General features: G+C 42.4%; 2 protein-coding genes across 2 annotated transcripts; both read right to left on the bottom strand.

Moving 5' to 3' along the window:
- Positions 1-7,915: 7,915 nt before the first annotated feature.
- On the bottom strand, positions 7,916-9,211 carry LOC141640284 (uncharacterized). The gene has a single exon (XM_074449134.1). The coding sequence runs from the start codon at positions 9,209-9,211 to the stop codon at positions 7,916-7,918; it is 1,296 nt and encodes a 431-aa protein (XP_074305235.1).
- Positions 9,212-10,491: 1,280 nt separating this feature from the next.
- On the bottom strand, positions 10,492-11,277 carry LOC141640286 (uncharacterized). Its single transcript, XM_074449135.1, has one exon. The coding sequence runs from the start codon at positions 11,275-11,277 to the stop codon at positions 10,492-10,494; it is 786 nt and encodes a 261-aa protein (XP_074305236.1).
- Positions 11,278-72,089: the final 60,812 nt, after the last annotated feature.

A 72,089-nucleotide genomic window follows, 5' to 3' on the forward strand; every position in this document is an offset into this window, starting at 1 on the left:
TTAAATTATTGGATGCGCATTCATGCATTTAAACCGTTTTATCAACTTTTGCATTCAACCAACCAAGATCGATCAGTAGAGGCCGCTAAACGCGGGCGGGATTGGGTGTCTGATTAAAGGGCTTCCCAATACGTACCTTCACCTCTTACTCAGAAACTCTGGATAGTGGTCGACCTTATCCAGGGCGTACGAGAGTCATTCTAGAGATAGGATGCTAAAGAGGGACGATTTCCTTATCTTTAGTACCTATGTCAAACGCTGCTTTGTGCTTCGATTTGACCGAGGTATAAAGTGGAATTCGAACGGGCTCCAGGCATCCCACAAATGCTTGGTGGCGACTCCGAACATCTCTAATCGTTTCGAGACCCTTACCGAGACGAAACCGACCGATCTAAAAACGATCCGGTCGAAAGCATTTTTACGCCGCCGAGCGTGGCTTTCAAAAGACCGTTGTACGTCCGTAGATCGAAGCGGGCTTGCAAGTGGGCCATGTCCACAGGTTTCAGCATCACTAATGGACTTTGTTTGTGAGGGATGGGCAATAAATATAGTGAATGAAGATAAATTGTTATTTGCTAGAGAGTCCGCTACTGAAAAGAAAAAAAATTGGGTTGGTTATTGGACGATAAGACTGATAAGTGCTTTGAAGTTAATGTACGAGTTCGTCATCGTAATCAATCAATGTCGGCAGTTTTAAATAGCCATGACCTAATGGAAAGAGTATTCGATCATGTAGAGACTACTTTGGACAAGAGCAATACGTGTCTTGTTTGTAAGAAATGGTCACAAATGTTCCTATTTCATAAAAGTGCGCCCGGTGTTCACGCCGAATATATGAAAGTTCTAACAACAAGTCACAGTCAAGGTTTTAAGATTTTGTCAAGGGGCTCGAAAGTAGTTTCCAAACGATGCCAGTGCTACATGCTTGCAAGTGAGCCAGCAAAGGCGGTGTTGCATGCTTGCCGGTATATACATGATCATGACTCGATCCTTGATGCACCTGTATCTGAACGGATCAGGCTAATTCACGAGTACTTTGAAACACTGAGTGACTATCCTGCCGCTTATGATCTTGCTTACGAATTGTATTATAAGTCAGTCGATGTTGTTGACCTTGACTGACTTTTTACGTTATGTCACGTATTTTCGGAAGTACATTTTGGTTCTTTCTCGGAAAGAATGTATTTTGGGTATTATGTAATTTGAAACTGCCTCTGGTTGTAATTTAGTACTTTATTTTGTTTTATGAAGGCTTATGTAGGCCGTATGTAATTTTGAAACTGTCTTTGAATCTTTATTCAAAGAGACTTTCTTTTGATTCTCTTTGTGTTTTTCTTTACACTTCCGTGTTCTTCTTTTTGTGTTTACTGTTGTATTATAACGGTTCTGTTAGTAGTTTGACTAATTGTTAGTGTTCTGTTATTCTGCTGTTACCGTACTCTCATTTTGCCGTCATTATTAAAAAGTCCAGCTGAATACCTATTTATCATTGAAAGTGATCCTTATTTTTATTTTCTCAATAGTACAACTGAAAATGAAATTAAAAATCAAATCCGCAGCTTCATCAAAGTTTACTCACCCGTCATCATCAAATTCTCCAGGTCCGTCTCCATCCAAATCCCCTGTCACATCTCCATCAAAGAGCACTGCTTCTCAGAGAAGGAGTACTCGTAGTCAAGAAATATGTACAACTGAACCACCCATTAAAAAAACCAAACGAAAGGCTGAGACCCATGTTGCGAAGTTGTCGTCTAGTCCACCAAAGACTAGTAGTAAGTTGGCTGGAAAAGTTAAGCATGAGAAGGGACTTGTGATAAGTAGCAACCAACCTCAGGCTGGAGATGCCGCAGAAAATAACCCAGTGTATGTACTACTGTTATTCTACTTTTATTTTGCTGTTATTTTGCTATTAATATGTTACTTTTCGTGTTATTTTTTGCTGCTCTCCTGTTATTTTGCTATTATTCTGCTGCTTTGCATTTGTTATCTTAAATGTTGTAATGCATTGCATATTTTTCCCCCTTTGTGTGCACAGTGTCGATCCATTTGTTAGCTGCTGTCGGCCTGCTTTTCTTCTCAGAGTTATTGAAGCCCTCACCGAGGAGAGGAAGGAGGCTGTTAAGGAAATGGGATTCGGGGGTTTACTCGAGTTGAAGCTTTCTTTTCTCCCCCATACCATGTTCCGGGAGATTATATATGCTTTTAGAAGTGGGAAGTTTTTTGAAATATCTGAAACGGAGAAGTACGAGTTGACTGCAGATGATGTGCACGATGTGTTTGGTTTACCAAATTCTGGACCAAAATTGGATTTGGTTATTACTGGGTTTCCGGGTTCTGCAGACGCAGATGGAGAAGCTTTGAAGCGTGCTTGGTGTGAGAAGTATGGTATCGCCAATAGCAAAAGTGGGATACCACTTAATAAAGTTCAGGAGACCTTGCTAGAGTCTTTGGTTGCGGATGATGAGTTTAAGAAGACTTTTGTTCTTTTTCCTATGTCGTGTTTCGTTGCTCCTGTGTCGGGTTTTGTGGTTGATCTTAGACTTCTAAGCGTTGTGGAAGATGTTTCTAGGATCAAGGAAGTTAATTGGTGTCAGTTTGTCTTCTCAGACTTGGTGACTTCTGTGCGTGAAACATTTAACGGGAGGAAAAATATTCGTTGTTGTCTAGTGTTGTTGGCTATCACCAATATTCACCGTTATTTCTTTAGCGGTGATCAGGTGAATAATGAGCTACCGCTCATTAAACATTGGGATTTTAAGTCTTTCAGTGAGAGGTTGCAGCGTGAGGCGCCCATCGGTGCTCGGGCACCGGGAGCGTTCGCGTTCGTGACGTTGCTTTCCCATTGTCTCGTCCAAACATCGTTGGCTCTAGTCAACGTAGTCAACGTCGATGTCTTAGGCTGGATCTACCGATGATATTCTTACGGATGAGCAAGTACAGTCCGCAGCGGTCGACGTAAGCACCTGTTTGATTGTTTTTAAACGAATCATTCTAAAATGTTATTCTGTTATTGTCTTTAAGTATTAATTGTCCTACTGCTATTATTTTACGATTATTCTACTGTTATTCCTCAGTTTTCCTACTGTCATTCCACTGTTATTCTATTTTTCATTCCAATTGTTACTCCACTGTTATTCTACTGTTATTCTACTATTACTCCACTGTTATTTATTCTCATTGTTAGTGTCTTTGTTATTCCTTTGTTATTTTATTACTCCACTGTTATGCTACTGTTATTCTACTATTAATCCACTGTTATCTATTCTGTTGTTAGTGTACTATTATTCCTCTGTTATTCTACTATTATTGTACTTTTATTATGTTTTAGAATTCAGATTAAAGTAAAATTTTGGGATTTTATCTTGACTGGATGTTCATCAACTTATACTGCGTAATGAGAGGGACTCTCAGATTTTATGCCGCCGATACTTGGAACGGGCGAAACTAATAAAGTCGAAGATGATGAAGAAGAACCAGCAGGCTATGCATCAAGTACCTGCTGCTTAGATGCCCAGCCATGTAACCCGACGAGCTGCTAAAGAAAGCACGACTGAACAGTCGGAAAAAGTGCATTGTGAAGGGTTAGAGAATTTGGTTGCCACCCAATCTTTCTTCACGGATCAAGTTATCCGTGAGTTGGACGAACGGGTTAAGCATGTATTGGCTATGCAAGCGGCAAATAAATCGCGATCAACTGTTCCTGAAGAACCAGCTTCCAAAAAAGCTAGACATGAAGATGTCATTATTGAACCTCCATCATTTAATTTGTTTTCTCAATTTTATGAGGAGTGTGTCGGGCTTGCTCTTGCTGGCTTGCTCTTGGCCTTTTCTTTCAACGACCTCAATCTTTTGCCACTGCCCTTATTCTTGGCCTTGTTTGGCGGTCGAAGGTCAATATCATTTGAAGATGTGATGCCAAGAAGATCCTCGATTTCCTGGTTTTTAGTTTTAGGTTCAATTGGTTCTGTGATGTTCTCCCTGAACTGTGTCGGGGTTTTCTGCAGTTGCTTCATCTGTTTAACCATAGCATAATTGTCCATCACCCCGGCGGTTGCATAAATTTCAGACCAAACCTTTGACATCTCAGCTTTCTTGATGTCAGCTTCGTCAATGTCTTCTATGACCTTTCCATTTTCATCTTGGACAATTGGCCTGTAGGACTTCTTTGTCCATCGAGCAAGGACATAAGGCTCTGTATCTGTGTACCGCCTACCATTCCACACCCACGTATATGCCAACAGACAATGCCATGCCTCTCAAACAGCTTACATGCACATTTGCTCTCGTTAGTTTTGGTGTTAAATTCCACTCGGAAGTTTCTGTGCTTCAGTCCATCACGAACGTCATGGTACTCCACTGTCCCTACTGTTGTCAAACCCCCGACCCCCATGCTGCATATCGCATGTTTGACTTCGTTCTGAAAGTCTGCAAAGATAGGATGTGTGTAGAAAAGTGAGGCATGCATCTCTACCTTCATCGGCCCTACTTTCTCAAGCATACTATGCTCGTTGGCAGTGTCCATCCTCTTTTGTGAATGCCTTTGCTGTTCTATTGCAGAATTGTACCTCATCCAGAACTCGACAAGGGTTCCAGAGTGGATTTCAAACCGTTTGAAATAGCTGTTTGAACTTTCGGATCTCTGGGTTGTCCGCAGCAAACAACCTAGAGGCAGATCGCGATAGTAAGCCGGTATCCACTTTTGTCTGATTGCGAATACATACTTCAACCACCGGTTGCTTTGCATACCATGTGCTTCAATAACGGTTTACCAATTTTGTTCAAATTCTTCTGGTTCTAAGTCGACATCCCAAACAACGGCATTTATGTCTGTCATAAATTCCGTCTCATTGCTGATTGCTCTTCCCACCTTCTCAGGCACTTTCTGCATGATATGCCACATGCAGTACTTGTGCACAAAATTCTTGAAAACATTTGGGCATGCCTTTTTAATTCCAGGGCATTGGTCTGTTATTATACACTAAGGTTGCTGCTGCCCCATTGCTTCGAGGAATTTTGTAAAAATCCACTCAAATGAATCCTGACTCTCAATGTCAAGTAACCCAGCTGCAAAAGTTACCGTCTTCTTGTTGTGGTCTACTCCGGTGAACGGAGTAAACACCATGAAATATTTGTTTGTCCCATAAGTAGGGTCAAACGAGATCGTGTCTCCATATAACTTGTAGTTGTTTATCCCTTCCTTATCAGCCCAAATAACCTTCGTCAAGCATTTCTTCTCATACTGATCATAAGCAAAATAGAACCCCTTTGTTTCAGCCATCATTTTGAAATGCCCAATGAACATATTAGCATCCTTATCCCCAATGTAACACTTGATATTTCGTTTGAAGTTTTTGAAGTCTAGCAAAGAGGCACCGATATTCTGATAACCATTAGAGTATTCCTTGAGAATTATGAAGCTCAATGTTGGACCTATGTTTAGCTTAGTATGATCAATAATGGTCCTCTTAATGTAATCATGGACGTCCCTTGATGACTTTTTGGAACTCCCTGTTTTTGACAGAGTAAAGAGAGTGATTGTGAACGTCTACAAAGACGTAAACAATATATCCGTCCTGTCTGCTCTTTTTTTCACAGGTTCTCAACCTCATGTGCGCCTTTGCACCACACCTTGTCGAGCATGCTTCTTTGGTTGTCTAATTGCCGCTCTTTGTTCTCTCATCGTACTCAAATTAATGACTTCGTGATTTGTTGCTTCAAGTCGTAGTTTTCTTTTCATATCTCTATACCCCATCTCATTACAGACCGGTGATTTGATTTGACGACGACGCCCCTTTATATTTCGCATTTGTGTACCTTCCGACATCAAATCCGCAAGCCAATGCATATATGTTGTAGAACTGCATCGCATCCTCCAAGGTAAGAAAGAACATGCGCGTTTAGGCGTAAAATCACTCTCACAGTCCTTACCCACGCGCTCAATACCCCCTGTGTGTCTTTTTGTAATAAAGAGTTGGAACAAACTCATCGTTTTCTCGCCCCGAACAAGTTCTGGTGAATATATTGTTATTAGAAGAATCCTCAATAGCTAAGACTACATTGTCTTCAACAATAGAGACAGTAGAAAGATCTGGGACAGTAAATTATTATAATGAGTACAGTCAGTGGACAACAAAATGACAATAACATCACAATAACAGTAGCATGGGGGAGAGATCAACATTGCAGTAATGTGACAATAACAGTATGATAACAACAGCTGGGAAACAGACGACAATCAATAACATCACAATAACACTAAATGTGTTTTTCTTATGCTACTCTCTTATCAGCCGTATATTTTCATGCTAATGCACAATAATATCACAACAATAGTACCATAATATCAGAATAACAGTACAATAATACCATCATGTTTCTCTACTTTTACAATAATAGTACAATAATATCAGAATAACAGTATTCTGATTCTACTTTATTATAATACAAATAATACTGTATTTTTTATGCTACTCTTTTACAAGCCATATATTTTCATACTACTGCACAATAATAGCACAATAATATTAGAATAATATCACAATAACAGTACAATAATATAATCATGTTACTGTACTGTTACAATAATAGTACATTAATATCAGAATAACAGTTCTCTTTTTCTACTCTAATACAAGCCAGACAGTACAATAATATCAGAATAACACCTGAGAAACACATAAAAATCAATAATTGATTTATAAACAACGACGGATAAAGAGATAAGAATCAATAACAGTATTACCAGTTTCCATATTTACTGCCGAGTTGATTTCTTCGCTACAATTTTATTAATATCGTTGTCCATCTTTTATACCTGAAAACAATAATATCAAGTATTCAATTCAATTAAAATCAACGAATTTCACGAATTTTACATTAATTTCGAAAATACGATTGAATACACTAAAAATCAACGAATTTACATTACCTGTAATTCGATTGCAGCTAAAAATCAACGAATTTGTGTAATCTTATTAGGTTTTTTATGAGATTTCGATAGCTGGCGTTCTGGTTTTTGTGTTTCTCTGTTTCTGATTTGTAGAGAGATGTAGAGAGAGAGAGAGAGAGAATATCGTTTGAATGAAGTTTCTGTTTTCATGTTTCGGCTGCTTTTGTATTTTTCGATTTTTCCTTTTTTTTTTCCTAATTTATCATTTAATCTCAGCCCTTGATTTCTTTTAATCTCAGCCCTTGATTTCCCCAACTCACAACTCATCATAAGACCCCAACTCACGAGATCCCGCCTATATATATATATATATATATATATATATATATATATATATATATATATATATATATATATATATAATGAGCCCACCCAATTTCCTTGAGTCCATAAGTCCTCTTTAGGTATAATAGTACGGTTTTTTGTATCTTGGGGTACTCTATCGAGTGGGGCTTACTCTGTCGAGTAAGTTGTTTTTGACGTAAAACAGTAGTCTGCCTGTAGGGTACTCGATCGAGTAAGTTGGGTACTCGATCGAGTAAGGGGCACTTGATCGAGTAAGTGCCTTACTCGATCGAGTAAGTGAGTTTACGGGCTGAGTTTTGACGGGTTTTGTTAATGATGCGATATTGGTATATAAAGACGTCTGTTACTTTTCTTAAACCTTTTTATCATTCTAAAAACCTAAATTGAGAGAAGCAAGTTACGTAAGTTGATTCATCGCATCATTAGCAAATTCCCAAGGTTAGGATAGTCGGATCATCGTGTTCTTTACGCCGTTGCGATCCTTATGTCGAGGGTAAGTTCCTTATACCTTTTATGTTGGGATTCGTTGAGTTCCTTTAAAACCCTAATTGGGTAATTTGGGGTTTTGGTGGTATATGTTTGTTTTTTTGGTAGAAGGTAAGTTCTCATTAAGCTCAACAACCAACTATTACAAGCTAATACATATAATTTAGATACACTTCAACATAATGAAGCAATCCAAGCAACATCATTACTAGTACTAACTTCGCATTTAGCCAACCTATACCTATTACAAGTTTGGATTTGTTGAATGATAACACTTGGTCTAGCTAATACACCTTCCAATCTGGACTTGTTTCTCTGCTGCCAAAGCGAATAGTAAACAGCCATGAGTGCAGCCAGGCAAATACTCTTCATGAGTGGACTCCATTTCCTTCTGCCTACCCAAATAATTCCATTAACAGTAGGAACAGGGATGTGCAGCCATTCACACACCCCTTCCATAACCAAAATAGCATACCTGCAATTCTGAAACACATGAGTAATGGTTTCCTGATCAGTGTGACATATGCAGCATACTTCATCAGCACAAATACCATACTTGAATAGTTTTGCCTTAACATTTAGAGCATTCTTAAGCATCAGCCAAGCTAAGAACTTATGCTTTGATAATTCCCAACTCTTCCAAATAAGGCGAGCCCATCCTACTTGTTGCCTTTTAGGACGAAGCCATTCATACCCTGATGCAACTGTATAACCATCATTCCCTGCAAGCCATTTTCCATCTGTGTAACCTGACTGAAAGAGATCCCTAACCTTACAGATAGCTTTCCAATTCCCACTCATGTGAGCCTTGGGGGAATGGTTAGCCCAGCTTCCACCTTTCATATAAATTTGATGGACCCATTTGACCCATAAGCTATCCGGCTTGCAATACAACCACCATACTAACTTCCCAACAGTAGCTCTGTTCCAATCAAAGCTATACCTAATCCCTAATCCCCCCTCATTATGTGGAGAACAAACCTGCTCCCAGGAAACCAGGGGAGACCTCATGTAAATATCAGTACCATCCCTGAGATAGTTCCTACACAGGCTATCAATTTCCCTCAGGACTCCTTTGGGGATTAAGAAAATATTGGCCCAATAAGTAAAAAGGGATGTCAGTACAGATTTGACTAACACAACCCTTCCTGCATAAGAAATCTTCCTGGCACCAAAAGACCTAATCCTTTCCACTATCTTTTCAATCAGCACCTGACAGTCAACTTTCCCCAATTTACCAGCAGTAATAGGTACTCCTAAGTACTTAAAAGGTAGCTGTCCTTCCACACACCCAGATATACTGATAATATAATCTTTAATCTGCCTTTGAACACCAGAGAAATAGATATTAAATTTTTGTTTATTCATCTGCAAACCAGAATCTGCAGAGAATGTGGCAAAAGACCTCAAAAGAACCATGACTGACTGTTGATCACCCCTTGAGAAGAGTAACAAATCATCAGCAAACATCAAATGCTACAGTCTGACCTTGCTACAAAGAGAATGAAATTTGAAAGGCAGAATCTCAGTAGTAAAGGCAAGAACTCTAGACAAATACTCCATGGCAATTGTGAATAAGAGAGGAGACAAGGGGGTCCCCTTGCCTCAATCCTTGCTTCCCATGAAAGAAGCCAAAAGGTTCCCCATTTAGGACCAAGGAATAGGATGCAGTGGTCATACATTCCTTGATTAAAGTGACAAAATGAGGAGGGAAATTCAAGGCTTCCAAAAGTTGTAAAAGAAAGGACCAATTCACTGAATCATAGGCCTTCTTAAGGTCTACTTTAATAAGGCACCTAGGTGAGACAGATGCCCTATTATAGAGCCTAATAATGTCCTGGCAAACTTGGATGTTCTCAATAATATTCCTACCTTTTATAAAACCCCCTTGATTAGGACTGATGATGCTAGGTAGGATCTGAGCAAGCCTTGTACAGAGCAGCTTAGAAATAAGCTTATACACTACATTACAGCAGGAGATAGGTCTGAACTGTGACACAGTCTCAGGCATAGGAACCTTAGGGATCAAAGTAACAAAGGTGTGATTCATCTGTTTCAACATTTTCCCCTGAATAAAATAGTTCTTGACTGCATCACAAACATCAGTACCCACAATATTCCAAGAATCTTTAAAAAATGCACTTGAAAACCCATCAGGGCCTGGGGCTTTGTGATTGGGAATAGAAAAACGTGCATCCTTAACTTCCTCATTAGTAACTGGCCTCAGCAAGATATCCCAATGCCCCTTAGTACAAAGAGGTCCCTTCTGAATCACTGCCACATTAACAGGGGTCACCTCACCAGCTTCACCCAACAGCTTCTGATAGAATTTTAAAAAAGCCTGTTGAATGTCCACAGGCTGAGAGAACCACTGCCCTTGCTCATCAGCAATTCTGAGAACCTTATTCTGAGCTTGCCTTGTTTTCATATAGGTATGAAAGGTTTTGAAGTTAGTATCCCCATCAGCAAGCCACATAGCCTTAGTTTTCTGTAATAAAAAACTGTTACAGGCAGTTTGTAGCTCTTGATAGTCTTTTAGAGCATTAACCTCGATTCCAATCAGTTCAGAATTAGTAGGGTCTTCACGAATCCTCTTCTGAACATGTTCAAGATGCTGCCAGGCCCTCATACAGTTATTCTCAACATCATTAAACAATGCTCTGTTGAGATCCTTCAGGGGGTACTTAAGAAGTTGCAGTTTCTTAGCAACTTTAAACATGGGAGTACCAGTGATAGGAGTATGCCAGACATTAGTAACAAAGAGGGAATGAATTCAAATGCACACCACTCCACATATTGAAATACTTGAAACAAGTTTTCTTTTGATAGGATGAACCCTGACTTTGGATGATGCAAGGAGTGTGATCAAACGTCCCTTCCACATGGAAATGAGCATAAAAGTCAGGTTTCTCAAGAGTCCATTCATGATTAACCAATGCCCTATCAAGTCTACTATACACTCTAGTATTTGCCTCCTGCTTGTTGTTCCAAGTGAAGTAAGAACCAGAGGCAACCATATCCACTAGCCTGCAATTATCAACACAGTTCTGAAAATCCTCAATCTCCTCTTCAGTAGACTGCCCACCTAGTCTTTCGCAAGGACTAAGCACAGTATTAAAATCACCACATAAGAGCCAAGGACCAGATATATGATTCTTAAAGTACCCCAGCCTAGTCCATAGGCTCTTCCTCTCCTGAACACCATTGAATGCATAAATCATTGTGAGGAAGAAATGTACACCAGTGTGCAACTCAGTAACCTTAACATGAATAAATTGAGCGTTATATTCTATAAAATGCATTTGATAAAGGTGTGGTTTCCATAGTAACCACACCCTACCCCCTTTGTGCCACTGGGAGTTAGTAGACACACACCATCCAGCACAAATACTATCTCTTATTCTATTTAGAGACGAAGGCTTAACCTTCGTCTCAAGGAGGCCAAAGAGTCCAATATGGTGGGAATGAAGAAACCATTTAATATACTTTTGCTTCCCTGGATTATTTAGCCCCCTAACATTCCAAAAGCCTATCATTGTGACCCACCTCCCTCAGGGGCAAAATCACAGACCTCGTCCCAATCCCCACCCTAGGAGTAGCATTGTTCAGGGCTTCCAAAAATGAATATTGACCCAAGAAGGTAGAACCAGGCCCCTGGTAAATGAGCTCTGCCTGCTAAGTCTAATAATAGGTCTAGCAGGGGTGTTTATCTTATGAGGCCTAGTACTCATCCCCTTGTTCAGAACAATTGATCTATCCATAGGAGTCTTCTGCACAGTTTTCTGTGAAGCAGGTACCACAACTGGGATCACCTTAGAAGTAGCCTTGGGTGTAGCCACTTTAGCACCAGGTGCCTTAGGTTGCTGATGCACTTTAGGCTGCCACTTTTTGGTGATCTTTTGTTTAGGCTGCACCTTACTCTTAGCTTTTTTGCAGACTTGCTCTGTATGACCCACACCACCACAGTCCTTACAGAGGATGGGATTCCACTTAACATCAACTTTTATCTTAACAACTTGACCCTGCTCATCCAAGAATGTCACCTCCTTAGGAATAGGTTTCCCAAATTGAACATCAATAAGGACTCTAGCAAAGGCCAGCCTCGTCCTATCTTCTGTATGACCATCACACCTAACAAAGTCCCCGAGCAATCCAGCAATACGAGGAATGCAGCTACACCAAAATTTCAGAGGTAGGTCAATAAAACGAGTCCAAACAGGAACCACAGAGACTTCCCTTTTAGCGAGAGGCTCATCAGGGGTCCAAGGGCGCACTATCAGAGGTTTACTGTCATACAGATAATGGCCTTGCTGTACAACAGCATCCATATCAGGTTTCTTCTTAAAACGCACAATAAAAACCCCAGAAGGTAGAAAAGAGACCCTATCCACCCCAAAATCTGCCCATATACGATATATGTAATCCTCCACAGCTTCCCATGGTGGATTTCCTCCAAGTATGAAGCAAATAACAGAGTTCTTCCAAAAAGCAAGTTCCTTTTGAACATCATTAGCAGTAAATTATAACATACCTTCCGGTTCCTCCACGATAGTGTCCAATTTCTGCTTACTCTTGTTTTTGCCCCGATTCTGAGAAATCCATTCATCCGTCTCCTCATCAATGATAAGATCATCCAAATCTAAAGGTTCAAGGTCAATAGGATTTGAAACAATCTTTATCATAGATGAAGAAGAACCTGCAATAGTAAAATCCAAAGGAGAAAAACGATTTTTATTTGTATTTTTATGATTTTTTGAAGCTGAAAACGATGAAGATTGACGTGAATTTTTGAGCGCCGTCATAGTGTCAGAATTAGGTTTTCAGGTGAATATTGATGATTTTTTTGTGTTTTCTCTAATTGCGTGCTTTCTCACTTTCTCACTCTATCACTAACCCATTTCGATTAGTTTGATAAGTTTGGTGGTATATGTGATTATGGTAGTAATTGAATGCATGTATGTTATAGGAGGAGGCTTCGTTGAGCAAAGATTTTGATTAGCTGCTTAGACCGTATGTGGTGTTTGCTTTCCAGGTAGGGTTTTCCCTACTCAGTATTAATTACATAAGTGTGGTTGGTGATTACTGTTGTTCTTGTATATCGTATTGGCATTAGATTCAGATTTGGTGGTTGTTGATAGTGTAGTATAATTGTTGTTGTATAACCGTCTGTGATCTTCGAGGCGCGTCCCTGGCTGAGTGGAGTCACTTGCGGGAGTGGCTTCACGCCCTTGGTTTGCGCTTTGTGGAACTCACCACAGAAGGGGATGTGCGAAGAAACTTGGGTTTATCGTTCAGTGGTGATGAGCGGGGATTTGGTGGGTACGACTGCGGTCCCCCACTGGCGGTGTGGAATACTTGTTGCGATGGGTACTCAGGTAGGACTACACACATTAGTGTGTAGTCAGTTGTGTGGAGATTGATTATGGAGACTGGAGAATTGTTGTGTTATTGAGTTGTTTTGGCATTTGTTTCGTTGTGGCTTTGTTTTATGTAACTAATAATGACCGCGTTAATTCTTTTAAAAACTGTGGTAATCCATTCGGAGATGGTAAGCAGTTATTAAAAAGGTATGATATGACGCGTGTGGGATAGTTGGGATTAGTCATCACATGGCAGTTAGAAGTCTTCCGCTGTGTCAGACGATGTTTTGTAGTTTTGATAGTTTTGTCAGTAGACCGTTTTGAGAACCTTGTATTTCAGTTTATCATATTTGGGGTTGACATGTAATCACTTTAAACCGTATTTTACTTTTAAGTATGTTTCGTTATTGTCTTGTGATTATCATTGCCTCGGGTAACCGAGATGGTGACGTTTTCATACCTTAAGTCGTCTTGGTAAGGCACTTGGAGTATAGGGGTGTCACAAAGTTGTATCCGAGCGACAATCCTGAAACCTGTAACCAATGAACCTAATGAACATAGGGAGTCAAACTAAAATGAACCCGGGGTAGAAGTTGTAGGAGTTAATGCAAAGGCTTGGGAGACGCCCTAAAGTCGCGAACTCGCCATACAATTTTGAACCGGTCACATGGGGTACGTGTCGGGATTGTTATGTGTTATTTTTCTTGTTTGCATATCTATATAATAACATGTGGTGTGAAACGGTGGACGCATGAATGTGGAGGATAGGAGGTATGGAGTAAAATGTGATGATTATGTGATTTGTGTGTTGGATGATTGAAGGCATGAGGTTTGATTTATAACGTGGTATGCTAGAAATACGGAAGTAAAGTTGTTTTGTTTGAGTATATAAAGAGTTGCGTATATATATATATATATATATATATATATATATATATATATATATATATATATTGTTGTCGTTATGCTGGTAGTATAAAAGTTGGGAAAGTAAGATGAACATGCGGGTAGTGTATACGAGTCTGCATGACTCGATCGAGTGGGGGGCACTCGATCGAGTAGGTGAGAGGCTCGATCGAGTGGGTTTGACTCGATCGAGTAGGTAGTTTTACGTTTTCTGGGCAAAAGCAGGTTTTTGGGCGCTCGATCGAGTAGGTGGTGGCACTCGATCGAGTGGGGTCAGCTCGATCGAGTGGCCGGTCAGCTCGATCGAGTGGCCAGTCAGCTCGATCGAGTGTGTTTTTGGGAGTTTTATGATCAGGTTCTGGAGTCGAGGCACTCGATCGAGTAAGAGGGGCAACTCGATCGAGTGACCTCAACTCGATCGAGTAGGTCCTATACAGGTTGTATGCGTGTTTTGAGATGTAGAATGAGTGTTTATGTTTACCTTTCTCTTATATAGTTACAAGATGCCGCCAAAGAGGAACGCTTTGTATGCTAGAGCAGAGAGTATGACCGTTGATGATATAGTAAAGATGTTGGAGCACCAGGATGCTCTCACAGATGCTTTGAAAAGAGTGGGAAAGGATAAGGATGTTGATCACTCCAAAATAAGCATTCACATAGCTAGGTTCAACCCTAAGGAGTATAAGGGGACAAGAGCGCCAATTCTGCTGGATAATTGGCATAGGGAGATGGAGAATATTCTCGAGCTAGTTCATTGCCCGGAGGAGTTGAAAGTGGAACAAGCTGCATTTTACTTGAGGGAGGCGGCCGGTGAGTGGTGGGATAAGGTTAAAGTGAGTGCTCGGGAGATGTATATGAAGCTGGGGCTACCTGCGATACCTTGGGATGACTTCAGGAAAGCGATGAGGCGTGAGTTTGTGCCAGAACATATGCGTAGTAAGCTGAGGGAAGAGTTTGATGATTTTTAGATGACAACTGAGATGACGGTGGCTGAGTACTACCGCAAGTTTAATGAGAAGTCCAGGTATGCTGAGGACATGGGGCTGAGTGAAGAGAACTTGGCATTGAGATTTGAGAAGGGGTTGACCCCCAAGATTATGGAGAAGCTACCGGTGGGAGTTCTTACAGATGTGAAGGAGGTCTATGAGCGTGCTGGGAGGGCTCGGGGTTTAGTGCTGGGGATTCATACGGGCGTGGTCGTGGTGGTAGTAGTTTAGGTATGACCTGTTATAACTGTGGCGGTGTGGGCCACAAGAGACATGAGTGCGCCAGTGTGGTGAGTGGGGGTTTGCAGAGATCATCGCAGGGGAGTTTCGTACAGCGTCCTGCGCAGACTTATGCTAGTAACAGGCCGACTGGGTCGTGGAAAAACAGGGGAGGTCAGAGTAACAACGGTGGGGCTAATTGCAATGGCGGTAATTCATATCAGAGACCGGCGACGAACACCTACAACAACCAGGGGTCGGCTGCTAAGCCAACTACCTCAGCTAGTACAGTCCAGGGAGGTGGGCAGAAGACCAGTGGCAAGCTGTTTACGATGGAGAAGAAAGCAGCTGAGGATGATAGTCACGTTATCACCGGTACATTTCTTGTAAATGGAGTTTTTACCTTTGTTTTGTTTGATTCGGGAGCGTCACAGTCGTTTGTATCATCGAGTCATGTTAAACAGTTGGGTTTGAGTGAGTATGAGTCTGTAAGAGCGAAAGTTTTTATACCTTTGGGGGAGTCTGTATCTTGTGGGCGGCTGTACATAGGTGTTTCTATGTTGGTTGGACATGTTGAACTACCTGTAGACTTGTTAGAGTTCCCTTTCGATGGTTTTGAGATGATAGTTGGGATGGATTGGTTGGGAAAGTACAAGGCTAAGATAGATTATCATCAAAAGAAGGTCTCTCTGAGAGGTCCTAAGGGGATTAGTATGTCTTATCGTGTGTTTGTTGTCAAACCCAAAGTTTAATTGATTGCAGCAGTGACCTTGAAGTCCTATCTGAGGAAGGGGTGCCCGTTGATCTTATGCCATGTGAGAGATCATAGAGTGGAGAGTCCGACAGTTGAGCAGATACTAGTGGTGGGTGTAGATACCTAGTATCCGCTGAGACTCTAACAAACACCCGATGATTATCGGACTATAACATGCTTTGGAATCGTGGAGTTTGATCGACAGCTCGTGTACAACTTTACGTCGAAAAGCTTAAAATGATTTCAAAAATTTTCAAAAGTGCCTGGAGTGTTTACTGCACGACGACGGGGTCGCAATGACACTAACTAGAGCGAAACCCGACATCGAACCAAAAACCGACTCAAAATTCAAATCCCGACTCCAACAACGAGTCAAACCGAGTCAACCACAAAAAAAAAATCATTCAAAACCTTCTATACTAAGATTTCCCGGATTCATGAATGGTCAAGTACCAAACATGTGACTACAAATCCTAGGATAGAACAAGTCATGATTGCATTTGTGTTAAAGTGACAGGACAACTCGAAGACCCGCGACGTGTTTGGACATGGGCCACCTCTCGGTCTGTGGATTTTGGGGCCACCTACCGGTCTGTAGTCACGGGCCAGCTGCACGCCAGGCCAATCTGTGGACATGCAGCGGTCTTTTGAAAGCCACGCTCGGCGGCGTAAAAATGCTTTCGACCGGATCGTTTTAGATCGGTCGGTTTCGTCTCGGTAAGGGTCTCGAAACGATTAGAGATGTTCCGAGTCGCCACCAAGCATTTGTGGGATGCTTGGAACCCGTTCGAATTCCACTTTATACCCTCAAATCAAAAGCACAAAGCAGCGTTTGACATAGGTACTAAAGATAAGGAAATCGTCCCTCTTTAGCATCCAATCTCTAGAATGACTCTCGTACGCCCTGGATAAGGTTGTCCTCTATCCAAAGTTTCTGAGTAAGAGGTGAAGGTACGTATTGGGAAGCCCTTTAATCAGACACCCAATCCCGCCATGTAGCGCCTCTACTGATCGATCTTGGTTGGTTAAATGCAAAAGTTGATAAAACGGTTTAAATGCATGAATGCGCATCCAATAATTTAAACCTAACATGTGAAAGCTTTATAAGTCGGTTGATTTAATCCAAGTATCAAGTATAAGATGTCGAGTTGGATTAATAATTGATTTGCATGCAAGACGGAAATTAAACATCCATTTACCGTATTAGGTTTAGGGTGCATAACGTGATCCATTTGTCTTAGTAAGGCAATTCGCAAATGTGATTTTGAATAAACAAATAGTCATCTGATCTGTCTTATATCCGGGCTAGCCGGAGTCGTGATCGTCCTAGACTAACGCTGGAAAGGGAACATGCCTTGTACCAGACGGCTATATGAGGCGCGAGCCAGCCGGCGACACAAGGGGCCTCCCCTGGTTCTGAAAATGAGAAAGAAAAGGCATGCTTGAGGCGCGGGTCAGCCTACGGTTGTATGCCGTGTTCTGACCTTTTGAAAACGTTATAAAACGCGTTGAGAAATGGGTATTTGAACCCGATTTGGTTTGAAAGGATCGTTTAGACCGCATTTGTTGATTTGAAGAACTAGAGTCGAATAATCATCATTATTTTGATAATATTCGACGCCGGGTTCGACTTGACAAGCTTGACATGAATAGTTTTGAAAATAATTATGAACTAATTATTTTAAGTTCATTTGAATATAATTAGTCGATACTCATCATCGTACCCGGGTTAAAATCCGGCATGGTATGTAGAACCAAGGATGACTTTGTGTTGGGGACTAATATGTTTGTTTCGAAAATGTAAAGAAATAATGAAAGGTTTTAAAATACCTCCCAAAAAACGAAATAAAAGGCTTTAAAATACCTTTTAAATGTTATTAACCAAATATTATCACCGAAACACGGATTTAACCGTCATGGTATATGGAACCAAGGGTGAAAAATGTTTTATGGTTAAAACAAATGAAATAAAATAAAAAGGGGTTTGAAAATATTTGAAATGGTAAAAACCGATTACAAATATGAAAATGAATTAAAGGGAAAAAACGAGAACAAACACGGTTGACCTCTGACCTGGACACCCCATTTAGGCGCGGGCAAGCCTGTAACCTTAGGGGCTTCTGTCTCAGGCCAAAAATCAGTTTTGGCTCGTTTATCCCATGTTTTGGTTCATGTTATGTACGTTTTGGCATGTTATAGTCATGAAACAAATGAAAACATGATAAAAAGAGGATTTTTACACCCTCATACTTACATGTTTGGTTACGTCGAGTGACCGACGTAAGTGTAACAACTCGTTTGGTCGGAAAAAACTCGGTTTAAAACCGTTTTGGTAAGTAAAAAGAGTGTTTTAAGATTAGTGACGGTGTAGTGGTCGAAGTGGTCGGTCAAGTGATTTAATGCACGATGACGGTACCAAACAATGTGTAAGGCTTGTATTTACGATCGGTAGGTCATAAATACGCGTCGGATTGTGACTTAAGAAGTCGAGTCGAGAATTTTAAGGGAGAAAAGAGGGGTCGGACACTCGCGTAAGTCTTAAATAGGGAGCATTTGAGGGGTATTTATAGGGAAATGAGTGGTTGTGTGAGTTTTGAGCGACGTGGCCACCTGGGCTGCTCAAAGAGGCACGATCCACGTCGCGGTTCTTCGAGTTGTCTTGTCGCTTTCACACAAGAGGAATCATGATTTGTTCTATCCTAGGTTTTGTAGTCATATGTTTGGTACTTGACCAAACATAAGTCCGGGAAAACTTAAGGTAGAAGGTTTGAAATCTTTTGTTTTTGTGGTTGACTCGGTTTGACTTGTTGTTGGAGTCGGATTTGAATTTTTGAGTCGATTTTTGTTCCGTTGTCGGTTTTGACTCTAGGTAGTGTCATTGCGACCCCGTCGTCGTGCATTAAACACACCAGGTATTTTTGAAATGTTTTGAAATATTTTATTTTCTAAATCGTTTTATGTTTTCCAACGTAAAGTTTTACACAAACTGTCGATCAAACGCCGCGATTCCAAAACATGTTATAGTCCGATAATCATCAGGTATTTGTTGGAGTCTCAGGAGATACTGGGTATCTACAGAGCCCCCACTTTGACTGAGGCTTGGACAGGGCGAAAGTAAAAGTAGAGCCCCCAGGTCAATCGAAGATTACAACCTGGAGACCCAAGCGACGTCGAGGCGGCTCGAAAGGATTCGGGTCAAGGACCTGCCGTCGGGAAGGGCGACGCCAAGGCGACTCGAGGGTACGAGCCAAGGACCTGTCGTCGGGAACAGTTTAGAGTTTGTCGACTATCCGTACGGGTCGTTTAAAGTCCGTTATACTACGTATAAAGGCTCGCCAGCCATAGGAAGGAGTCATACCTGAGGCATCTTCGGATACGTCTTTGCACATTTGCGGATAAAGGCTCGCCAGTTGTGGTGCGTATCTGAGGAGGGCTCGCCAGCCGCGATGCGTAGTAAGGCTCGCCAACCATGGTGCGTAGTAAGGCTCGCCAGCCATGAGGCGTAATAAGGCTCGCCAGCCATGGTGCGTAGTAAGGCTCGCTATCCATGAGGCGTAATAAGGCTCGCCAGCCATGAGGCGTAATAAGGTTCGCCAGCCATAGGGCGGTCGGTTAATGGACCATGAGAACAACCTTGCCAAATGGGCTTGTTTTTAAAGTAGCGAACTCATGATGCCGCCGTGGAAATAGTGACGTCGAATTTTCACTATCACTGCTTTTGAAATGAGCGGGTTCCGCGAGGAAGTCCCCTGCCGGTATTTGAAGGAATAGTGAATTTGGAATTTTCACCATTCGTCGTTCTTTTTGAATTTTTAAGTGGCGGTTTTGATCGCCGTCTGTTTGAATCTTGAAGGAAATAGCGAATTTTAAATTTTGCTATCACGACTGAGGTGACAGTTTATGTATGTGCCGTCGTTGACATGTGAAGGAAATAGTGAATTTGAAATCTTCACTATTACGTTTGAAGTGACGGTTTATGTGCCGCCGTTGACATTTGATGGAAGTAGCGAATTTGGAATTTTCACTATTAATTGAAGTGACGGTTTATGTGCCGCCGTTGACATGTGTGATGAAAATAGTGGAATTTAATTTCCAACCATTATTTTGGAAATGACGGTTTTAATTGCCGTCGTTTGAAAATTTGAAGAAATAGCGAATTTGAATTTTCGCTATTATTTTTGAAAATTGAAGAAAATAGTGAATTTTGAATTTTCACTATTATTTTTGAAGTTGGCGGTTTTGATCGCCGTTCGTTTGAAATTTTCGAAAATAGCGAACTTAAATTTTCACTATTTGTTTTTGTCTTTGAGAGAATGACGATCTTTAATATCGTCAATGAAAATTTGTTATGTGGAGATTGGGCCAAAGCCCAAAATTTGCTAAAAGAGTAAGGGGCGCCTGATTGAGGCGCGATCCTCCTGGCGAACCAAAGGGGCTTCCCTTTTTTCTATAAAAAGACGCGAGGTTTGGTTGCATTTCAATCCTCATTCATCTTCAACCTTTGACACAAAAACCCGCAAAAAATCGCCATCGTTGGACTTTTTCTAGCTTCCATTCGTGCCATCAACAATAATGTCATCTCAAGGTATGCACTTCCTCTCGAATCCATTTGTTTTTGTTGGCCCTTTTGCTTAATTGAATTAGGGCGAAATTTTACCCTAGAAAATCGATTTGGGCGTTTTTGATTGAGCCCATTTCGAGTGAAATTGATGATTGCATTAGGTTAGAAACCTGTTTAGGAGTATAGGGGTGCTTTTAGTTTGCATTTTGGTCCCCGTTCCCGCTCCCTATGCTCGAAAAATGTGAGTGAGGTGAGAAACCGTCTCATCTCGTAATGCCAAGTTTGTTTGCTTGGATAATGGGTCCCACTAGGTTGCATTGTAGTCGGGAAAGACTGTATTTGCCATTATGGACCTTTGTTGGGTATTGTGGGCAAAAGTGGAATTTTTGCCTTTTGTGACGGTCTTATGTCTGACAAAATAAGCGCCGGTTTGAGCTTGAATTGAGTCAGTTGGCCTTGAAATGGACCTTATTGGTGGCTTAGGTCACCTTGAGGCGTGATAAAATCATGTTTGGCTTTTTGCGGTCGTTTTGAATTTTTGACCGGTTTGTGCTCAAATTAGCACATGAATTGCCTTTTCGAGCCGTAGAAAAATTTTCCATTGCATTGGGAATGTATTTTTGGCTTGTTGGCGGACCTTGTATGGGTTTTGAAATGCCATTTTTTTTTGTGGTGGTTTTGACTCGTCTTTTGCTTGAAAAGAGGGGCGAGTCATTTTTTGTGTTTTTTGTTTGTTTGTTTTTTTAAAGGTTTTGTTTGGTTGGATTTGGGCGGGATTGCCCTTGTTTTGCTTTGCAGGTTGTGTTTTTGGATTTGTCTATTTTATGCCGTCATAATGCCGAGATTTCGGCTGACGTTTTTTGTTTATTCCCTTGATCGCAGGGTATCATTTGGGACCTACGAGGTCCGTCTTGGAGGCATTGGAGGAGGAAGATGATCCTGGAGGGGAAGAGACGACTGTTTTTTATTACAGGCTTGGTTGTGTTTCTCCTTGGCGGCCTTTGCCCGGCCAATGATCGGGTATCGATCGTTGGTCGTTGTCTGCAGAGGTTCGGATGACCGATGAGTGGGGTTCAATACGGGCGTGTTATCCTATGTTGCCGCTTTCAATCGCCGTTGAATTCAGTTGATTGGGGTTCAACATCGGGGTAGTATCCGTTGTCCTGGTCCCTTTTCACCCTCGAATTCTGCTGATTGGAGGTCAACGTCGAGGTAATGTGCTGAGTTATGATCCTCGGTTGTCGTGTCGTCCGAAGTCTGCCAGACACCATTTTTCTTTTTGTTACGGAGGAGGAACGCGGGGTTATCGTCATGGAAACCGTGTCGGATTTCGTAAAACGCGAAAACAAGGAAATGTGAGTGTGAGGAAACACAAAAATGTCCTGGATCATCCCGAAGAGGCGCGAGCGTCCTGGCAAGAGGTTTGAGGTGTCAGGAGAAAACACAAGTTGAAAGAGACAAGTCAACAGCGGAAATCCTGGGGAAGCCTCAAAGAGGCGCGAGCAGCCTAGCGATGGAAGCCGGCTCTCCCCTTTTCTGAAAAACGCGCTGATCATTTTTTGTATAAATAGTGATGTTTGTGCTTCATTGTTTCGTCATCCGAAACACAAAAACATCTCAACAAAACTTCTTCTTCTTCTTCCACAAAATATTTCATGGATGCTTTTGAGAACGCATTGCGACAATGGTGCCGGGATTTGTCGCCTCCCCAAAAGTATCAACTCATTTGCATGGGAGTTCGTCAATTGTTGGTGCTCCGTCAAGTCATGGTGCAACCTTCATTTCTTGAAGCATGTTCTCGGTTTTGGGATTCGAAACACCATGTTTTCGTTTTCCCGAAGGGTGAAATTTGTTCTCTTGCCGAAGAAGTTGGAGCCATTGGTGGGTGGCCGGGTTGGGTTCCGGTGCTTCCTCCGACTCGGTTGTGCTACAAGGAGAAATTCCATTCCATGTTGGGTTTGTCGACAAGTCAAGTCAGCTTTCTTCTTGCTCCACATGGTGTCGATATGTTGGCTCTTATCAACATCTTTTCTAACTGATTAGATGTCAATGTCTCGGAGGTGGCTAGGAGAAGGGCTCTTGCCTTTTGCCTTGTCCATGTGTACCTCTTTGTTGATGTCTTGAAGAAGGAGGGGCCAAAATGCTATGGTAGCATGACCCTTATTCATGTGATTGAGCAAATGGAGGATGGTAGAGATCCATCATGGTTGGTGCTTGGAGAGATCATCCAAGCTTTGGACAAGGAAGGCTCTTATGGAGAAGCTCCCTCTTTTGGGTCCCCAAGGATCCTTCAAGTGTGGCTATTAGAGAGGCTAAGGTATGTAGAGCATCCGGTTGATCCTTCTTCTTATTCCTTTCGTCACCTTACCATGAGGAAGAAGTTGTACCCGGATAGCTTTTCTTCAACCTAGGCTTATTGGGCCGCAAGATTAGCGGAGGAGGGTGGTCCTCACATCCGTTGGGTGGTGCCGTGGTGGCACTTGAGGTCCTTCACGGGGTTTCCTGCTTCGGGTTCTAGTCCTCGTTCTTTGATGGTGGTGGGTTTGAAGGTTGCTTCCTTCACTTATCCCGAAAGGCTCATGAGGCAAATGGGGCGTCAACAAAAGGTGGCCGCTCAAGATACTCTTGTCCAAGAGAATGTTTTCCGGAACACCGAGCTTGTGGAGGTCTTCGAAAGGTGGTGGGCCACTCGGCCGCTTTGGGAGGTACCAAAACCCGTTGCTACGATATGGGTGACTCCCGCTTATGTCAAGTGGTCACGTGCTCCGTCCTTGGAAGAGAGATCCAAATTCCGTAAGGACGAGGTTGTCGACTTGAAGTATCGAGAGGTTGGCAAGGCCAACCGTGCCTTGTTTGAGGAGTATGTTGATGGAGCTACCCCCGATGTGATGAGACCATCGAAGAGGAGGAGTTCCGGCCCCAAGAATATGGTGGGCCGTGCATTGGCTCTTTTTGGGTCGAACATGGGGTCTTGTGCTAGACCGGAGGTCGTCGCCGTCTTAGATCCGTTAAGGATCTGTTTCGAGGAGGAAGTCCATGCTAGGCGGGCCAACAAGAAGAACAAGGGGAAGATGTACCCCGAGGGAAAAGGCAAGGGTAGAATGGAAGAGTGAAGACCTCCATTACCCGTTTTATTATTATGTTGAATTATTGTTGTGAGTTTTTATTATATTGTACTAGCTAGTTATTGTGTGTTTTGTGCTAGTTTTATTATGTGAGGTATTTTAGTTGACACCTTAGCTTCGATAAGTTCTAGACTCGTCGAGCTTTATTTGTTGTTGGAATTGTAATCCCTCCCATTATTAATTAAATAAGAGGATTGCCCGTGTCGAAAATTGTGAACGCTTGTTTCTTCCATCCATTTGGTGAAGGCAATTCGATTTGAATTATCCTAAACAATTGCACTTGGGAAAGTGGGATTTTTTGGAAAGGGAGAAAGGCTTATTTTTGTATTTTGTTGGGAAGGGGAATGGTTTCCCTTCCTTTTTTTTGATGGGGATGTCTTGTATGTGGGTGATGCTTTTTTGATCATGGGGATGGTTGTTTTTTTGATTGTGGGAATGGTTGTTTTTTGATTGTGGGAATGGTTGCTTTTTTTTTCATTGTGGGAATGGTTGTTTTTTTATTGTGGGAATGGTTGTTTTTTTTTTTATTGTGGGAATGGTTGTTTTTTGATTGTCGGAATGGTTGTTTTTTTTAATTGTGGGAATGGTTGTTTTTTGATTGTGGGAATGGTTGTATCCTTGGTGTGTAAAAAAGGACTGCCTACGTATCCACCTGAAAAGGTGAAATCAAACCATGATCGTAGTTCGAAATGTTTTGTAAATTTGATTGGGTTTTGTGGTTGTATCCCTCATGCATAAGAGGGACTGCCTACGTATCCACCTGAAGAGGTGAAATCAAACCATGCTCGTAGTTCACGCGTTTTTGTTTTAGTACAAATGGATGTTGCCTTTGAGAGATCAAAGTACATTCGAAACGGGCAAGGTGCCGCAGCTTAGACTCGATAAAACATGCAATTTCAAATCAGAACACGTTGAGGAACTTGACTTGAAAAGGGGTTGAGGCGGTTGCTAGCTGTAAAACGAGGCGGAGGTAGTTGGTTGCTATGGTTCAAGGGGTTGAGGCGGTCGAGTTTTTAAAGTCCTCCCCATCTAGGTCACTCAGTCTCACTACGTCCCCCGAAAGTATTTTCTTGACCAGGTATGGCCCGGCCCAGTTGTGTTTGAATTTCCCCCTCGGATCGACGGGTAGCGGTGCTCAAACTGACTTGAGGACCACGTCGCCCTCCTGGATGTTCCTGAGTTTAACCTTCTTGTTGAATGCCCATAGTATACGTCGTTGGTATAGCTGGACGTTGTGCAAGGCGTTGAGTCGCCGTTCGTCTAGAAGAGTGAGTTGCTCGTACCTTTGACGGGTCCATTCCGCCTCAAGAACTTGACTCTCCAGTAGGATGCGTAGACAAGGTACCTCTAACTCTACCGGTTGAACTGCCTCCAAACCGTATGCTAGGTAGAAGGGTGTGGCGCCTGTCGGTGTTCGGATGGATGTTCGATATACCCAGAGTGCGAATGGGAGCTTGCTCGGCCAATCGCGATAGTTGTCTTGCATTTTCTTGATAATGGTGACAAGAGTTTTGTTCGCTGCCTCCACCGCTCCGTTGGTTTGGGGACGGTAGGGAGATGATCAATGTCGTTTGATTTTGTATTTGTCCAGCAAGGCCTGAGTTTCCGCCCGGAAGTGTGAGCCTTGATCGCTGATGATTTCATGGGGTACCCCATATCGGCAGATGATGTTGTTTTGAATGAAATTGGCCACTTGCTTGGCGGTCAAGACTGCATATGGCTGTGCTTCCACCCATTTGGTGATATAGTCGATGGCGACGAGGACAAAGCAATGCCCCTTGGTGCCCACCGGGTTGACTTTCCCGATGATGTCGATGCCCCCGGTTGAGAAAGGCTACGGTGATGTCATTGTGTATAGAAGGGATGGTGGTATGTGCTGTATGTTGGCGAAGATTTGTTAATTGTGGCAATGTTTGACGTAGTTACGGTAATCGGCTTCCATGGTGGTCCAGTAGTAACCTAGCCGCATGATTTTCCGGGTAAGCATCATTGCGCTTATGTGAGGGCCACATTCTCCGTCGTGGACCTCTCCCATGACTTTTTTTGGCTTTGTGATGGTCAATGCAAAGGAGGAAAATTCCTTGGGGTGTTCTTATGTATAGTTGATTTTGGATTATCACGAATTGTGATGCAAGTAAACGGACGGCTCTTCGTCTTCTTTGATCAGAGTTGGGAGGGAATTCATTTTTGGTTTTGTTGTTGAGGATGGCTTGGTACTAAGGTTCATCATGGCTTTCCTCGTCGTCGATGATGGCGCAAACGTGAGTTGGCTCGCTCCTTCTCTCGACACATAGGGGCATCGATGTCATGTCGTCAGGTATGTTGACGAGCGCGACAAGTTTCGCCAGGGGATCAGCAAATTGATTTTCCTCTCGCGGCAAGTGGACGTAGTTGACTTGGTCGAAGAACTCGGCCTCTTGATTGATCTTTACTCGGTAGGGAGCTAAGCTGTCAGAACGGATTTTCCATGATCCGGACACCTGATTGATTATGAGCGAGGAATCGCTGTGGACCCTCAGTCTTTTGATACCAAGTGTGATGGCTTCTTGTAGGCTGATGAGGCATGCTTCATATTCAGCGGCATTGTTGGTGACGGTAAAGTCTAGCTTGACCGAGATCGGAACATGTTCTCCCTCCGGTGATATTAGAAGGATTCCTACCCCGAAGCCTCTCAAATTAGATGCACCATCGAAGTATAGGTCCCATGCGTCGGAATTGGTACAAAGGATGTCTTCGTCAGGAAGTGACCAAGTGTCGCTCGTTGGATCCTCGTTAACGGGATTTTCTGCCAGGAAATCGGCAACTGCTCTTCCCTTGATAACCTTGAGGGGTACAAACTTGTGTCAAAGTCAGACAGCATGAGTGTCCACCTAGTCAGCCTTCCGTTTAGTACGGGTTTTTCGAAGATGTGCTTGATTGGGTCCATCTTAGAGTAGATGTGGACCGTGTAGCTGAGCATGTAATGCCGCAGCTTCTTCGTTGACCATACTAGGGCAAGGCATGTCTTCTCCAGTTGGGTGTACCTTGTCTCGTATTCAATAAACTTTTTGTTGATGTAGTAGATGGCTCGTTCTTCGCCGTCGACTGTTTGTGCTAGCATTGCTCCCATGGCTGTGTTGGTAACGGTCATGTATAGGGATAGAGGAATCCCTGGTTGAGGTGGCATGAGGACAGGAGGCTTGGATAAGATTTCCTTTATCCTGTCGAAGGCCTTTTGACAGTCGTCGTCCCAATCGGTGTGATCGGAGGCGCGAAGCTTCTTGAATATCGGTTCACAAATCATGTTGAGCTTGGCAATGAAGCGGCTGATGTATTGGACCTGACCGAGAAATTCCCGAATCTCCTTCTCGTTCCTGGGCTGAGGCATTTGTTGAAGGGCTTTGATTTTGGTCGGATCAATCTCAATGCCTCTTTTGCTAACGACATGTCCCAAGAGTTTTCCGGAGGTCACCCCGAATGTACACTTCTGAGGATTTAGTCTCATGTTATATTTCCGTAGACGAGCGAAGAATTTCCGAAGGGCGCTGATGTGGCCGTCCCGTTCTTTTGATTTGACAATCATGTCATCGACATACACCTCTACCTCCTTATGCATCATATCATGTAGGAGAGTGGTAGCGGTTCTTTGATAAGTAGCCCCGGCGTTGATCAGACCGAAAGGCATGACCGTGTAGCAGTATGTACCCTACTTTGTAGTGAACGCTGTCTTGTGCATGTCTTCCTCAACCATTTTAATCTGGTTGTACCCGACATACCCGTCCATGAATGATAGGAGAGCGTGCTCGGGGATATTTTCCACCAGAATGTCAACATGTAGCAAAGGGAAGTCGTCTTTTGGACTCGCCTTTTTCAGATCCCTGAAGTCGACGCAAACCCGAATTCTCCCGTCTTTCTTTGGTACGGGCACAATGTTGGCCACCCATTCAGAGTATTCAGACATTTTGATGAACCCAGTCTTGAAGTGTTTATCCACTTCTTCCTTGATTTTTAGGGCCCATTCAGGACGCATCCGGCGTAGCTTCTGCTTCACAGGCTTAGCTCCGGGTTTAATGGGTATCCGGTGCTCTGCAATCTCCCTGTCAATCCCAGGCATATCTCTGTAGGACCAGGCGAACACATCCTTGTATTCGTGTAGGAGGTCAATGAACTGTTGTCTTTCCGAGGGGTCCAGGGTTGTCCCTATCCTAAGTTCTTGAGGTGTGTTGTCGGTCCCTACGTTAATTGGTTCGGTCTCCTCATTGGTGGGGGTTCTAGTTTCCCGTTTGTCAAGTTGTTTGGCTAGGTGAGGTGGGTAGTCACCCAAGTCAAATTCCTCATAGTCATTCAGAATTGCATTGCAGTTAAATTGAGACGAGTCATAAGCAAACTTAGCGTTCATTAAGTTGACACGAGCGAAAAGCTCGGAAATGATAGACATCTCGTGGTAGTCAGAGGCAACACAGCAGAGGAGGTGGCCCCTGGAACGGGCTCCAGGTTTTCACCTTTCATGGGAGTGGGGGTGACCCTAGCAGACTCAGGCCTCTGAATAAGCCACGACCTTGTGACAGAACAGCGGGAAAGGGACCTTGACTGGGACATCAGGAGTGTTAGGAGCTATGACAAACTCTGACTCCGACTCAGACTCAGGTTCAGATTCTTCTTCGCTTCCCTCCTTGAACATAGGGCCTTCTCTAGTTGTGATTTTGAGAATGCGGCCTTGGCGATCGGTCCACTTGACGGTCTTCCTCCAGCCCTGTGTAGCTTTCTCCGGGTTAGTGTCGGAGATCAAGGCGGTTGGGTCAAATTAATTGTCCTTCAGGGCGATGTTGATAATGTCCTCATAGTCGAGGTGCTTGATGTTATCTTCCCCAAAGAGGAGAGTGACAGCTTGTCCACGAGGCATGACGACGGCTTAGACTCGGTTGCTGCAGCTTCGGTATTGTCAGGGATGAAGTAGCAGTCCTGGAAGACTTCCACTCCCGGGTACCTAGCCTTGGCCACAGAGTCATAGATCAGCTCCGGAAAGCCATGGTAGAGCTCGGACTCTCCCTCGGGGACAAAGTATCCATTGAGGGTCAGATGATAGGGACGGAGGATAACTCCGTGCTTCTTGCGTTTTCGGACTAGGAGGTTTATCTCCTGGATATCTTCATCGATAGGTTCATATCCCAGCCCAAAGGGGATGTTGGGGACCTTAGCCTGTTTCAAGGGACGTAAGGTGCTCTTCAGTGGATTGAGGGGCAAACCCGGGAAGTAACCCTAGCACATCATGATGCGGTTGACTGTGAGGTTGGCAAACGGGTCACAATCAAAGGGTGTTGATTCATCAGTTATGGCATTCACAACTTGAAATCCCCACATTTCATTGTCATCTTCCTCAATGGTCTGGGAGGCTATTCCTTTTCTCATGACAGCTTTGATCGGGGAAGCAAGAACTTTGATTGTTTTCCCGTTGAAGGGGACCCTGATTTTCTGGTGGAGAGTTGAGGTAACTGCCTTGACGGCGTGGATCCAGGGACGTCCCAGGAGCATATTGAAGGAGGCGTCGATGTCGACCACCTGAAAACTGGTTTGTCTTTCCAGTGGTCAGGTTGCGACGGCCAGAGTGATAAGCCCTGCGACCTTGCGATGAGTGCCGTCGTAGGCGTGTACTCCTTGGTTCGTTGGGATCAAATCGGCTTCCTTAATACCCAGCTTGTGAGCAGTCTTGAGGGGAATGACATTCACTACGGATCCGTCATCTACCAGGACCATGGGCACATTCTTCTTGAGGCATTGTACGGTGATGTACAGAGCAAGGTTATGGCTGGCTCCGAAGGGAGGGATATCTTCGTCAGAAAAGACGACTGGGTTGTTCAAATCAGGGGCGTCCCTTGTCATACGTGCCACTATTTCTTCAGGGGAAGAGGTGGAGGGCACGGTTAGTTTTCTTAAAGCCTGTAGCAAAGCCTGTCGATGCTCAAAGGACGTTGTGATCAGTTGCCAGATTGAGATCTCGGCTTTTGCCTTCTAAAGCTGTTTGAGGATTGAATTCTCAGGAGCCCTCGGTTGAGTGTCTACTTCCGGGACGACTTGGTCATTCGTTGTTGGAACGACCGTTGGATTGTTCAGGTTCTGATAGGGGCGTCCGGACCGGGTAAGGTGGCCGATCTCCTTCGCCCGTTTCTCTTTCTCTGGGACAAGGTAAACATCTTCAACGTCTTCTCTCCAGATGCCGTTGATTTCAGGATCCCGAAGGCACCTTGGAGGGGTATTCCTTGGTGAGTAGTTTTTGTGAGGGATATTTTTGTGAGGGTAATTTTTGTGAGGGTAGTTTTTGTGGGGTTGATTATTGTGGGGTTGATTATTGTGAGGTTGATTATTGTGAGGTGCATGCCAGAATGGTCGCGGGAGCAATCCATCCTGGTGTGGGTAGTTTTGGGCGCTCGGGGGACTCTCCCTCGGGCGTGGCGGTGGAGGATTGAAGATAAGTCGACGGTAGGCATCGTCAAGTTGGGTGATCCTCTCGAAGAGACTGGCTATGGCTTCCTCAACTTGTTGGAACATGGTGAGCATAGTGGCAGCACTAAGCACAAACACCCCGTCCAAGGGATCTTTCTCCAAGGCATTCACCTCGTCATCAACTGGCAGGATGAGGTGTGAGTTGTTTGGCTTAGTCGGTGGGGGTAAAGGCAAATCTCCTTTTTCAATCATGTCTTGGATGATGTGTTTGAGTTTGAAGCAGGTTTCAGTATCATGCCCCTTCCCTTGATGGTACTGACAATAGGCATTGGGGTTCCAGAAGCGGAATTTCTTAGCTTCGGTCGGATCCGGGGTGGGTCCGATTGGTTGTAACTTTCCCTGGTCCATGAGCCTCTTCAGAGCACTTGCGTAAGTTGACCCTATATTATTGAACACTCTCTGGGGGCGCTCATCTCTCTTAGTAGATGGTTCAACGAGGTTGACCTCATCGATTTTGTTCGTCTGGCCGTAAGGACGAGATCCGGTCGAGGTGGATCCTTGGTAGCCTCTACCAGTAGTCTTGGCCAAGACACCCTTCCGGAGGTCATCTTCAATGCGTGTCCCCAGAATTTGCAGATCCTGGAAGGTCTTAATATTTTGATACCTTAGTAAGTTGGCATACACTGGGCGGAGGTTATTGACGAACTTTTCCACCAAAGTTGATTCACTCGGTTTACTGACCAATTGAGTACTCACCCTCCTCCAACGGGTTAAGAACTCGGTGAACCCTTCCTTATCGTTCTGGGTTAGAACCTCAAGAGTACGGGTATTGGCTTGGATTTCAACATTGTCAGCGTATTGTTTGGCGAATTCAACTGCGGCCTCATCCCAAGTAGTAAGGTTTTTCGGATCAAGGGAGTAGTACCACTGACGAGGGATCGGTTCCAAAGAGGATGGAAAGATCCGGGTGAAAAGTTCATGTTTGACCCCTTTAATGGCCATGTAGTCCTTGAAGGCACGAATATGATTGAGAGGGTCCTCCACTCCTTTGAACTTAGGCACATCAGTTAGGGTAAAGTTGTCAGGTAATTGATCCCCAACAGGTTCGAACCTTCGGTTGTTCTCAAGATGGATATTGTTACCTCGGGCTACGAGCTGTTCTTCCAAGAGCTTTAGCCTCTTCTCAGTTTCAGTCAGAGGCGGAGTATTATGTTCTCCAGTTTCTCTGTTTTCCCGGGAGTCGATACGGGTCTCGACGCGATCCAGGGTGACCTTAAGAGCGGTGAGCAGGCTGGCTAGCTGATCAGTCGTGACATCTGTATTGTTATCATTGTTGTTGTTGTTGACAGACGAAGTTGAAGACGGGGCCATGGCTCTGAGGAAGAAAAACGGCTCACATTACAACTCAATCCGACACGGTTCAAAGACTGAACGCAGACAACGCAAGGGACGAGACAAAGATCAGACTCAACAAGACGAGGGTGACCGTGTATGGTTCCTCGCTGCTGACTCGATTTATGACGTGAGGGTGTTGACCGAACTTTTGACACGAGTCCAACATAACGGCACGACGCCATTGGATGAGTCTCATGGTGAGACGACTCATAAGTAAAGACCCATAAGTACGTTTGCTTCGACTCGATAGACACGAGGCGGAATTGGAATGGTGGACTGAAGTTTTCGAAAATAGAAATTTTCAAAAAGATTCATTCGCCGCTTTAATGGACGGCTTCCGAAGAGAGAGATCTCTGCAAGTCGATCAGTTGAAAGGGTTATCTTAAGTTTATTTGCAAAAGACGGTTTTGAGTTTGAATCGGCTCGGAAAACAGTGTATTGTTTCCCAAGACGGTTTTTTGAAATTCAAAATTGTATGTTTTGAAAATCGGGTTTGAAATGTTTGAAGAGGTCTAGGGGACGGTTCACGGTCCTCGGGATATCGAAAATGTCTCGAGAAAAAGGGTGTGTGCTTTTCTCGCGTTTTGAAAGAGCCGTTGTCGGCGCGAAACGGGTTAAAATCCGTGTCTAGACGCGGCGATTATAATGGCGTAAAAAGGTGATTTGAAATGGTTGTAAAAAACCGAGTTTGAAAATCGTCATTACGACGACCTAGAAAGGCGTGTTGAAATGGTTATAAAAACCGGGTTTTAAAATCGTCATTACGACGGCCTAGGAAGGCGTGTTGAAATGGTTATAAAAACCGGGTTTGAAAATCGTCATTACGACGGCCTAGAAAGGCGTGTTGAAATGGTTATAAAAACCGGTTTTGAAAATCGTCATTACGACGGTCTAGAAAGGCGTGCAACGGTCGGCGAAAGACCGAGGTTTGAAACCGCCATTATAACGGCGCAAAAGGGTGTTTTTCGAAAGTTTTGAAAATGACACGGAAGGACTTATGATCAAGTAGCACATAAGCAATCACAGTTCATTACATTATGCATTATGCTGACACGGGTTTTGGCTTAAGAGGTGGGTTGAACACAAGCAATCAAACCCCGATTTGCGAGAGGGATACCAATCCAAACAAAATGTGTAAGAAGGGTGCCCTAGCCTCGTGCTCGAAAGTGATGAAAGGTCTTTGACGAAACAGAAATGTGTAACGTCAATGGTATGCTTGACTCAATCGGGATTCGAAACGCGGGGATAAGAAAACTCACGCCGGCGAGACGAGCCAATTGGTCGAAAAGGGTTAGGTTATGGGCCCGGACAAGGAACCCGACCGTGACCGTAATATCAATTAATGCATTCCAACCAAGACCTCGTTCGAGTCTCACCATCTAGGGACCACAAAGACGTAAGTTTTCTTGCAATCCCCAGCGGAGTCGCCAAATCTGTGGACATGGGCCACGTCGCGGTCTTTGGATTTTGGGGCCACCTACCGGTCCGTAGTCACGGGCCACCTGCACGCCAAGCCAATCTGTAGACATGCAGCGGTCTTTTGAAAGCCACACTCGGCGTCGTAAAAATCCTTTCGACCGGATCGTTTTAGATCGTTCGGTTTCGTCTCGGTAAGGGTCTCGAAATGATTAGAGATGTTCGGACTCGCCACCAAGCATTTGTGGGATGCTTGGAACCCGTTCGAATTCCACTTTATACCTCGGTCAAATCGAAGCACAAAGCAGCGTTTGACATAGGTACTAAAGATAAGGAAATCGTCCCTCTTTAGCATTCTATCTCTAGAATGACTCTCGTACGCCCTGGATAAGGTCGTCCACTATCCAAAGTTTCTGAGTAAGAGGTGAAGGTACGTATTGGGAAGCCCTTTAATCAGACACCCAATCCCGCCCGCGGTAGCGGCCTCTACTGATCGATCTTGATTGGTTAAATGTAAAAGTTGATAAAACGGTGTAAATGCATGAATGCGCATCCAATATTTTAAACCTAACATGTGAGAGCTTTCTGAGTTGGTTGATTTAATCCAAGTATCAAGTATAAGATGTCGAGTTGGATTAATGATTGATTTGCATGCAAGATGGAAATTAAATATCCACTTACCGTATTAGGTTTAGGGCGCATAACTTGATCCATTGCTTCTTCTGAAAATGGATCAAGAAAAGGCCTGCTTGAGGCGCGGGTCAGCCTACGGTTGTATGCCGTGTTCTGACCTTTTGAAAACGTTATAAAACGCGTTTAGAAATGGGTATTTGAACCCGATTTGGTTTGAAAAGGTCGTTTAGACCGCATTTGTTGATTTGAAGAACTAGACTCGAATAATCATCATTATTTTGATAATATTCGGCGTCGGGTTCGAATTGACAAGCTTAATATGAATAGTTTTGAAAATAATTATGAACTAATTATTTTAAGTTCATTTGAATATAATTAGTCGATACTCATCACCGTACCCAGGTTAAAATCCGGCATGGTATGTAGAACCAAGGATGACTTTGTGCTGGGCACTAATATGTTTGTTTCGAAAATGTAAAGAAATGATGAAAGGCTTTAAAATACCTCCCAAAAAACGAAATAAAAGGCTTTAAAATACCTTTTAAATGTTATTAACCAAATATTATCACTGAAACACGGATTTAACCGTCATGGTATATGGAACCAAGGGTGAAAAATGTTTTATGGTTAAAACAAATGAAATAAAATAAAAAGGGGTTTGAAAATATTTGAAATGGTAAAAACCGATTACAAATATGAAAATGAATTAAAGGGAAAAAACTAGAACAAACACGGTTGACCTCTGACATGGACACCCCATTTAGGCGCGGGCAAGCCTGCAACCTGAGGGGCTTCTGTCTCAGGCCAAAAATCAGTTTTGGCTCGTTTATCCCATGTTTTGGTTCATGTTATGCACGTTTTAGCATGTTATAGTCATGAAACAAATGAAAACATGATAAAAAGAGGATTTTTACACCCTCATACTTACATGTTTGGTTATGGCGAGTGACCGACGTAAGTGTAACAACTCGTTTGGTCGGAAAAAACTCGGTTTAAAACCGTTTTGGTAAGTAAAAAGAGTGTTTTAAGATTAGTGACGGTGTAGTGGTCGAAGTGGTCGGTCAAGTGATTTAATGCATGATGACGGTACCATACAATGTGTAAGGCTTGTATTTATGATCGGTAGGTCGTAAATACGCGTCCGATTGTGACTTAAGAAGTCGAGTCAAGAATTTTAAGGGAGAAAAGAGGGGGCGGACACTCGCGTAAGTCTCAAATGGGGGGCATTTGAGGGGTATTTATAGGGAAATGAGTGGTTGTGTGAGTTTTGAGCGACGTGGCCACCTGGGCTGCTCAAAGAGGCGCGAGCCACGTCGCGGTTCTTCGAGTTGTCTTGTCGCTTTCACACAAGAGCAATCATGATTTGTTCTATCCTAGGTTTTGTAGTCATATGTTTGGTACTTGACCAAACATAAATCCGGGAAAACTTAAGGTAGAAGGTTTGAAATGTTTTGTTTTTTTGGTTGACTCGGTTTGACTCGTTGTTGGAGTCGGGATTTGAATTTTTTAGTCAGTTTTTGGTCCGGTGTCGGTTTTGACTCTAGTTAGTGTCATTGCGACCCCGTCGTCGTGCATTAAACACTCAAGGTATTTTTGAAATGTTTTGAAATATATTATTTTCGAAATCGTTTTAAGTTTTTCGACGTAAAGTTGTACACAAACTGTCGATCAAACGCCGCGATTCAAAAACATGTTATAGTCCGATAATCATCGGGTGTTTGTTGGAGTCTCAGCAGATAATGGGTATCTACAACGTGGCTCGCGCCTCTTTGAGCAGCCCAGGTGGCCACGTCGCTCAAAACTTACACAACCACTCATTTTCCTATAAATACCCCTCAAATGCCCCCATTTGAGAACTTGCGCGCGTGTCCGCCCCCTCTTTCTCCCTTAAAATTTTAGAGTCGACTTCCTAAGTCACAATCCGACGCGTATTTACGACCTACCGATCGTAAATACAAGCCTTACACATTGTTTGGTACCGTCATCGTGCATTAAACCACTTGACCGACCACTTCAACCACTACATCGTCACTAATCTTAATAAAACACTCTTTTTACTTAATAAAACGGTTTTAAACCGAGTCTTTTCCGACCAAACTAGTTGTTACAATTACGTCGGTTTCTCGCCATAACCAAGCATGTAAGTATAAAGGTGTAGAAATCCTTCTTTTATCATGTCTTTACTTATTTCATTACCATAACATGCTAAACCATGCATAACACGATTCAAATATAGGTTAGCCGAGCCAAAACTGAGTTTTGCCCTGAGACAGAAGCCCCTTGTTTTGCACAGAGGCTCGCGCCTCAATGGGGTGTCCAGGTCAGACTCAACCGTATTTGTTCTCGTCTTTCCTCTTTAATCTATTTTCATATTTATAATCGATTATTACCATTTCAAATATTTTCAAACCTCTCTTTATTTATTTATTTATTTTTACAAGTTTTAACCATAAAACATTTTTCACCCTTGGTTCTTAATACCATGACGGTTTAATCCGTGTTTCGGTGATAATATTTGGTTAATTACATTTAAAAGGTATTTTAAAGCCTTTTATTTCATTTCTTTACATTTTATGAGGTATTTTAAAGCCTTTCATCATTTCTTTACATTTCCAAAATAAATGTATTAAACACTAACACAAAGTCATCCTTGGTTCTACATACCATGTCGGATTTTAACCCGAGTACGATGATGAGTATCGACTAATTATATTCAAATGAACTTAAAACAATTAGCTCATAATTATTTTCAAAACTATTCATGTCAAGCTTGTCAAGTCGAACCCGATGCCGAATATCATCAAAATAATGACGATTATTCGAGTCTCGTTCCTCAAATCAACAAATACGGTCAAAACAACCCTTTCAAACCAAAACGGGTTCAAATACCCACTTTCCAACACGTTTTATAAACGTTTTTTCAAATGGTGATCTTAAACCGTTGACTGACCCATGCCTAAACAGGCCATTTCTTTCCTGTTTTCAAAACCAGGTTAGACCCCCTTACACCGCCAACAGGCTCGCGCCTCATATGGCTGCCTGGTGCAGGGTCTGTTCCCCTTCCAGCATTAGTCTAGGACGATCCCGACTCCGGTTAACCCGGATATAGGACGGATCAGATGATTAATCTAACCATTCAAAAAACCATATTTGCAAAATGCCATATTAAGACAAATGGATCACGTTATGCACCATAAAGCTAATACGTTAAATGGATGTTTTATTTCCGTCTTGCATGAAAATCAACCATAAATCCAACTCGACATCTAATACTTGATATTTGGATTAAATCAACCGACTTAGAAAGCTCTCACATGTTAGGTTATAAATTATTGGATGCGCATTCATGCATTTAAACCGTTTTATCAACTTTTGCATTCAACCAACCAAGATCGATCAGTAGAGGCCGCTACCGCGAGCGGGATTGGGTGTCTGATTAAAGGGCTTCCCAATACATACCTTCACCTCTTACTCAGAAACTTTGGATAGTGGACAACCTTATCCAGGGCGTACGAGAGTCATTATAGAGATAATATGCTAAAGAGGGACGATTCCTTATCTTTAGTACCTATGTTAAACACTGCTTTGTGCTTCGTTTAACCGAGGTATAAAGTGGATTCGAATGGGTTCCAAGCATCCCACAAATGCTTGGTGGCGAATCCGAACATCTCTAATCGTTTCGAGACCCTTACCAAGACGAAACCGACCAATCTAAAACGTTCCGGTCGAAAGCATTTTTACGCCGCCGAGCGTGGCTTTCAAAAGACCGCTGCCATTGTCCACAGATCGGCTGGGCATACGCAGGTGGGCCCATGTCCATAGATTGGCGAATCTGCTGGGGACAACTAGGACACTTGTGTCTTTGTGATCCCTAGATGGCGAGACTCGAACGAGGTCTTGGTTGGAATGCATTAATTGATATTAAGGTCACGGTCGGGTTCCTTGTCCGGGCCCATAACCTAACCCTTTTCGACTGATTGGCTCGTCTCGTCGGCATGAGTTTTCTCATCCCCGCGTTTCGAATCCTGATTGAGTCAAGCATATCATTGACGTTGCACATTTCTGTTTCATCAAAGAGCTTTCATCACTTTCGAGCACGAGGCTAGGGCACCCTCCTTACATATTTTTTTGGATTGGTATCCCTCTCGCAAATCGGGGTTTGGTTGCTTGGTGTGTAACCCACCCTTTTAAGCCAAAACCCGTGTCAGCATTATGCATAATATAATGAAACTGTGAGTGCTTATGTGCTACTTGATCATAAGTCCTTCCGCGTCATTTTCAAACTTTCAAAAAAATCTTTTTGCGCCGTCATAATGGCCATTTCAAACCTCGGTCTTTCGCCAACCGTTGCATGCCTTTCTAGGCCGTCGTAATGACGATATTCAAACCCGGTTTTTTATGACCACTTCAACACGCCTTTCTAGGCCGTCGTACTGACAATTTTCAAACTCGGGTTTCTATAACCATTTCAAATCACCTTTTTACGCCGTTATAATCGCCGAGTCTAGACATGGATTTTAACCCGTTTCGCGCCGACAATGGCTCTTTCAAAGCCCGAGAAAAGCACACACCCTTTTCTCGAGACACTTTCGAGATCCCGAGGACCATACACCATCCCCGAGACCTCTTCAAACATTTCAAACCCGATTTTCAAAACATACAATTTTGAATTTCAAAAAAACCGACTTAGGAAACAGTACATTGTTTTCCGAGCCGACTCAAACTCAAAACCGTCTTTTGCAAATAAACTTAGGTCAATCCTTTCAACTGACCGAATTGCGGAGATCTCTATCTTCGGAAGCCGTCCATAAAGCGACAAATGAATCTTTTTGAAAATTTCTATTTTTGAAAACTTCAGTCCATCATTCCAATTCCGCCTCGTGTCTGTCGAGTCGAAGCAAACGTACTTATGGGTCTTTACTTATGAGTCGTCTCACCACGAGACTCGTCCAATGGTGTCACGCCGTTACGTTGGACGCATGCTAAAAGTTCTGTCAACCCCGACACGTCATAAATCGAGTCAGCAACGAGGAACCACACACGGTCATCCTCGTCTTGTTGAGTCTTCTCTTTGTCTCGTCCTTCGTGTTGTCTGCGTTCAGTCTTTGAACCGTGTTGGATTGAGTTGTATTTTTAGTTGTTTCTCTGCCTCAGAGCCATGGCCCCGTCTTCAACTTCGTCTGTCAACAACAACAACAACAATGATAAAAACAGAGATGTCACAACTACTCAGCTTGCCAGCCTACTCACTGCTCTTAAGGTCACCCTGGATCGTGTCGAGACCCGTATCGACACCCTGGAAAGCAAGGAAGCTGGAGAATATAGCACTCCACCTTTGACTGAAACTGAGAAGAGGCTCAAGCTCTTGGAAGAACAACTCCTAGCCCGGGGTAACAATATCCATCTTGAGAACAACCGAAGGTTTGAACCTGTTGGGGATCAATTAACTGACAACTTTACCCTGACTGATGTGCCCAAGTTCAAGGGAATGGAGGACCCACTGAATCATATCCGTGCCTTCAAAGACTACATGGCCATAAAAGGGGTCAAACAGGAACTTTTCACCCGGAACTTTCCGTCCTCTTTGGAACCGATCCCTCGCCAATGGTACTACTCCCTTGATCCGAAGAACCTCACTACCTGGGATGAGGTCGCAGTTGAATTTGCCAAGCAATATGCCGACAATGTTGAAGTCCAAGCCAATACCCGTACTCTTGAGGTCCTAACCCAGAATGACAAGGAGGGGTTCACAGAGTTCTTAACCCGTTGGAGGAGGGTGAGTACTCAGTTGGTCAGCAAGCCGAGTGAGTCAACCTTGGTAGAAAAATTCGTCAATAATCTCCGCCCAGTATATGACAACTTACTGAGGTACCAAAACATCAAGACCTTCCAGGATCTGCAAATTCTTGGGACACGCATTGAAGACGACCTCCGAAAGGGTGTCTTAGCCAAAACCACCTGTAGAGGCTACCATGGATCCACATCAACCGAGTCTCGCCCTTATGGGCAGACGAACAAGATTGATGCGGTCAACCTCGTTGAACCATCCACTAAGAGAGCTGAGCGCCCCCAGAGAGTGTTCACTAATATAGGGTCAACTTATGCAAGAGCCTTGAAGAGGCTCATGGACCAAGGGAAGTTACAACCAATCAGACCCACCCCGGATCCGACCGATGGTAAGAAATCCGGCTTCTGGAACCCTAATGCCTACTTTCAGTACCATCAAGGGAAAGGGCATGACACAGAAACCTGCTTCAAACTCAAACACATCATCCAAGACATGATTGAGAAAGGGGAATTGCCTTTACCCCCGCCGACTAAGCCAAACAACAAAACGAACCCTCTGGGGATCCACGCTATCTCCAAGATGAGCTAACTCTGGATTGCTCACACCTCATCCTGCCAGTTGATGACGAGGTGAACGCCCTGGAGAAGGATCCCTCGGACGGGGTATTTGTGTTCAGTGCCGCAACCATGCTCACCATGTTCCAACAGGTTGAGGAAGCCATAGCCAGACTCTCCGAAAGGATCATCCGACTTGACGATGCCTACCGTCGACTTATCTTCAATCCTCCACCGCCAAGCCCGAGGGAGAGTCCCCCGAGCGCCCAAAACTACCCTCACCGGGACGGATTGCTCCCGCGACCATTCTGGCATGCACCTCACGATAATCACCCTCACAATAATCAGCCTCACAATAACTACACTCACAAGAATCACACCCACAAAAATGTCCCTCACAAAACTGCCCACCGAGGAATACCCCTCCAAGGTACTCTCGGAATTCGGAAATTAATGGCATCTGGAGAGATGATGTTGAGAATGTCTATATCATCCCAGGGAAGTAGGCAAAAGAGATTGGTCACCTTACCCGGTCCGGACGCCCCTATCAGAACCCAAACAATCCAAGGGTCGTTCAAACAACGAATGACCAAGTTGTCCCAGACATGAACACTCAACCAAAGACTCTCGAGAATTCGATCCTCAAACTGCTTCAGAAGGCAAAAGCCGAAATCTCAATTTGGCAACTGACCGTGACATCCTTTGAACATCGACAGGCTTTGCTACAAGCCTTGGGAAAATTAATTGTGCCCTCCACTTCTTACCCTGAAGAAATAGTGGCACACATGACAAGGAACACCCCTGACTTGAACAACCCTGTCGTCTTCTCTGAAGAGGATATCCCTCCCTTCGGAGCCAACCATAATCTTACCCTGTACATTACCGTACAATGCCTCAAGAAGAATGTGCCCATGGTCCTTGTCGATGATGAGTACGCGGTGAATGTCATTCACCTCAAGACGGCTAACAAACTGGGTATTAAGGAAGCTGATTTGGTCCCGACAAATCAAGGAGTGAGCGCCTATGACGGCACTCGTCGCAAGGTCGCGAGGCTTATCACTCTAACCATCGCAACCGGACCACTGGAAAGGCAAACCAGTTTTCAGGTGGTCAACATCGACGCCTCCTTCAATATGCTCCTAGGACGTCCCTGGATTCACTCTATCAAGGAAGTTACCTCAACTCTCCCCCAGAAAATCAGGGTCCCCTTCAACGGGAAAACGATCACAATTCCTGCTTCCCCGATCAAAGCCGTCATGAGAAAGGGAATAGCCTCCCAAGCTATTGAGGAAGATGATAATGAAATGTGGGGATTCCAAGCTTTGAATGCCATAACTGATGAGTTAACACCCTCTGATTGTGATCCGTTCGCCAACCTCACAGTCAACCGCATTCTGATGCGCCAGGGTTACTTCCCAGGTTTACCTCTCAATCCGCTGAAGGACACCTTACCTCCTTTGAAACAGGCTAAGGTCCCCAACATCCCCTTCGGACTGGGATACGAGCCTACCGATGAAGATATCCAGGAGATGAACCTCCTAGTTCAGAAGTGCAAGAAACACGGAGTTATCCTCCGTCCCTATCATCTGACCCTCAATGGATACTTTGTCCCCGAGGGAGAGTTCGAGCTCTACCATGGCTTTCCGGGGCCGATCTATGACTCTATGGCCAAGACCAGGTACCCAGGTGTGAAAGTCTTCCAGGACTGCTACTTCATCCCCGACAACACCGAAGCTGCATTAACCGAGTCTAAGCCGTCGTCATGCCTCGATGGACAAGTTGCGGTTTATCGGTTTTTAAAAAAATAATCATAAAAACATGAGAAAAATTATATTCATCAATTTTTCAACTTTAGATCTGAAAAAGATAATAAAATGCAACATGTGACGTTTTTTCTTAGTCATAGATTATGTTTTATTAATTTTTTCACTAATAATGTCACTATTTATGCTATTTTTCTTCAAAAAATCATAAATCATGCACAAAGACTTCATTATAGCCTATTATTTTACAAACATCTTGTAAAATTTCATGGGACAACATACTAAATTTCTATGACCAGATTCGAAATTTATCTCATATTAACCTATTTTTTACCTAAATTCGAATTTAATAATGAAAAATCCATTTTCCGAGCATAAGAAGTCCAAAAATTATGACAATTTACAGGTTATCTCAAAATAATATATGTGACAACATATCCAAAAATCACTGGAAAATTCGAAGTATAGCTATTTTTAGTCCGAAAATGACATTTTATTCATAAAATCATATTTTTAATGTCATTATTATATAATATGAGCAATCAAAATCCATAAATTAACCAAAAAATCCTAAAAACATTTTAGGACCAGAAATTTTAACATGCAAAAATTAATTTTGTGATATATCATAATAACACAAATTATTCAAGTTTTATATGTTATTCTTATAACTTGGAAAAACTTGTAACCGATTTGCATGCAAACAACCATGGCTCTTGATACCGATTGAAGGAAAAGTAGATCTATATACTTAATCATATTCATATATGTTCCAATTTAATTTGTCATAAAATTAACAAATGATCTTATGCATGCAAACTAATGAACAATATAAAGGAGAAATCATTGTCTTACATTGGATTTTCGGTTTATAGGGCACAAGAGAGATCACCTTTCTCTCTTGTTCTTGTGCTTTCCTTAGTGGAAGAACCAAGATCCAAGTATAGGATCTTTCCCAAAGTATTATACCCAAAGCTTACTCTTAATTAAAATTAATATTATAGTTACTAGTACAATATTAATCTTGTATAAAAATTGACCCAAAAATATTATATGACACTTAATATTTTCGGTTTAGAGAGGAGGAAGAAGGAAGTTTTTATCTCTCTAAAACTCAAAGTTTTGATCAATAATGAATGAATAATACACTAACTACATTTTAGTGTATATTAGGTGAAAATAAGATGAAAAACCAAAGTGGTTTTCTTATCTCAAAAACCGGGTGGAGGGGTGGATTAGAGGGAGCCAATGCATGCTAGAATTGTTCTTTACAATGAGCAATAGGTTGCAAGGCTAGTCTATAATGCAAATGATTGTGTTTTCCATTAACTTAATCAAACACAATATTTAGCCTAATCCTCCCCTAATTTCGGTACCTTCATAAAATGGAACCCATTTTATTTTTGTCAAATTTGTCAATATGTCACATGTCATATGTTACATAAATTTGTTATGTATTTTTAACATATTAAAAATCAACGTATTAATAAAATACGTCATATACAAAAATCGACTTAGTAATTCATAATTACTTGTACCAAAATATTTCTCCAATTATAAATCACAATAAATTGTATTTATAATAATTCATTCAATTTCAATTGTTTCTTTAAACAATAATTTCATCTGAGTAATGATACCATTCGATTACTCAGACCGTATCTCATTTTAATCAATTTCAATGTGATACGTAAATTTTACTTCCAAAATCGTCCGTCAATTTTCAAGTAATTTAATTAACTCGTAACGTTATACGATTAATTAAATGATCAATTAAGAGTGTTGCCCTATAGGTATGACCTAGGGGATCAACTGATCACCACCGTCGCACGACAGTAATGTCAAACTCTAGTCAGCCAATCATTACCGATATGTGTGGACCAGTTGACAGTAAAGAAATTACTTCCCAATTGTATTCTTTATAATGAGACTTAAACATGTGATCATCATGATCAGCAGTCGTGATCGCATTATTGTCGGAGGACACATATTCCAACAATCTCCCACTTGTCCTCGACAAGTGTGCGTCACCAATTCTCTTGTCCTATTACTATCTCCCACTCAATGCAAGGTGTCTTTTAGGTCGTACTTGCAAGTGATCATATCGAGAGTGGTTTCCTCGATCTGGAGAATAACTGATTGACCGGATTTATCCACCATGGATACATTCCGAGCGTGGCCACGCATTTCCAGTTCATTACTCCTCGAGTGGCCCTGAGATATTGTTATAACCCTGACTAGGGGTGGACAATTCCTATCGCACTCATTCCCTTCAACTAACCACAGCCATCATAACCCAAAATATGCCCATTTGACCCCATTTACGAAGGTCGTAGTAACACAAATCAAAGTTAATCTGAAACTGTGCCATCTTAGGCGAATAGTCTTTAGTCAAAAGAGTCGACTCATTTGAATACTATAGTAGCTCTCGCCACGACCAGGCCATATAAATTTGCCAGAACTCTATAAGCGGTCATTAGGCTCGACAAAATGTTCCTAACAGTCTGCCTATGTGATCGACTAGTCATCTCACATGACTCTATGGCACTTGAACTTGCCATCAATCGCATCACACTCTAGTCACTTCGAGACGTCACCTCATGTAAGTAACTATGGGCAAATACAATGCTAATCCATGTTCACTTAAACGGGGTTCAATTTGTCTCTACAACCCGTTGGATGTAACAAAGTATAAAGTGAGTTAATAATAACTCAAACGACAAATGTCGACATCACACTCGGGTAGTCAATACCATATTACAACCTTGTGATGCATATCATAAGTGTAAACACTTATTGATTGCAATAGAAGTTTAACATGTCATGTGTCCATGTGTTCAAACTTCTTAATCTTGCATTTTCCATTACATTCATGTTCTCTCTCATATCATGAACCTTACCAAGTACAATTCAAGGTTCCCGACCTTGGTTTCGGTTCTTTAACTTGAAAGAACTTTCTTATCGATTATCACATAACGAACGAATTTGTGATGAATGATATAACTTGTACTGATCAAGTACTCCATCTACACACAATGCACTAGGTATATGTTTTGCAGAGTCTTGCAACAATTTGTCAAGATGATTGACCTAGCACTTCTCACAAGTCCTAGCATATTAGGAAAGATTAGTTTTGAGTAACTTCTTATTCAACTAAGTATCTTTCAAAAACTTCTTATTTCTCTTTCTAGCTTGAAAGGTTTAGGATTCTCATAAATCCTTGCATGTGCTCGGATTTTCTATAATATGTGCAACCTCTTGACACACAATAGATCATTCCGTCAAACATCGAAATCGCTCATCGGATTCTTCTCGAGAATTCATGACGTTTCTATTATGGCTTACTAATGAATCATCATGCTCTTATTCATATGATTCACCATTGGACATGTGCATGATTATTCTAATGGCGGAAGTATTAGTTACTAATAATCATGAAATCAACCGTTCATAGGTTCAATGAACGACCATGACTGCTAATGGCAATTCCATTTTCATCTACATGAATAACCTATGTGTATGTTGATATGATGTGTATCTCCCAATACTTATCCAACATCCCTTGATGTAATTGGATTTATCATAGTCCATTTTCATCCAGAATTGAAAACTCAAATGCTTCTTTATGAAAGAAGGTATTAGCTCGTCATTCTTCAATGAGTGATGAGTTGTAAACATTCAAAGGATGATAGCTCCCACTAAATTCCATGTCTTCACATGATAATTTCCTAACTCCCACTCAATTCCACATATTTCGAAATTGACTTCTCAATCGAAACTTTTCAAGAATTGAAATATAAATTGCATTGCCAAGTTATTAAGATAAAACCATATATGTTCCCATCATATCCTTTCAAAATACCTATTTTGAAGTGGTCTTATCTTAACCTTATGGAAAAAGATTTTAATCTCTAACTCACACATATCATAATGATGTGTAGCGATGTCATTATTCAAATATAAATAATATCTAGAACACGTCCTTCGAAATACCCTTTCGGAAGGAGGTTTAACCATTTCATAATGAGGTTAAGTAATGACATTTGCGTGGTTAAAACTTGGCCATTGAAGATATCGGTATATCAATCTTTGCAACTCGATCATAACTAGTATGTTACTTTGATTCATTTAGGCTCTTAAGTAAATCTCAAGGTTGAAACTATTGGTCAAAATCTTCATAAACTTAGTCAAAAATCTTGTTAAGACTTTACTTTAGTCATTTTGATCCAAAACTTTCTTTTGGTCTCCTCGTGTAGTTATCTTAAGAATATGTTCTTTCGATTACTTCACTTGGTCTCTTTTGTCATATAGAACTTACTTAAGACCATAGATCTCATCTATTTGGTATTTTATGTAAATAGATATACCTTCATTCAAATCATTCTCACTTGCGTAGATCTTCATTTACACAAGTACACAATTTTATCTTGCCTTGTGTGTTGTGTCCTCATTTTTCTCCCACTCTATCTTTAGAATAAATACACTATAGATCTAAAGATAGCATATGAGACACAAGTAATGATGTTGAAGTATAAGGAGAGATATATATTTCATAGACTATATATCTTATAGATTGACTAATAGTTATATATTTCGTGAGGGTACTTGGTGATTGACATTCCTTTAAGAGAGTTCATAGACTCAACACCACTTTATAAATGATCATACACAAGCCTTAAGCATGTGGACATATAATGAATCCCGTCATTATATTTGTCTATTAGATCACTTTAAGTGAATAATCATATGTTTCTAAGAGTAAGCATTGAAATACGGATTTTAGAACAAAGGATAAAATGATAAAACGGGTGACTTGGGTTGCAAACCAAGTCACCATTATCCAAAATACCTTTCCATGTCGAACACGGAAACTTAAAGGTTCTAAAATTCAAAACATGAATAAAATAAGACAATAAAAAGCAAAGCTCCATGAAAAGCTATTCCTAGCTTCTTGATGGTTTCTCATGCTTGCTTTTCCTTTCCCTTGTCTTTGCTTGGTGAAGGCCCTATTTACAATAAAAAGAGAGATACATTATCACAACTTTGTATCATAATACCATAGTTGAATTAGAAACATAAAAGAAAGGATAGTCATTTACCTACTGGAGTAATCTTTCCAGCCTTAATATCACCAAGGTATTTGGAACAATTTCTTTTCCAATGTCCCATACAATTACAATAATGGCATTTATCAAGAGGACCCTTCTTGATATTCGAAGTGCTAGCATCATTAGCTTTAGCTTTGGTGAAAGTGGGAGCTTGTTTCTTACCCTTCCTCCCATTCTTCTTGAACTTCCCCTTACTCTTAGTGCTTATGTTAAGCACATCCTTTGGAGGGTTCACATTTAACCCCATGTCCCTTTCGGCTTGCACAAGTAACTTGTGCAATTCTTCAAGAGACACATCCTTGTCTTGCATGTTAAAATTCACCCGGAATTGAACATACGCTTTGACTTTGGACAAGGAGTGTAGAATCCTATCTACAATGAGTTCTTTGGGGATTTCAACCTTTTGATTTTTCAAGGTCTCGACAAGCTCCATAAGTTTGAGCACATGAGGGCTAACCTTTTGTCCCTCTTTGAAGTCGAGATCAAAGAATGCCGCGGCCGCCTCATATTGGACGATCCGCGGAGTTTGTGAAAACATTGTCACAAGCGTGGAGTAAATATCATTAGCATTGCCCATTTTAAAGGCTCTCCTTTGGAGATCCGCCTCCATTGCAAATATCAAGACATTTTCCATTGCGGCGGACTCCTTTTGGTAAGCCTCATATGCTTCCCTAGTGGCGGCGGTCGACCTAGTAGTAGGTTCGGGTGGAGAGGCCTCGGTAAGGTAACGAAGCTTGTCGTCTCCTTGGGCGGCTAATTTGAGTTGGGCATCCCAATCGGAGAAATTTGACCCATTCTTTTCAAGTTTACATCGATCCATGAAGGATCGGAGCCATGATGTATTAGCGAGAGGTGTGGCGTTAGGGGTTGGTGTTGCCATTTGTTATGAGAAAAGAAGTGGTCTACAAAACAAAATAGAAGGAGTAAAACAAATGTCGTTTTAACAATAATACTCGTAAAAATTATAATTTAAACAAGTTTTATGCATTTTTCTAGTGACCTCTACCCAACTAGATAAATGATTCCAAGACCCAAATTCATATTAATTTAGGGCACGGTGTGCCGAAATACCCTTTATCAACATAACTTGGTGGATTAACTTTTTAATCGATTCTACTTTTAGAACTCTTGGTCGATGATATTTACATTAATATTCATCTTTAGCCCGAAACACATCCGGAAATCGTCGTGAATACTTTCGTTGAGTACAACCCAAATTTCGAATAAATGTGTCCATAATCCAAACCCATATCAACTTAGGGCACGGTGTGCCGAAATACCCCTTATTAACATGAATTCGGTGGATAGACATTCATCACCCACTTCCCCTACGTAACAAGGTTTGTACCCCGGTGTGGCCGAGTGCACTCCCTCACGAAATAGGTTTTCATGGTTTCTACTATTTTGTAAGGCTATGTCTCAATTGATTGTTTTAGCGAGAGGTCATGTCAATTTATTATCTATCACGTTTTATGTGAACTAAAGCGGTGAACTACGATAATTTTAATTGACATGGTCGATAAACTCGATGAAAGAAGATGCATGTTTTAGTTATGGCGATTTAGCGATGCATGCGACATATAAATAAAATGCAAACATAAAAATAAATAAATCCTAGTATGGCCTTTCCTAAAATAGAAAAACTATTTAACTATTACATATTCGGAAACCAACTCCATTGGTCCCTTTCACTTCGGTTGTGGCACGCATCTCGAGGTAACACCGTCTTTATGTATCGCCATCTTGAGGAAATCCGTCTTTTAATTGACACCGTCTTTATGTATCGCCATCTTGAGGAAATCCGTCTTTGGGAAAACGGTGATACGAGATCACAATAAATTACAACCGAATCGATATTCCCATACATTTCGGGAAATACCAATTAAAATCTAAGGCCATACTAAGTAAAATTACATAATTCAAAAATTACATAAATTAAAATTATGACAATCATAAAGAAAATGCAGCATTTATAATATGTATGAACATGCTCAATTTTAAGCTAAATCGCCTTTAATTAGCCAATATCGTATATTACTCGGTTTTTACGGATTTGCGTGATTCAACATTTTAAAATCACAAAAATTACATAAATTCATATTTATGCATAAGTTAATTACCCTAACCTCTTAGGACTCAAAACTTAGTCTTCACTAATTATTTGACCATAATTAACTCATGTTTCTAAAATTGTTCATTAATGGACCAAAAATTACAAAAATAAGCTATAATCTTCAAATAAATCACAAAATTTCAAATAAATTCAAAATTTGAAATTTAAACTCATGAACATTCTGGAAAAATACCATGGCACTCATAATGTTCAAAAACTTAGGTTAAAATTTCAAAAATTTTCGGAAAAACAATGTTGCGGTTTATCGGTTTTTAAAAAAATAATCATAAAAACATGAGAAAAATTATATTCATCAATTTTTCAACTTTAGATCTGAAAAAGATAATAAAATGCAACATGTGACGTTTTTTCTTAGTCATAGATTATGTTTTATTAATTTTTTCACTAATAATGTCACTATTTATGCTATTTTTCTTCAAAAAATCATAAATCATGCACAAAGACTTCATTATAGCCTATTATTTTACAAACATCTTGTAAAATTGTATGGGACAACATACTAAATTTCTATGACCAGATTCGAAATTTATCTCATATTAACCTATTTTTTACCTAAATCCGAATTTAATAATGAAAAATCCATTTTCCGAGCATAAGAAGTCCAAAAATTATGACAATTTACAGGTTATCTCAAAATAATATATGTGACAACATATCCAAAAATCACTGGAAAATTCGAAGTATAGCTATTTTTAGTCCGAAAATGACATTTTATTCATAAAATCATATTTTTAATGTCATTATTATATAATATGAGCAATCAAAATCCATAAATTAACCAAAAAATCCTAAAAACATTTTAGGACCAGAAATTTTAACATGCAAAAATTAATTTTGTGATATATCATAATAACACAAATTATTCAAGTTTTATATGTTATTCTTATAACTTGGAAAAACTTTTAACCGATTTGCATGCAAACAACCATGGCTCTTGATACCGATTGAAGGAAAAGTAGATCTATATACTTAATCATATTCATATATGTTCCAATTTAATTTGTCATAAAATTAACAAATGATCTTATGCATGCAAACTAATGAACAATATAAAGGAGAAATCATTGTCTTACATTGGATTTTCGGTTTATAGGGCACAAGAGAGATCACCTTTCTCTCTTGTTCTTGTGCTTTCCTTAGTGGAAGAACCAAGATCCAAGCATAGGATCTCTCCCAAAGTATTATACCCAAAGCTTACTCTTAATTAAAATTAATATTATAGTTACTAGTACAATATTAATCTTGTATAAAAATTGACCCAAAAATATTATATGACACTTAATATTTTCGGTTTAGAGAGGAGGAAGAAGGAAGTTTTTATCTCTCTAAAACTCAAAGTTTTGATCAATAATGAATGAATAATACACTAACTACATTTTAGTGTATATTAGGTGAAAATAAGATGAAAAACCAAAGTGGTTTTCTCATCTCAAAAACCGGGTGGAGGGGTGGATTAGAGGGAGCCAATGCATGCTAGAATTGTTCTTTACAATGAGCAATAGGTTGCAAGGCTAGTCTATAATGCAAATGATTGTGTTTTCCATTAACTTAATCAAACACAATATTTAGCCTAATCCTCCCCTAATTTCGGTACCTTCATAAAATGGAACCCATTTTATTTTTGTCAAATTTGTCAATATGTCATATGTCATATGTTACATAAATTTGTTATGTATTTTTAACATATTAAAAATCAACGTATTAATAAAATACGTCATATACAAAAATCGACTTAGTAATTCATAATTACTTGTACCAAAATATTTCTCCAATTATAAATCACAATAAATTGTATTTATAATAATTCATTCAATTTCAATTGTTTCTTTAAACAATAATTTCATCTGAGTAATGATACAATTCGATTACTCAGACCGTATCTCATTTTAATCAATTTCAATGTGATACGTAAATTTTACTTCCAAAATCGTCCGTCAATTTTCAAGTAATTTAATTAACTCGTAACGTTATACGATTAATTAAATGATCAATTAAGAGTGTTGCCCTATAGGTATGACCTAGGGGATCAACTGATCACCACCGTCGCATGACAAGAATGTCAAACTCTAGTCACCAATCATTACCGATATCGTGGACCATTTGACAAAGAAAGAAATTACTTCCCAATTGTATTCTTTATAATGAGACTTAAACATGTGATCATCATGATCAACAGTCGTGATCGCATTATTGTCGGAGGACACATATTCCAACACTCTCCTCTTTGGAGAGGACAACATCAAGCACCTCGACTATGAGGACATCATCAACATCGCCCTGAAGGACAATCAATTTGACCCAACCGCCTTGATCTCCAACACTGACCCGGAGAAAGCTACACAGGGCTGGAGGAAGACCGTCAAGTGGACCGATCGCCAAGGCCGCGTTCTCAAGATCACAACTGGAGAAGGCCCAATGTTCAAAGAGGGAAGTGAAGAAGAATCTGAATCTAAATCTGAGTCGGAGTCAGAGTCTATCATGGCTCCTAACACTCCTGATGTCCTAGTCAAGGCCCCCTTTCCGCTGTTTTATCACAAACTCGTGGCTGATTTAGAGGCTGAGTCTACTAGGGTCATCCCCACTCCCATGAAAGGTGACAACCTGGAGCCTGTTCCAGGGGCCACCTCCTCTGCTGTGTCGCCTCTGACTGATCATGAGATGTCTGTTCTCTCCGAGCTTTTCGCTCATGTCAACTTAATGAACGCTAAGTTTGCTTATGACTCATCTCAATTTAACTACAATGCGATTCTGAATGACTATGAGGAATTTGACTTGAGTGACTACCCACCTCACCTAGCCAAAGAACTTGACAAACGGGAAACCAGAACCCCCATCATTGAGGAGACCGAACCTATCAACGTAGGAATCGACAACACACCTCAAGAACTTAGGATAGGGACAACCCTTGACCCCTTGGAAAGACAACAGTTTATTGACCTCCTCCACGAATACAAAGATGTGTTCGCCTGGTCCTACAGAGATATGCCTGGGATTGATAGAGAAATTGCGGAGCACCGGATACCCTTAAGCCCGGAGCTAAACCCGTGAAGCAGAAGCTACGCCGGATGCGTCCTGAATGGGCCCTGAAAATCAAGGAAGAAATAGACAAACAGTTCAAGGCTGGTTTCATCAAAGTGTCTGAATACTCTGACTGGGTGGGCAACATTGTGCCTGTACCGAAGAATGAAGGGAGAATTCGGGTTTGCGTCGACTTCAGGGATCTGAACAAGGCGAGTCCAAAGGACGACTTCCCTTTGCTACATGTTGACATTCCGGTGGACAATACCGCCGAGCACGCCCTCTTATCATTCATGGACGGGTATGCTGGGTACAACCAGATTAAAATGGCTGAGGAAGACATGCACAACACTGCATTCACTACACATTGGTGTACATATTGCTACACGATAATTCCTTTCGGTCTCATCAATGCCGGAGCTACCTATCAAAGAACCGCTACCACTCTTGATGCGTGTCCTAAATATGATGTTTTACACCCTATTTTACACGCATTTCAGAGCTCAATTATGTATTTTATGCTACTATTTTCCCTATTTCCGTCTACTTTCGTGTTTTTGTGTAATATTGCAGAAATGGGAAGAATGCAGTGGAAAATGAGCCGAATCCATCCCCGAGAACTAGGCATAGGACCAGACGTGAAGTAAAGACTCGGGAAGCGAACTTGGTGCGCGTATCGAGGCCTGAAAGACAAATTTATGAGGCTTTTGGAGCAAAGTACCTGCTGAAGCAGTCGATCGACTGACCTACATGGTCTATCGACCAGAGCCCGATTCCTAAATAAGATCAGAAGCTACTGCTCAGCGAGGCTTGGTCGATCGACTTGTCCTAGTGGTCAATTGACCACACTGTGATTCTGACGTGAAATTAAAAGGACGAGAATTAGAAGCCCATTGCAAATTAGGTTTTAGGAATAAGAGTCACGATATATTCCTATATAACGTGAACCCTTGCTTTCAGAAAGGGGCGGATGGGAGAGATAAAATTAATTAGGGTTCAATACACAGAAGTTGAATTTTGGATTATTTCATTAGTTTAGATTAGTTTTCATCAATAAAGTTTTCTTTTCGCAATGGGTTTTGGTCTTTTTTCTTCAATTCTTCTTTACGGTATTCCTCTGTTTCTTTTTTCAATTTCGTTGCTTTAATTCTTCCGTAGTTTAGAATTGCTAGTTTAGATTTCCCAAAGCCAAATTCTCGTTTCATGTTAGTTATTTATTTAGTTAATTCAATTATGAACCCAATTGCTTTATTTGTTAATTTTATTGTTGTTATTATCACCATCATGACTAGCTAAATCCTACGTGCTAAGATGTAGGGGATCTGTAGGTTAGACGGTTTCGACAATAGGTAACCTGTTATCGGGCTCTGGTCGATCGACTGACATTGTTGGTCGATCGACTGGGTCCGTAGGTCGATCGACCGCCCTGCATGATCGATCGACTGCCGCGTGTTAGATTAGCTTCGACTTAATTAATTTAATTGCTATATTTGACGAATCGAGTGCACGCGACTAGTTAAATGCTCAGGAATTGACTGACCCGATAGATCGAAAGATAGGGGAGGGAAATAGACTACTTAATTAAGACGACTAAATTAATAAGATCGAGAGATAAGTTAATTTAGGCTTTAAGTATCATTAATCAAGGACGAAAGTTAGTATTAGTGAGACTTAGGGACCCGTAGCGTAGGCCAAAAGGTTTCTACCTGTTAAATTGGACCGAGAGGACTTTTTATTTTCCCGTCTAACATGCTTAAATCAGTTTACTTAGAGTCACCGTTGTCGAAACTACAGTGAACCGACCATCTTAGCTCTTTTTCAATATTTGATTTCATCTACTTTCTTTTAACTGCTCATTTATTTGCCTTAGTTTAGTTTAAATTTCATTTAGTTTGCCTTTTAGATATAGTTCAGATCAAAAAACCTCCCTTTTAACTGTTACCTTAGACTAAAATTAGACAACTATTAATTGCATCGCCTCTCTGTGGTTCGACCCTGACTGCCACTAGCTATAGTAGTAGTTAGGTTTTATAAATTTATCTTTGATACTCTACGACGGTATCAACTCTCCTATATGATATGATGCATAAGGAGGTAGAGGTATATGTCGATGACATGATTGTCAAATCAAGAGAACGAGACGGCCACATTAACGCCCATCGAAAATTCTTCGCTCGTCTGCAGAAGTATAACATGAGACTAAATCCTCAGAAGTGTGCATTCGGGGTCACCTCCGGAAAACTCTTGGGACATGTCGTCAGCAAAAGAGGCATTGAGATTGATCCAACCAAAATCAAAGCCCTTCAACAAATGTCTCGACCTAAGAACGAGAAGGAGATTCAGGGATTTCTCGGTTAGGTTCAATACATCAGCCGCTTCATTGCCAAGGTCACCATGATTTGTGAACCAATCTTCAAGAAGCTTCGCGCCTCTGATCACACTGATTGGGACGACGATTGTCAAAAAGCCTTCGATAGGATAAAGGAAATCCTATACAAACCTCATGTCCTCATGCCACCTCAACCGGGGATCCCTTTATCCCTATACCTGACTGTTACTGACACAGCCATGGGAGCAATGCTCGCACAAACAGTCGACGGCAAAGAACGAGCCATCTACTACATCAGCAAAAAGTTCATTGACTACGAGACAAGGTACACCCAACTGTAGAAGACATGCCTTGCCCTAGTACGGTCAACAAAGAAGCTGCGACATTACATGCTCAGCTAGACGGTCCACATCTACTCCAAGATGGACCCGGTCAAATACATCTTCGAAAAACCCGTACTAAACGAAAGGTTGTCTAGGTGGATACTCATGCTGTCCGAGTTTGATTTCAAGTTTGTACCCCTCAAGGTTATCAAGGGAAGAGCAGTCGCTGATTTCCTAGCAGAGAATCCCGTCAACGAGGATCCAACGACCGACACATGGTCACTTCCTGACAAGGACATCCTTTGTGCCGACTCTGACGCATGGGACCTATACTTTCATGGTTCATCTAATCTGAGAGGCTTCGGGGTAGGAATCCTTCTAATATCACCAGAGGGAGAACATGTTCAGATCTCGGTCAAACTAGACTTCGCCGTCACCAACAATGCTGCTGAATATGAAGCATGCCCCATCTGCCTACAAGCAGCCATCACACTTGGCATCAAGAGACTGAGGGTCCACGGCGATTCCTCGCTCGTCATCAATCAGGTGTCCGGATCATGGAAAATCCGAAGTGACAGCTTAGCTCCCTACCGAGCGAAAATCAATCAAGAGGCCGAGTTCTTCCACCAAGTCGATTACTTCCACTTGCCGCGAGAGGAAAATCAATTTGCTGATGCCCTGCCAAAACTTGCCGCGCTCGTCAACATACCTGACGACATGACATTGATGCCCCTATGTGTCGAGAGAAGGAGTGAACCAGCCCACATTTGTGCTATCAGCAACGACGAGGAAAGCCATGATGAACCCTGGTACCAAGCCATCCTCAACTACAAAACCAAAAACGAATTCCCTCCTAACTCTGACCCAAGAGGACAAAGAGTCATCCGTTTACTTGCATCACAATTCGTGATAAACCAAGATCAACTATACAAAAGAACACCCCAAGGGATCCTTCTCCTTTGCATTGACCATCACAAAGCCAAGAAGGTCATGGGAGAGGTCCACGACGGAGAATGTGGCCCTCATATGAGCGCAATGATGCTTACTCAGAAGATCATGCGGCTAGGTTACTACTGGACCACCATGGAAGCGGATTGCCGTAACTACGTCAAACATTGCCACAATTGCCAAATCTTCGCCAAGATACAACACATACCACCATCCCTTCTATAAAAAATGACATCACCCTAGCCTTTCTCAACCGGGGGCATCGACATCATCGGGAAAGTCAACCCGGTGGGCACCAAGTGGCATTGCTTTGTCCTCGTCGCCATCGACTATATCACCAAATGGGTAGAAGCACAGTCATATGCAGTCTTGACCGCCAAACAAGTGGCCAAGTTCATCCAAAACAACATCATCTGCCGATATGGAGTACCCCATGAAATCATCAGCGATCAAGGCTCTCACTTCCGGCCGGGAACACAGACCTTGCTGGACAAATACAAGATCAAGCGACATCGATCATCCCCTTACCGTACCCAAACCAATGGAGCGGTGGAGGCAGCTAAGAAAACTCTTGTCACCATTATCAAGAAAATGCAAGACAACTATCGCGATTGGCCGAGCAAACTCCCATTCGCACTCTGGGGATACAGAACCTCCATTCGAACACCGACAGGCGCCACCCCCTTCTACCTAGCATACGGTATGGAGGCGTTCAACCGGTTGAGTTAGAGGTCCCATCTCTACTCATCCTATTGGAGAGTCAAGTCCCTGATGCGGAATGGACCCGTCGAAGGTACGAGCAACTCACTCTTCTAGACGAACGGCGGCTCAACGCCTTGCACAACATCCAGCTATACCAATGGCGTATACAACGGGCATTCAACAAGAAGGTTAAACCCAGGAACATCCAGGAGGGCGACTTGGTCCTCAAGTCGGTCCGAGCACCACTACCCGTCGATCCGAGGGGAAAATTCAAACCTAACTGGGCCGGGCCATACCTGGTCAAAAAAATACTTTCGGGGGGCGCATTGAGACTGAGTGACCTAGATGGGGAGGATTTTACAAACCCGACCAACCTAGACCAACTCAAGAAATACTACCCCTGAAACATAGCAACCAACGACCTAACCCTAGTTTCACAACTAGCGTCCACCTTAACCCTTTTCAAGTCAAGTTCCTCAAACGCGTTCTGATTTGAAATTGCATGTTTTATCGAGTCTAATTTGCGACACCTTGCCCATTTCGAATGTCCTTTGATCTGTCAAAGGCAACATCCATTTGCACTAAAACAAACAAAAACCCCTGAACTACGAGCATGGTTTGAATTCACCTCTTTAGGTGGATACGTAGGCAGTCCCTCTTATGCATGAGGGATACAACCACAAAACCCAATCAAATTTACAAAATATTTCTAACTACGATCATGGTTTGATTTCACCTCTTCAGGTGGATACGTAGGCAGTCCTTTCTTATACAAGAAGGATACAACCATCCCCACAATAAAAAAAAAAAAACCATAATAAGAAAAAACATCCCCATCAAAAAAACAAGGAAAGGGAAAAACATTCCCCTTCCCCACAAAAATACAAAAATAAGCCTTTCTACCTTCCCACAAAAATCCCACTTTCCCAAGTGCAAATGTTTAGGATGATTCAAATCGAATTGCCTTTACAAAATGGATGGAAGAAACAAGCAGTCACAATTTCGACACGAGCAATCCTCTTATTTAATTAATAATGGGAGGGATTACAATTTCAACAACAAATAAAGCTCGACGAGTCTACAACTTGTCAAAGCTAAGGTGTCGACTAAAACACCTCACATAATAAAACTAGCACAAAACAAACAAAACATAGCTAGTACAACATAATAAAAAACTCAGAACACTAATACAACATAATAATAAAGTGGGTAATGGAGGTCTTCACTCTTCCATTCTACCCTTGCCTTTTCCCTCGGGGTACATCTTCCCCTTGTTCTTCTTGTTGGGCCGCCTATCATGGATTTCCTCTTCGGAATGGATCCTCAACGGATCTAAGACGGCAACGGCCTCCGGTCTAGTGCAAGACCCCATGTTCGGCCCGAAACGAGCCCATGCACGGCCCACTATATTTTTGGGACCCGAGATTCTCCTCTTTGGTGGTCTCATCACATCCGGGCTAGCTCCATTAACATAATCCTCAAAGAAGGCACGGTTGGCCTTGTCAACCTCTCGATACTCCAAGTCGACAACCTCGTCCTTACGGAATTTAGACCTCTCTTCCAAGGACGAAGCTCTTGACCAGTTGACATAAGCGGGAGTCACCCATGTCGTGGCAACGGGATTTGGTACCTCCCAAAGCGGTCGAGTGGCCCACCATCTTTCGAAGACCTCCACAAGCTCGGAGTTCCGGAAAACATTCTCTTGGATAAGGGTATCTTGAGCGGACACCTTTTGTTGATGCCCCATTTGCCTCATGAGCCTTTCCGGATAAATGAAGAAGAAACCTTCAAACCCACCACCATCAAAGAACGAGGACTAGCACCCGAAGCGGGCAACCCCGTGAAGGACCTCAAGTACCACCATGGCAGCACCCAACAGATGTGAGGACCACCCTCCTCCGCCAATCTTGCGGCCCAATAAGCCTCGGCGGAAGCAAAACTATCCGAGTACAACTTCTTCCTCATAGTAAGGTGATGGAAGGAATAAGAAGAAGAATCAACTGGAGGCTCTATATACCTTAGCCTCTCCAATAGCCACAGTTGGAGGATCCTTGGGGACTAAAATGAAGGAGCTTCTCCGAAAGAGCCTTCCTTGTCCAAAGCTTGGATGATCTCGCCAAGCACCAACCACGATGGATCTCTACCATGCTCCATTTGCTCAACCACATGTACAAGGGTCATGCTACCATAGCATTTTGATCCCTCCTTCTTCAAAGCATCAACAAAGAGGTATACATGGACAAGGTAAAAGGCAAGAGCCCTTCTCCTAGCCACCTCCGAAACATTGGCATCTAATCGGTTTGAAAAGATGTTGATAAGAGCCAACATATCCACTCCATGTGGAGCAATAAGGAATTTGACTTGACTTGTCGACAAGCCCAACATTGAACGGAATTTCTCCTTGTAGCACAATCGAGTCGGAGGAAGCACCGGAACACAACCTGGCCACCCACCAATGGCTCCAACCTCTTCGGCAAGTGGACAAATTTCACCTTTCGGGAAAACGAAAACATGGTGTTTCGAATCCCAAAACCGAGAGCATGCTTCGAGAAATGAGGATTGCACCTTGACTTGACGAAGCACCAACAATTGACCAACTCCCATGCAAATGAGTTGATACTTTTCAGGAGGCGACAAATCCCGGCACCATTGTCGCAAATGCATTCTCAAAAGCATCCATAAAATATTTTTGTGGAAGAAGAAGAAGAGGTTTTATAGAGATGTTTTTGTGTTTCGAATGATGAAACGATGAAGCACAAACATCACTATTTATACAAAACAATCAGTGCGTTTTTCAGAAAAAGGGAGATCTGGCTTCTATCGCCCAATAGCTTGCGCCTCTTTAGGCCTCTTCCCCAGATTCTCGCTTTGATTTATCACTTCCAAGTTGTGTTTTCTCCTGACACCTCAATCCTCCCGTAGGAATGCTCGTGCCTCTTCAGGATGGTCCAAGACATTTTGTGTTTTCTCACACTCACATTTCCTTGTTTTCGCGTTTTACGAAATCCGACACGGTTTCCATGACGCAGCTTTAAACATATGGATTTTTCTTTCTTTTTTTTAAGGGGGGAACGGCTAGTCGCCCCAATCCGCAACGGATCGTTTCCATGTCAATCAAAATTCCGAAAAATTTGCGCTTTTTCGCAGTTTTCCAGCAAAAATTGTTAGGTTTATTTACCTCTTATTAGACTCCTCTAATAATGAACTAATTAACTTCTTAATTATTTGTTCTTCAGATCTAGTGCATGCATAACAAAATGAAAGATTTATAAGAAAAACAATGCCCCTTTCTCACATTAAATTCTGTTTTGGCTCATAGCTCACAATTCCCTGCACACTAACAACAGACTGAAGAGTTTTGGGATGAATGTTGATGGATTGTGCTTCCTATGTGGGCAGGCTGAAGAAACACAAAAGCATCTGTTCTTTGAATGCACTTTCAACAGAAGGGTTATATAAGATTTGATGAAGTGTTCTGGTTTAAAGTTACCTGAAACTAATATCCTGCATTGGTGCATCCATAATACAGGCCTGAAAACGCAAAGAAAGGTAATGAATGCCCTGATTCTGAGTGCTATGTACCAGGTGTGGTAGCAGAGAAACAAGAGTCGAATTGAGCAGCTGGTATTGAGGCCAATGCATGTGGCACAGTTGATCAGTGATGATATGAAGAAGAGGATAAAGGAAAGGGATAAGAGGAAGCTGACATCACAGGAGCTAGATTGGCTTGGGACTCTAAGTTTTATATAATTCCATGAAAGGTTTAGGCCTTTATTTTTTGTAATTGAAACTCTTTTTATATATATATATATATAATACCCTCACATTTTACCAAAAAAAAGGTCACCTTCCTTCACTTGTTCTTGAGCTTAATGACACGTCTGTCGTGTACCTGTCAAAAATAAACTAACTAAACTAACTATATAGCTAGGGAAGTCAGGTCGATCTCCACAGGGAGGCAAGATATATGTAGATGTCCGTCTATTTGGTCACAAATGGGGGGGGGGGGGGTTGTTTGATTTGTTATCTAACTACGAGTTTTGAAGGAAAGAGAAATAAAGGCAAGAGCAATAAAAGCAGAGAAAAAAGGATAAAACTATTAGATAGAGAGGGACATGTCAGGATTTCAGTTCACTACAGTAGTCCAGTGACTGTTTGTAAATGACTCGGATTTAATTAATGTAAGACGGATGTTGAAAGGTCCTTTCGGTCCACTTTCTATCCTAAAATACCACTAACTTTACTTTCATTCTCGTCAGGGTAGTCTACTGTCCATAGCAGGCCTATTTAGTCCAATCTTTCGATCTAGGATTAATTTTAGCCAGATTAAAGGTTAACTTAGAAGTGTGCACTCAACTAAGTCGAATAAATACAATTAAATTGCTATGGTGACAGAGCCTTGTAATCAATTCATCTCTTTCATTACTACATCGTCACTTTCCTACCGCAGATCCCCTAATCCCAACATGAAAGGGGTTTAGCTACTCATGTCGCTAATTAAACTAACAGCAGATAAAATTCCAGCAGTAAACATAATGAAATAAACAATAAATTGCATAAAAGTAAATTAGGGCAGAAGAATAAATGTAACGAACGAAGAATTAAACAACAAGAGATTAATTATTAATAAGAGAAGAGAAAGAATTACAATCGATGCGAATCCGGCGTAGAGAACACAAAATCCAAGCGAAAGTAATCCCGAAATAAAGTTACAGTAGAGAGGAATGAAGTACGCAGTAAAAGTTTGATAGGAACTAAGTAGTGAATAAATCTGATGCTAATAACCTAACTAATGTAGGTTTAAATAGGAAAACAAATAAGTTTTGCGGAAATAAACATAACACGGGCTGTTTAAAGCCCATAATCAGCGAAACCACTCGATCGAGTGGATTAAAACCACTCGATCGAGCAAACATCTCAACAAATCTACTCGATCGAGTAGAAAGTTACTCGATCGAGTAACTGGTCTTTCTGCAAGCTAAGGATCGAGTGGAAAACCACTCGATCGACCAATCTGGGACGTAAAAATCACTCGATCAAGTGATTAAACTGCTCGATCGAGTTCTTGGTCTTCATTTAAGCTCAAGTCCGCGCCTAAATGCCTCGTAATCCGTGCCATGACGCTTCCAAACGTAGTATCTCACTCTGGAGAAATCCCGTCTCCTCTAAATGCATGCAAAAAGGACGAAAAAGGGTACGATTCCACTACTTTCGCGTTCATTTCTACAAAATGGACAAAACGAACCAAAGTAGCCAATTCGGGGCAAAATACTATAAAAACAGTATAAAAATGCATAGAAATACGTGCTGAAATAGGCTAAAAAGACTATATAAAAAGCACGTATCAAATCTCCCCAAACCGAACCTTTACTCGTCCTCGAGTAAACTCAAAACTAAACTAATTGAACGGAAATGATAACTCAGAGCTAGCTTAACTTGTCTACTTGAACCAATTTAATGCCACAAAAACTAACAGTTAAAGCTAAGCAGTCAATACGCAAACGAATTATAAGCTGTTCAGATATATAACCAACCTATCGACCTTGCAAGACCAACAAAATCGGACTCTCTCGTGGTCACTCTTCTCTCATAAAGCAAAGGGTGAATGTTATATGTAAAAGAGAGAAGAAAAGACAGTCACTCACCTCACTGCGACCTACATAACATGCATGCAACAAAAATGAAAGACAATTCAAGTACTAATGCACACATTCCAACCAATAATGTCCGTCAAAGCCGAGGGCTTACAAATAATTTGGGAATAGTGAGGTTCAGGTGATAAAAGGCAAAACATGTTATGGAAATGTGGAGGTAAAAGCGTCAAGCTAGTTCCTAACAGGACCATAATAAAAACCATCCGAATCTCAACTGACTGAAAAACTAAGTACAAGTGCCCTTCATTTGGCACAAAGCTCACTAAACTCAAACACAATCTCCTCAAAAAAATATGGGATAAAACGGAGGAGTCAGACGGTCACAAACTTCCCTTTTTTAATACCGTCTGAAAGAACTAACTCAAATAAAACAAACTTCCCTTTTTTTTCAAACTTTCTTTCTTTTTCTTTTTTCTGTTTCACGTCATTCAGCTTTCTTTTTTTTTTCATTTTTTTCCTTTTCATTTTTTTTTCTTTTTCAATACTTTTTCTTTTCTTTTTCCTCCTTCCTCTATTTTCCAACAACTCTATTCAAATGAGATACGAGCCAAACTGCAGATGGGAACGCATACCACAAAAGACATACTAACTAGCTTGACTAGGCAGGCTTAGTTTGGGATGTAGCTAATGGGTCAAAAAGGCAAGTTTTGGCATATGTGGAGCTAAATGGGTGAAAAATATAAGGAAAGGGAAATTTGCAAGCACCTCCCTGCATGTGACACCAACACAAACCCGAACATGTGCATTTGACGAGAAATTGAATGTCATAAATGTGCAAAAATGATGAACATGCTATGCAAGGAGTACTACTCTCAATTCCTAATGAACTGGTCATGAATGGTACCAGTTATGGCTATAAAACTCGGAATTTATCAAGTAGTTTGCCAATTTATCAGGTCAAGTCTAAACAGTCAGCTATATTTGAACAGAAACTCGTAGACTATGCGTATGACAAAGTTAATAACTATCAGTAAAGTGCAAGGCTCAAGTAAAAAGACAAGTTATAGTGCATTGTCATCATGGAAATCTACCGTTCCGACTCAACTATATGCAAAAATAAACGTGAATATTTTTTTGAATTTTTTGAAATTTTCTAATTTTTTTGGATTTTTTGATTTTTAATGAAAATAAACAACAATGCAAGCTGAAAAATATAAACGTGAATGCAAAACAAATGCAAATGCAGACTCAAAAGGATGCAATACCCTCCCCAAACCAAAACGGACAACGCCCTCGTTGTCCTCTAGCATACACCAGCAGAAATATACAGGGGAATGGGAATATACAACCAATAAATAAAAACAATAAATATAAAGGAGACAAAATAAAAGAGTAGAAGATACATACAAAATACGAACTTCCCCAAACCAGCCAGAAAACTTGGGCAGTGAGTATACCAGTAGCTACTCGTCGTCGTCGTCACTGCTGTCACGGATCTCCTCCACCGTGAACTCCGGGTCTCTCTCCTCCTCTGCTCCTCAGCACGAGCTCTCTCTACTGCCACCTCTAGGTCCTCGTCCTCCTCCTCGTCAACAGACTCCGGGTACCCCTCAGCTTGGAACCGGAAGAAGGAAAGGTGTGGCCAACCCTCTGGAATCGGACGGTGTCGCCGCAAGTGGTACTCGTACAGAGGGTGTAAAGTAAGAGCCAAATCCCTCTCCATACGAGCCTGACGCTCTGCAACCTCAAGCAACAAACCGTAAACGGCGCCCCCTTGGTCCATCACCGCGGGCGCCACAAAGGGAGGATGTGGTACGAAAGTAGCCGGTAAGACCGGCTCAGTCTGTGTCTAGTCAGTGGGAGTGGGAGTAGGAGTGGTAGTGGGAGTAGGGGTCGGATCGGGAGTAGCCGTGGAAGGCTGGGCACTCCCTGAAGGTGTAGACCCCTCTCCGGTCTCAAGACGCCGCTTCTTGGCGGCGGGTGCAGCAGGAGTAGGTCTGGGTGGAAGGAGAAGGTGAGGTAGTGGTGGCAGACGGGCGCCCCTAGCAACAGTAGGAAGGGGCTCAAGATGGGGGAGAGTGTCACAAGGTAAGTCTACAGACAAGGAGCCGTCAATCTTCCAAGTCTGGTAGTCTGGGGTCGGCCAATGCTGAGAAAGCATGGCATCCAGACTCAGTAGCCTCTCTCCCTCGAGGTACTGCAGGTCACGAGGCCAAACGGGGAAAAGGCGACGGGCAAGAATGGTGGCTATGCCACCGCAGGCAATGGTTCCCGTCTCCTTCTTCCCCGGTTCAGAAGGTACTGGGCGGTCAAGTAAGCTATGTTGAGGGTAAAAGGACCCTCGCAGTCGATGTTTAGGTAACCGCCCAGGATGGAGAGCTCGGTGTTGGTCATGTTGTTCGGCTCCTTTCGGCCGAAAATAGTGCTCCCCATCAGTCTAAGGAAACAACGGACAGGGGGAAGGTGAACCTGATGGAGCTTTCGCTCCCTAAAAGTGGTCTTGGCCAGACACCGCCAAAGCTGACGGTAGACCTTCCTCGGGGCAGCAGTCAGGCCCGTAGAGGAAAGGTCAAGTAACCTACCAAACTCCCCTAGTGTCATCGGAAAGTTTCGGTTAAACAACCGGAAGGACACTGAAGAACTACCGGGGTCAGCCTCGTGTGCCCCGGGGGAGAAGGTAAAAGAGCTGAGAAACTCGAGGCTCAGCTCTAAAAATGTACGACCGCTCATAGTGATGAGCCCGACCATCCCCGTGCCCCGTAGTAAGTCACAATCCGACTCGTAGATACCGAGTCTCACAAGCGCCGATTTCTCTAAAAATCGGGAGGGTACGTGCACACAGCGTAGCAGGTTATAAAATTTCTTGCGATGTAAAGCGTTAACGAAATGTACCTGCGGGTAATCTGGGTGAGGTTCGAGGGAAGTGTCCCCTCAGACCGTGACTGTGCCCGAAGTAGAGGCAGCAGCAGCTGTAGAAGTGCTAGGAGCGGAAGTAGAGGTGACTGGAGCTGGTGTATCTCGGGACTGTCTACGACCCCGGCCTCTGGAACTCAAAGCAGAAGCCCGTGCGGCCGATTTGTGTGAGGAACAGTGGTCGCTCAAGGCAACTGCGATCGCTTTGGAGAGTCCGCCACAGGTGTAAAAGTAGAGGCTAGTGCAGAGGTAGTGGCTGCAGTGGTCACCACTGAAAAGGGACTAGCAGCAGTGCTAGTAGTGGTGGTGACCGTAGAGGAAGTGGCAGCCTGAACTAAGCTAGCAGCAGAGCTAGCTGGAGCAAAAACTGTACCTGCAGCTGAAACTAGAAACACTGGGGCTGCAGTAGTCACTAAAGTGGAGACAGTGGCAACAGCAAGGGCCACTGTCTCAGACAAAGACGGACTAGAGGCTGAACTAGTAGAGGGCAAAGAACTAGAGTCCATCCTGTAAACAAAGGGTAAGGGATATGATAAGAAAACAATGGCTAACAGAAGCTAAAACAGCAGGAAATCAGCATGTTAAACCATAAAAACTCCCCTACCAGTCGAAAATTTTCGAACTACAACACATAAATCCCAACAATTCCTCAAACAAATTTGAATAGCAGCATGTAAATGGCGATAAGGCGGGCATAACAGTCAACAACAACAGCATGTAAGCGTCAACTGAAGTTAAGAAAGACAAAGAGGCATATGAACCCGTCTGACAGTCGAAAATTTCGACTGAGGCAGCCCTAATCTCAAAAATTTCGCACAGAATTCGAATGGAAGCATGTTAAGCATCGACAAGGGTGTGGCAACAGTCTACAATCAGCAGCAATTAAGCGATAAGGAAGCTAATTAGACAAATTACAACAACGAGAACCATGATGACTGTAACACCCCCATACTCCAAGTGCCTTACCAGGACCACTCAGGTATGAAGACATTACCATCTCGGTTACCCGAGGCAATGATAATCAAATAACAATAACGAAACAATGTTTATTATAATTAATTTAGTGAATAAATACAATCCTCAAAACCAAACCAAAGTACGATACATTATTCAAACTGACTGTCTAACTGAATTATAAATAAACTAAAGCTACAGCGGAAGACTCCTATCATCATGTCGTGGCATCCTCAAACTATCCCAGACTCATCTCAATACCGCTCAATATCCGCTCACCATCCCCGAATGGATCACCGCAGTTTACAAAACAACACCGGGTCGATACTAATCACACAATCAATATAGATAACAATAATAAGATAAACAGACAATTGAATCGCGCACACACACACACACACACACACCACCAACTCTCATCATCTCAATCCCGACCGTCCACCTTTGGACCACCCGCCGATGGGGACGCGGCCCGTTCCCACCTAAGCCCCGCTCATCATACGAGCGATAACCCTGTCCATTAATGTGCACATCCCCTTCCGTGGCGGGTTCCACGAAGGGCGAAACTAGGGCGTGAAGTCACTCCCGCAAGTGACCCCACTCAGCCGAGAACGCATCTCGAGAACCATCAACAGCAATCACAACCACAAACACAGTACAATCATTATATCAAACAACTAAATACAGCACATCACCAATATCCCATTATGGGACTAATACTGAGTAGGAAATCCTACCTGGAAAGCACAACAAGCAGACGGTATCTACAGCTGTCTCAAAAAGCCTCTTCTACGAACCCTCCTCCTATCATATAACACATATAGGCCATACATCACATACTACACATAAAAACCCCCAATCTCTAAATTAGGGTTTAACCAATCTTAACCAAACATTATAAAAATTGTATTAAAAGCTTACCCTCGACGCAAGGAACTCAACGATACGAATTACGACAAGAACTGACCGTCTGAACTCCGGGAATTGCTAAGAATGCGATTAGGAAGATGAACTGGTTGCTTTCTCTCTTAAACAGGGTTTTAGGTTTTGCAAAAGTGATTTAAAACAATGACGGCTATGTTTAAATACCTTAATCGCATAATTAACAAAACCCGAGAAAACTCCCCGTAAAACCGCACTCGATCGAGTACCCAAGGTACTCGATCGAGTACCCCAGCTACTCGATCGAGTACCCAACAGGTCAGAAACTATTTTATTTCGCAACTTACCCTTACTCGACAGAGTAAGGGCTACTCGATAGAGTACCCCAAGACTTATAAATACGGAGTATTACAGTCTTCCCTCCTTAAAAGGAACTTCGTCCCCGAAGTTCAAACCACTACTAACCAAAGGTACTCCCACAACATTCCCGACTCAAAAGCCAAACAAAATTTAACATAAAACATGATACTAACCCAACTCATCCCGACAAACATACCGACACAACATATAAAAGGGGTATAAAACTCTTAAAAACTGCTCGCGATCATCTCCTACCGCCCTAAAAGAAACAAGGTTACGTCCCCGTAACCATACATACCTGATCAAAGAGGAAAGGGTAACGCTCTTTCATAGCTTCCTCTGGCTCCCATGTAGCTTCCTCGGTCTCGTGGTTAGACCAAAGGATCTTAAGCAAAACTGTCTCACCACTCCTAGTCTTTCTAACCTTCGGTCTAGAATCGCTTAGGCACCTCAAGATATGATAAGGACTCATCTAGCTCTAAGCTCTCTGCCTCTAACACATGTGACGGGTCGCTCACATACTTCCGCAGCTGCGATACATGAAACACATTATGCACTCTTTCCAACGCAGCTGGTAAAGCCAAACGATAAGCAACTTCCCCAACTCGCTCTAAGATCTCATAAGGCCCTATAAACTTCTGACTTAGCTTGCCTTTCTTCCCAAATCTCATAACTCCACGCATCGGAGACACTTTCGGAAGAACCTTGTCCCCAACTTGAAACTCTATGTCCCGACGATGTAGATCTGCATAACTCTTTTGTCGATCGGGTCGCTCTCATCCGTTCCCCGATCATCTTAATCTGTTCCACCATCTCATGCACCATCTCTGGTCCTAAAACCACTGCCTCAGCACTATCGTCCCAACAGATTGGACTCCTACATCTCCTCCCATACAAAGCCTCAAACGGTGCCATACCAATACTGGTGTGATAGCTGTTGTTGTAAGAAAACTCTATCAAGTCCAACCTCTGCTCCCAGCTACCACCAAAATCCATCACACAAGCTCGCAACATATCCTCAAGAGTCTTGATTGTTCTCTCGGTCTGTCCGTCTGTCGCAGGATGAAATGTTGTACTCATCTTCAAAGTTGTTCCCAACGATTCCTGCAACTCCTTCCAAAACCTTGATATAAACCTCGCATCTCTGTCAGACACTATGTCCTTAGGGACTCCATGTAACTTAAGCACGTTCTTTCGATAGGCCATAGCCAATTGTGCCTTAGTCCATGTATCTTTCATTGGAACAAAGTGAGCTGACTTGGTCAGACGATCCACTATCACCCAAATCATGTTGTTACCTTGTTGACTCTTAGGCAAACCCACAATGAAATCCATGGAAATGGATTCCCACTTCCACTCAGGCACCTCTAAAGACTGAATCTTACCTTGTGGTCTTCTCTGTTCACCTTTAACTCTCTGGCATGTCAAACAACGGGACACGAACTCAGCTGTCTCTTTCTTCATCCCAGGCCACCAAAACGTTTTCTTCAAATCCTTGTATAGCTTGTCTCCACCTGGATGAACTGAATATGGTGTGCAATGCGCCTCTGTCATGATCGTCTTTTTCAACTCCTCATCATTAGGAACACACCACCTACTATCAAACCTCAAACTACCATCTGTATGAATAGAAAACCGGGACACTGTCCCTTTCTCTACTCCAGCTCTCCACTCCACTATCTTAGGATCCAAAGCCTGCTTACTCCGAATATCATCATAAAACTCAAGATGTACTGTCATATCACCCATGGCATCTCCTTTCTGCATCATATGTATCCCAAAACTCGCTACCTCATCCCTCAGCCTCATCAGGGATAGAGCTGTACACAAGGAATGTACACTCTTCCTACTCAAAGCATCAGCAACAACATTGGCCTTCCCTTCATGGTAGATGATTTCCATGTCATAATCACCAATCAGCTCCATCCACCTCCTCTGTCTCATGTTCAACTCCTTCTGCGTGAAGATGTACTTGAGACTCTTGTGATCAAAAAATACCTTAAAGATTGCTCCATAAAGGTAATGTCTCCAAATCTTGAGAGCAAACACCACTGCACCCAACTCCAGATCATGAGTAGGGTAGTTCTCCTCATAAGGCTTCAATTGCCTAGAAGCATAGGCAATCACCTTGCCATTCTGCATCAACACACATCCCAGCCCATTCTTCGAGGCATCTGTATAAACCTCAAAATTCTCGCTCCCTTCAGTAATGCGAGGACGGGAGAGTGGTCAAACGCTCCTTTAATGTTTGGAACGCCGTCTCACAACTCTCATCCCAACGAAACCTGTTCTCTTTCCTCATCAACGCTGTCATCGGTCTAGCTATCTTGGAGAAATCTTTCACGAACCGTCTGTAGTATCCAGCTAAACCCAAGAAACTCCTAACCTCAAGAACATTCTTGGTGCTTCCCACTTTGTCACCGCCTCAATCTTCGCCGGATCCACGGCTACCCCATCTTTAGAGATTACATGCCCCATAAAAGCAACTTTCTCTAACCAGAACTCACACTTGGACAGCTTAGCATACAACTCATGATCCCTCAAAGTCTGCAACACGATCCTCAGATGCTCCTCATGCTCCTCCTTAGTCTTAGAGTAGACTAAGATATCATCGATAAACACCACTACAAACCGGTCCAAGAACTGTCTGAAGATTCTATTCATCAAATCCATAAACACTGCCGGCGCATTAGACAACCCAAACGGCATCACCACATACTCATAATGGCCATACCTCGACGTGAAAGCTGTTTTTGGTATGTCCACCTCTCTAATCTTCACCTGATGGTACCCCGACCTCAAATCAATCTTAGAAAAGACTGTTGCACCACTCAACTGATCAAACAGGTCATCTATCCTTGGCAAAGGATACTTGTTCTTTATCGTCACACGGTTCAGCTCCCTGTAATCTATGCACAACCTCATGCTCCCATCTTTCTTCTTCACGAACAGAACTGGTGCTCCCCAAGGCGATACACTTGGTCTAATGTATCCCTTCTCTATCAAATCATCCAACTGCTTCCTAAGTTCCTCCATCTCCTTAGGACCCATACGGTACGGTGCCTTAGAGATTGGCCCCGTCCCTGGCTTCAACTCTACGGTGAAATCTATCTCCCTCTTCGGTGGCAACCCCGGAATCTCCTCGGAAAAACATCTCGCAAACTCCCCACCACCGGTATCTCATCAATCGCCGGGCTCTCTATCCGGTCATCTCTCACATGGCACAGGATCAAAGGACATCCCTTCCTCAGATAAGACTTCAATGTAACAGCTGCAATCAACTTAACTTTGGGTTTGACTAGAAACCCACGATAAGACACACTTACACCCTTAGGACCTCTTAAGGATACTTTCTTTTGATGACAGTCTATCTTAGCTTTATACTTTCCTAACCAATCCATCCCAACTATCATCTCAAAACCATTAAAAGGAAACTCTAGCAAGTCTACAGGGAAATCAACTTGCCCAACTACCAAAGATACATCTCTAAACAACCTCCCACACGATACAGACTCACCCGAAGGTATGAAAACTTGCTCACTAACAGACTCATATACTCTCAAACCCAACTGTTTTACATGACTCGAAGACACAAACGACTGAGAAGCCCCCGAATCAAACAAAACAAACGTAGGAATACCATTAACAAGGAATGTACCGGTGATAACGTGCGCATCCTCCTCAGCTGCCTTCTTCTCCATCATGAATAAATTGCCCGGTCTTCCGTCCACCTCCCGAACAAGATCTTGGGTGATGCGGTCGGCTTAGCACCCGACCCTTGATTGTTGTTGTTGTTCGTCGGTGTCTTCTGATAAGAATTACCGCCGTTGCGGTTGCCTCCACTCTGGTAACTCTGACTTCCCCGGTTTGGCCATGATCCAGCCGGTCTGTTGCTCGCGAAACTCTGTGCAGGTCTCTGAAAAGATCCCGGTGCACTCGTGCACTCATGTCTCTTGTGGCCTACACCACCACAACCAAAGCAGGTCACTCCCCAACTATTACTCACACTTCCACGGCCACGCCCAAAGGAAGTCCCAAAGACTAAACCCGGATCCGAAGAAAATCCTTTAGACTGATTGTGGTTGCCTTTCTTGTGATTCGATTGGCCACCACCCTCGCTCTCAGACTTCCTCTTCTCACCACCTGACCTCTCCTGAGCCATCTCCACCAACCTCTCCGCTCTCCCAGCCCTCTCATAAGCTTCCTTAACATCAGTAAGGATCCCCACGGGTAACTTATCCATAATCGTGGTAGTCAACCCTCTTTCAAACCTCAATGCCAGGTTCTCCTCACTCAAACCCATATCCTCAAAGATACCTGGACTTCTCATTGAACTGTCTGTAGTACTCGCCACCGACATCTCGGTGGTCATCTTAAACTTATCAAACTCTTCTCTCATCTTACTCCTCACATGCTCCGGTACAAACTCCTTCCTCACAGCCTTACGAAACTCCTCCCATGGTATAGCAGGTAAGCCTTGGTTTGCATATATCTCCCTAGCACTCACCTTCACTGAATCCCACCACTTGCCCGCCGCCTCCCTCGGATAGAACGCAGACTGTTCCACTCTCATCTCATCGGACAATGAACCAAGTCTAAGATGTTCTCCATCTCTCTCAACCAACTATCAAGAAGGTTAGGTTCCCCAACCCCTTGTATTCCTTCGGGTTAAACCTCGCAATGTACAGGCTGATTTTTGATTGATCAACCTCCTTCTCCTTATCCTTATTCTTGTCCTCATTCACTTTCTTCAGGGTCTCAGTAAGAGCATCCTGGTGCTCTAACATCTTAACGATGTCATCCACGGTCATGAGGTCAGCTCTCGCATACAAACCAGTTCTCTTGGGCGGCATCTTGAAGCTATAGAAGAAAGGGTAAACATAAACACACGTACTAAACCTCAAAACACGAATACACGCTGCCCAGAACCCACTCGATCGAGTTCCCAAACACACTCGATCGAGTAACGGGCTACTCGATAGAGTGCCCCACGTACTCGATCGAGTACCCAAACTCAGGACCCAAACGGACCTTCGATCTCTTACCTACTCGATCGAGTATCTAGGCTACTCGATCGAGTGACCCCCTACTCGATCGAGTACCCCTAGTTACTCGATCGAGTGCCCCAAAACTCGATTCTGGACTCAAAATCGCCCAAAACCCACCCGATCGAGTCAGTCCCACTCGATCGAGTAACACTAAT

This window comes from Silene latifolia, unplaced genomic scaffold (assembly GCF_048544455.1).
Source record: "Silene latifolia isolate original U9 population unplaced genomic scaffold, ASM4854445v1 scaffold_75, whole genome shotgun sequence".
In the NCBI taxonomy this organism is placed as follows: domain Eukaryota; kingdom Viridiplantae; phylum Streptophyta; class Magnoliopsida; order Caryophyllales; family Caryophyllaceae; genus Silene; species Silene latifolia.

Excerpts from the sequence above, each read along its gene's own strand:
- LOC141640286 (XM_074449135.1), bottom strand. The coding sequence starts at position 11,277 with ATGATAGGCTTTTGGAATGTTAGGGGGCTAAATAATCCAGGGAAGCAA.
- LOC141640284 (XM_074449134.1), bottom strand. The coding sequence starts at position 9,211 with ATGTTTGCTGATGATTTGTTACTCTTCTCAAGGGGTGATCAACAGTCA.